The following is a 72,089-nucleotide window of genomic DNA, read 5'->3' on the forward strand; positions in this document are numbered from 1 at the left end:
TAACAAGGAAAACGAAGATGCCATGCACAACATGGCTCAGGAGAATCAGAACCTCAAAGGTATGTTAAACACACAGATCGAAGGTTCCCAAACTCACCCCCGCAACGGAGGCGTGACAACGGATCTATCTTAGGAAGACGAAGGGTGGATATCAACCCACCAAAGGAAACTCAACCTAGAGGAGCAAACAAATCACATCACGATCCAGACGAGACGGATTCAACATACAAGCTCTCCCAAAGCTACTACGACGAAGATTTTTCTAAAGATGCTCACAATGTGAACATGGTGATGGAACAAATAGAGAAAATGCGGAAGCAGATCCAAGGCTTAAAAACTGGTCACGCAAGCGCGCGATTGGAAGAGGTACTACAGGAAGAAACTACGTCTCCGCTATCCTTTCGCATTTTGAGGGAGTCCATCCCTCCGAAATGCCCGGTACCTACGTTCCAAGCATACAATGGTACCTCCGATCCCGCAGCACACCTACGGTATTACACTCGTGTTCTTGCCCATTGGGAGAAAAACGAGGTAGTACTTTGCAGATACTTCCCAGCAAGCTTAACAGGATCAGCACTAGCATGGTATGACAACTTACCAGCAAACTCAATTGACTCCTTCGAGCAATTGTCCACGGTGTTCTTGGAGACGTACATGTATAACAAATCAACAAAGGCTGGGTTAGATAGGCTATTTGCTTTAGCCATCGGACCCCGCGAAACACTGATGCAGTACACAGACAGATGGCAAAAGACATGCCAAGCAATTGGGAAAGTCAATCCAGAAATTAGCATAAACTGCTATAAGTACGGACTTGACAGAACCTCAGCCATCTTCGTGGAGCTCCACAACAAAGCCTTAGATTCTGAAGGCGAGCTCAGAGTTGTCCAAGACCGATACATCAGACTCGAAGAAATCCAGAAGGACAACCCCAGGGCACAAACAAAGACAGTAGCAGCTCCGCAAAGGACCAACTCTCTGGAACCAATTCCGGAGATACCTAAGCGACACAACGAAGCAGGGGGCAGAGCCAGCTCTCGAGACAAGCGATCCAAACACGGAGATGGAAAAGAGGCAAAGGAAGAGAAGAATTTGCAGATAAAGTGTACACGAAGCTGAACACAACTTTTTCTCACATCCTCAGCAAGGAGGGAGCAAAGCCGGGCTTTCCTTACCCTAATACTAAGGGGAAGCAGCCTGACAGAACGAAGGAATCTAAGGAGTACTGCGCATACCACCAATACTATGGGCATACCACTGATTCATGCTACCACCTCCGCAATGTGATTCAAAGATTCGATTAAATTCATGGAGTACGTACAACTGCAGCCAACAGAGACGGAGGACATCCCAAAGAAAAGGGTTGAACTACCCCAGGATGGGAAATACATCAACATGATCACCTTCTCCAACGGAGGTCAAGAAGAGATGCTCGAAGATATCCTCGAATTAGCTCGAAACAGAAAGAAGGTCGAAACCCACGAAGTATTCAAGCTAAGCGGACCACCTTCTAGCACTTGGGAGGACTGGATGGCTACACCATTAACCTTTTTCAACAAAAGAAGTCAACCAAGAAGTGGAAATGCACAACGATCCACTGGTAATCACCCTCCCAATACATGGATGGAATGTTACGAAGGTCCTCGTCGATGGAGGCAGTTCGTTAAATGTGTTATTTTACGAACCATACCTACGTATGGGACTGACAGCAGAGCAGATGGATTCTTCCACTTGCACGATATATGGGTTTAACGGAGCAGTCTCTAGACCAAAAAGAGAAATTGTTTTGCAGGTACACGCAGGACCCTTAGTAACCAGCACACGCTTCTGCGTGGTAGAAGCACCTTCGCCCTACAATGTGATCATGGGCAGACTATGGGTCCATATATTACGAGGTACAGCTTCAACGTATCATCAGTACCTACGTTTCCCCACACCTATGGGAGAAATGGAGATCAAAGGTGACCAGCAAGATGCGAGGCTATGCAATTTAGCAGAAATCCGACTCAACGAAGAAAGAGCTGCTACTTAGCAGCATGAAAGAAAGAGGCGTAAAGCAAATACTAAGGAAGTGCAGAACGCAACACCCTCCACACACAAGGACGCCTCCCCACACAAGGATGTCTCAGCACCAGAAACAAACACCGCCACCAATACAGGTACAGACGTCTCCACCAAATAACAATTACAGAAAAGCACTCCTCACATCTCCTCGCCAATTGAGCCAACAAAGAAAATCAACATCGGAACGGAGGCAGAACCAAAGATGTTAAGCATCGGAACGTTGCTTGAAGATGAAGAGGAAGTGCAGATACAAAGGTTACTAAAGGAATATGCAGATGTCTTTGCATGGTCAATGGAAGACATGCCATGAATTGATCCGAACTTTGTCTCACACCACCTTCGGCTCAAACCGGAGATACCACCATTCAAGCAACGCATACGTAAGGTGGCGGACATCTACCATGAAGGGGTAGAAAAGGAATTCAAAAAGTTACTTAAAGCAGGATTTATATGAGAAGTCAAATATCCCACGTGGATATCCAACATGGTCACCGTTCCAAAAAAGAACGGAGGCGTATGCATTTGCATCGATTTCAGCAATCTTAACAAAGCGTACCCCAAAGGCAGTTACCCACTGCCAAATATTGACCAACTGGTCAATGCAATAGATGGTCATCAAAGATTATTCTTCATGGATGGATACTCAGGCTATAACCAAATAACCCTTGCAGAAGAAGATCAGGAGCACACTGCGTTCTTTACCCCACGAGGCTTGTGTTGCTATACACGGATGCCTTTTGGACTAAAAAACGCGGGGGCAACATACCAACGATTAGTAGACAAAATATTCAAGCCATGGATAGGCAAGATACTGGAGGTCTACGTAGACGACATGCTTGTCAAAAGCAAAGAAGCAAAAAACCATCTCTCAGACCTAAGGGAGGTATTTGAAGCTATGAGAAAATTTTACATGAAGGTGAACTCGGACAAATGTACGTTCTGAGTTACCTCGGGAAAATTCTTAGGTTACTTGGTCACCAAACGAGGAATCGAAGTAGATCCTGAAAGGGTCAGAGCAATAATGGAGATGTCATCCCCGCAAACGCTAAAAGGAGTACAAAAGCTAAACGGAATTTTATCTTCCATGGGAAGATTCACATCCAGGTCGTCAGATAAGTGCAAAGCGTTCTTCGATATGCTAAGGAAAGGAAGCAGGCTTACATGGACCAAAGAGTGTGAGCAAGCTCTTCACAAGATCAAGGAATACTTAGCATCAGTACCCATCCTGCAAAAGTCGGAGCCAGGTGAGACACTCACCCTATACCTAGCAGCAACGAGCTACGCTGTAAGCGAGGTATTGGTAAGAGACCAAGGGCAAGGAGAAAAGCCCATATACTATGTTAGCAAGACACTCAGTTCGGCGGAGCGTAACTACACCAAGGTGGAGCAACTCATATATGCCTTAGTAGTAGTAGCAACAAAAAATTTAAGGATATATTTCGATGCGCACACCATCAGAGTTTTCACAAAAGCTCAAATAAGCCAAACCATTGACAGCACGGAGAAGATCGGAAGAGTGGCAAAATGGAATGCCATGATCAAACAGTTCAATATAATCTTCGAAACCAGGAAAACGGAGAAATCACAAATCTTGGCAGACTTCTTGGCGGACTTACCTCTAAACGACGAAGCAGAGATAGACGACATTCCAGGAATGGAGGAAGAAAAGCCGGAACCAGAAGACCTCTTGGAACCGCATAACGCACGAATGTGGGAAATATTCGTAGACGGCTCCTCAAACGGAGAAGGATCAGGCATAGGGATCGTGATAACGACCCCTACTGGAGACCGACTCATCTATGCATTCAAGTTAGAATTCGAGCAATACACCAATAACATCACGGAGTATGAGGCAGTCATACATGGCCTACGATTGGCACATGAGTTGGGCTTGTCAGATGTTCGTTTAACTAGTGACTCGGAGCTGGTCATTAGACAAATAGAACTCAAGTATCAAACTTTGGATCCAATACTATCTTCGTACCTAAAGCTGGCACAGGAGCATGCGGCGAAGATCAACAACGTCGTGTTTAGGCACGTCTGCCGAAAAGACAACAAACACGCAGATGCCTTAGCATTCATATCATCAATGCTGAAGGACAAAAATACTACCTCAATCCAAATTGGGAGAATTTATGAACCTTCAATAGATGGATTAACCTCCGCTACCGAAGGTACCTTAGTTGTCCAAACCAGGGCTATGAGGGAAGCAGAAAAAGAAAAAGAGGACGAAATAATGGAGGAACCAGACAATGAAGCCGAGGAGTCTGACGAAGATAAACCCATGTCAGATGAAAACAATGAAGATGAAGCTGAGGACGATTGGAGAATTCCAATTCACCAATACCTCGACAAAGGTATTTTACCAGCAGATGTCAAGGAGGCACGAAAACTCACGTCAAAAGCAGCAATGTACAGCCTGCGAGACGGGGTATTGTATAGAAGGTCATTTCTTGGACCTTTGATGCGATGCCTCTCATAAACTGAAGGTAAAAGGATATTGCATGATATACACAGCGAAGAGGCCGACAATCATAGCGGAAGAAGGTCACTAGCAATCAAAGCTAAAATGCAAGGGTACTATTGGCTGAGCATGGACGAAGATGCGAATAATGTAGCAAGGCGTTGTGAAAGATGTCAATGCTATGCAAGAAAAATCAGAGCGCCAGCAACGGAGCTTAATTCAGTCATCAGCCCTTGGTCATTCGCCAAATGGGGTGTTGATATCGTTGGACCTTTGATAGAAGGGTCGTCAAAAAGAAGATATCTAATTGTAGCTACGGATTACTTCACCAAATGGGTGGAAGCAAGGGCTTTGGAAATAATTAGGGACACGGATGTCTTCAAGTTCTTGTTCGAGCAAATCATCTGCAAGTTCGGAATACCAACAGCCATAGTCTCTGATAATGGCAAACAATTGGAGGGAAAGAACATAGATATGCTCTTTAACGCCTTCAACATTCAGAAAAACAAGTCCACTCCGATATACCCTAAGAGCAATGGACAAGCGGGGCCACTAACAAGACGATAGCGATGAACTTAAAGAAGAAGCCGGGGGCATACAAGAAGAGATGGTGAGAACAACTACACAATGTCCTATGGGCCTACCGCACTACAAGAAGGTAAGCCACGGGAGAATCTCCGTTCTTACTAACCTACGGAGCCGAAGCAGTCATTCCAACGGAGATAATACTGCCAACGACAAAAACAGAAGCGTGGGAAAAGAACCTAACAACTGACCTCATGCTGGAAAAGCTCAACGACCTCGAAGAAAGGCGGGAAGTAGCTTTGCAAAGGATGGTGAATTATCAGCGAAGGCTAGCTCGTGAATACAACAAGCGGCTAATCCCTAGAAACTTTGTGGTAGAAGAATATGTGTTACGTCAAACACCACCATACCAAAGGAAGAAGGAATGGGGAAAGCTAGCTCCAATGTAGGACAGACCCTACATCATACACGACATTGCTGGGAAAGGTTCATACTACTTAAAGCAGGATTTATACGAGAAGTCAAATATCCCACGTGGATATCCAACATGGTCATCGTTCCAAAAAAGAACGGAGGCGTACGCATTTACATCGATTTCAGCAATCTTAACAAAGCGTGCCCCAAAGACAGTTACCCACTGCCAAATATCGACCAACTGTTCAATGCATCAGATGGTCATCAAAGATTATCCTTCATGGATGGATACTCAAGCTATAACCAAATAGCCCTTGCAGAAGAAGATCAGGAGCACACTGCGTTATTTACCCCATGAGGCTTGTATTGATATACATGGATGCCTTTTAGACTAAAAAACGCGGGGGCAACATACCAACGATTAGTAGACAAAATATTCAAGCCATGGATAGGCAAGATACTGGAGGTCTACGTAGACGACATGCTTGTCAAAAGCAAAGAAGCAACAAACCATCTCTCAGACCTAAGGGAGGTATTTGAAGCTATGAGAAAATTTCACATGAAGGTAAACCCGGACAAATGTACGTTCGGAGTTACCTCGGGAAAATTCTTAGGTTACTTACTCACCATACGAGGAATCGAAGTAGATCCTGAAAGGGTCAGAGTAATAATGGAGATGCCATCTCCGCAAACGCTAAAAGGAGTACAAAAGCTAAACGAAATTTTAGCTTCCATGGGAAGATTCATATCCAGGTCGTCAGATAAGTGCAAAGCGTTCTTCGATACGCTAAGGAAAGGAAGCAGGTTTACATGGACCAAAGAGTGTGAGCAAGCTCTTCACAAGATCAAGGAATACTTAGCATCAGTACCCATCCTGAAAAAGCCGGAGCCAGGTGAGACACTCACCCTATACCTAGCAGCAACGAGCTACGCTGTAAGCACAGTATTGGTAAGAGGCCAGGGGCAAGGAGAAAAGCCCATATACTATGTTAGCAAGACACTCAGTTCGGCGGAGCGTAACTACACCAAGGTGGAGCAACTCATATATGCCTTAGTAGTAGCAACAAAAAAGCTAAGGATATATTTCGATGCGCACACCATCAGAGTTTTCACAAAAGCTCAGATAAGCCAAATCCTTGACAGCACAGAGAAGATCGGAAGAGTGGCAAAATGTAATGCCATGATCAAACAGTTCCATATAATCTTCGAAACCAGGAAAGCGGAGAAATCACAAATCTTGGCAGACTTCTTGGCGGACTTACCTCTAAACGACGAAGCGGAGATAAACGACATTCCAGGAATGGAGGAAGAAAAGCCGGAACCAGAAGACCTCTTGGAACCGCAGAACGCACGAAAGTGAGAAATATTCGTAGACGGCTCCTCAAACTGAGAAGGAGAAGGCATAGGGATCGTGATAATGACCCCTACTGGAGACCAACTCATCTATGCATTCAGGTTAGAATTCGAGCAATACACCAATAACATCACGGAGTATGAGGCAGTCATACATGGCCTACGATTGGCACAGGAGTTGGGCTTGTAAGATGTTCGTTTAACTAGTGACTCACAGCTGGTCATTAGACAAATATAACTCAAGTATCAAACTTTGGATCCAATACTATCTTCGTACCTAAAGCTGGCACGGGAGCATGCGAAGAAGACCAACAACGTCGTGTTTAGGCACGTCTGCAGAAAAGACAACAGACACGCAGATGCCTTAGCATTCATATCATCAATGTTGAAGGAAAAAAATACTACCTCAATCCAAATTGGGAGAATTTATGAACCTTCGATAGATGGATTAACCTCCGCTACCGAAGGTACCTTAGCTGTCCAAACCAGGGCTATGAGGGAAGCAGAAAAAGAAAAAGAAGACGAAAGAATGGAGGAACCAGACAATGAAGCCGAGGAGTCTGACGAAGATAAAACCATGTTAGATGAAAACAATGAAAATAAAGCTGAGGACGATTAGAGAATTCCAATTCACCAATACCTCGACAAAGGTACTTTACCAGCAGATGTCAAGGAGGCACGAAAACTCACGTCAAAAGCAGCAATGTACAACCTGCGAGACGGGGTATTATAGAAGGTCATTTCTTGGAACTTTGATGCGATGCCTCTCACAAACCGCAGGTAAAAGGATATTGCATGATATACACAGCGGAGAGGCCGACAATCATAGCGGAAGAAGGTCACTAGCAATCAAAGCTAAAATGCAAGGGTACTATTGGCTGAGCATGGACGAAGATGCGAAGAATGTAGCAAGGCATTGTGAAAGATGCCAATGCTACGCAAGAAAAATCAGAGCGCCAGCAACGGAGCTTAACTCAGTCATCAGCCCTTGGCCATTCGCCAAATGGGGTGTTGATATCGTTGGACCTTTGATAGAAGGGTCGTCAAAAATAAGATATCTTATTGTAGCTACGGATTACTTCACCAAATGGGTGGAAGCAAGGGCTTTGGCAAGGATTAGGGACACGGATGTCTTCAAGTTCTTGTTCGAGCAAATCATCTGCAGGTTCGGAATACCAGCAGATATAGTCTATGACAATGGCAAACAATTGGAGGGAAAGAACATAGATATGCTCTTTAACGCCTTCAACATTCAGAAAAACAAGTCCACTATGATATACCCTAAGAGCAATGGACAAGCGGAGGCCACTAACAAGACGATAGCAATGAACTTAAAGAAGAAGCTTGGGGCATACAAGAAGAGATGGTGCGAACAACTACACAATGTCCTATGGGCCTACCGCACTACAAGAAGGGCAACCACAGGAGAATCTCCGTTCTTACTAACCTACGGAGCCGAAGCAGTCATTCCAACGGAGATAATACTGCCAACGACAAAAACAGAAGCGTGGGAAAAGAACCTAACAACTGACCTCATGCTAGAAAATATCGACGACCTCGAAGAAAGGCGGGAAGTAGTTTTGCAAATGATGGTGAATTATCAGCGAAGGCTAGCTCGTGAATACAACAAGCAGGTAATCCCTAGAAACTTTGTGGTAGAAGAATATGTGTTACGTCAAACACCACCATATCAAAGGAAGAAGGAATGGGGAAAGCTATCTCCAACGTGGGACGGATCCTACATCATACACGACATTGCTGGGAAAGGTTCATACTACCTAAGGAACCTCAAAGGGGAGGTATTGCAACACCCCTGGAACACAATGTACCTAAAGAAGTATTACCCGTAAGAGAATGGTTATCACTCAGGAGAAGAAGGGAAGGGGCGAAAGCCCACCATGTTCTATCCCTGATCAAAGGTATTACAAACCTAACTAATCAATGAAAGAAACTTTTTGCTAAGAGAAAGTGTATGTTGATTAAAACAAAGTGGGTTAGAATAGACACCCTCCGTCGGAATTGACGATGAGACAAGGCACGACATAACTGCGCATATGTCAATCTCGGATCCTAAGGGCAAACGAATCCCTCCAAAATGCAAATAATAAGCAATATATCCCATAAAGAGAGATACCTTGTCGAAGTAAAGCAGCAATCACGCTGAACGCGTAAGGTTACAGGAAAAATATTTCCCACGTAGGAACCCTCGCCACCACGGTACCTTATGGCCAAAGGATACTAATGTAGGACGATGAATGTTACACCAAAGGTTAAAAAGATAAAAATACCTTAGCACCTAGTGATGACTCGAACGTGCAAATAATTAGACACAATACGTCTACTTATATATATATATGAATTTAAAGGTACCATAATAGAGTTACCAAAAGAAGACTAACGCACCCCAAAAGTTGCAGGTGACAAAGGTCCGACAGTTACAAATATCGGAGCATTGTTTCAAAAGAAAGGAGACAATGGGGGCATAATACAACAAAGGAGTTCGGTTAAAAACGAAGTCAGCATAACACAATCAAGGATAAGGAATACGAGGAAATGTGACACCCTCCGCTTGGAGCTGAGCCTCGGCAAAAGCATTGTTGATATAATCGATGGCAGAACGCTTAAACCGCGCCTCCATCTCAGAAGCCTGAGCTCACAGATCAGAAGCCAACTTCTGATGAAGCTCCCTAAGCTGAGCACTGAGTTGATCGTTAGCTCGCTGAAGAGCCTCAGCCTTAAATTTAGCAGCAACATCAAACTGGCGAGATATTTCCAACTGGGATATCTGACCCTCAAGGTTGCTGATCTTAGCATTTGCACCCACCAGCTGCTCTTGGAGACATACAGATACGAAGGATATTAGAGACAATGCAAAGAAACTAAAGATACGAGGAATACTACGAAGGGAATAGTCATCCTAAGCTACCTCCGGCATGGATATGGGACTCTCCTAAACTATGCTGAGCTTCAGCAAGGTCCACCTCAGCCGTATCAATATCATCCAAAAGGGTATCCCTTTCAGTCCGAAGATCGTCAACATCTATGCGGAGCGACGCATTATCAGAAGATAAAGCTCGGTACACATTCTCTAACTCTTCAAATCTTTTTACTAAGGATGCATGAGACATAGAAGAAGGCACGGAGCCGGCGTCGACAAGCTTGTTCTTAAGGGAGCAGACCTCGGAGGTCAATACATTACGCTCTGCAGTGACCTTGGCTAAAGAAGCGCAAGCATCTTCAAAATCAGCATGATATTTCTTACGAATAACTTCTTAAGCAGAGAGACGTTTCTCAACTAAGTAAATATCCTCCTTTTACTTTAAAATAAGACCTTCTTTCCATCTAAGGGCTTCGTTACACTCCTTACGAAGCGCAACCATCTGCTTCACTAAATCAGCATTATGGGCAGACTCAAGGGAAAGCTGGGCCTCATTATGAATGGTCACATTCATCAACCTATCAGACTTCTTTTGGTAATACCAGACGTCGGAGGTTAGCTTATCCACTTGATCTTGGAGATATCTAAGTTCACTAGAACTACTGGCTGGCAGACGAAGGTTGTCTCAGAACCTAGCAACCACAAAGTAAAGAAACAAGCTAAGGAGAAGGAAAAAAACTAACCAATAGATTTGGAGGACTCAGTGGCTAAGGCAAAATCAACAGCTTTGTGACCCTCCTCGGAAACCTTAGCAGCGTTATTAGATCTCTCAAGAGCCAATAATCAAGCTTCCAGAGACCTCTGCGTCTTCCTCAGGTCACCCTCCAACGAAGATATCCTAGCAATTGAAGCAGCATCACTAGACGAAGGATTCTGAGCAATAGCAAGGGCATAGTCTTGACGAGCACGCTCCATCAGGGCACTCAGATGAGTACACTTATCCCTATATACCTTAAACAAGGTATAACTAACATCGATTTACTTGCAGAGCTGCAAACAAGGAAGTATGAGAGCAGGCGAGGGAGTAAATCAAGAAGAAAGGCGACAAAGTAAGAATTACTTACCGAGAATGCTGAGAGACGAAGGAGAAAGCTGGCGTAGGTATACATAAAAGCTTCCATTTCTTGAATGTTACCCCGACGGATCTCACCAAATCTTTGAATAGAGCGAAGACAATCAGGATCAAAGAACAAGTCTTTGGCAGCACGGTACTGAGCAGACAAGACATCCAACTGCGAAGCTATCTCAAAAGAACTACCAAGATGATGATGGTCAACTCCAACAGCAAAGGACCCTTCGAATTACGAAGGATGGCCTCAAGAATAGCATCATCAGAGCTACCTAAGCTCAAGCTCTCCGACATTCGACCTTGGCTAGACTCAGCAACTGCACCCTCGTTCGTTTGCAGGCGAGAAAGGGGAACGATAGTCGAACCCTCACCACGACGGAGGGGTGGCATGGCGGAAGAGCTAGGAACAGAAGGAATAGCATGAGAGCCTCCCAAATCCATATCACCAGCAGAAGGAAGATTTCCCAGTATGGCCTAGTCTGGTGACGAAGGTGGAACTCTAACAGCTTTGCTAGCAGGGGCAGTAGAAACTGACCAAGCACTCCCTAGTGAAGCAGGAGAAAAATCGAAGGAGAAGCTGGCTAGTGAAATCACAACCTTCTTCTTCTGCTGAGAATCTGAACTACCAGCCCTCGCCGAAGGGGAAACAACCTTAGCAAATGAACCGCTAGATTGGAGGGAAGCAGCGGGAGACGAAGGAAGGCTCTTCGAAGCTACAACAGCAGCTCCAGCAGTAGAAGAAACGGTGGGCAAATCCTTGCAGGGAGCAGAAAGCGAAGGCATCTTCAAAGACAACGTAGGCGCAGGCGCTTGAATACTAACAGGCTCGATCAACTGAGGACCGGCACCAGCAGGGAGGTTCTCACCCTCAACGGAAGCATCTCGGACTGGGCTAGGGTTATCCTTGGAAAAATCCTCTTCAATGTCATCCAAGTGAGGACTAAAGCCAGTATCTTCGATATCCTCCATATCTTCGTCAACAGGTTCCTCAACGGCGGCCTTAGGGTCATCATCCAAGGCATCAAGATCAACCACGATCTTCAGCTTTCCCTTCCTCTGAGAAGACTTAAAAGAAACACATGCGACAGCTAAGAATCAGGGGCAAGGTACTAAGGAATATATAAACACAAAGGTATGATCCTTACCTCCGCAGGCGTACCAGACGAAGCCTTCCTCTTCCTAGTCCTGGTGGCCACGGAATTACCAGCAGAGCCTTGAGCAGTCTTAGCAGAAGAAGCAGGGGCAGACTGGAAGCCATCGAAATAAAGACTCTAAAGTTAACAAAGATACCATTGCATACAAAGTTATCTAAGCATGACAAAGGCGCTACAACAAGGGTACCTCGTGAGAAGCAGCAGGATTGAAAACCCAAGGCTGATAACCATCATACTTCTCAGGCAGAGAACGATCTGAGCGAGGAACCGAAGGGTCCGCAGTGGTAAAACCATAGGCCCAAGGACCAACCACACGAAGGGGAGTACGAGCCCAACGGTTATCATGATCAAGACGAATGCGGTCAGACTTTGGCAGAGACAGCCTAGCGGAGTATGGGATCGTAGTCAAACCGGTCTTGTCAATTTCCTCCAGCAAACGAAGGCTGTTACCTTCCCTAATCTACCTAGCAGTAACATGGATGCGACGAGGGCCAACGCTCCAAGGAAGAAGGTTAGTCTTTTGAATAGCATCAGCATAGGTGGCATTGAAGTTGGCGGGAGTATAGTCTTCTCGCTTAGATCTCCCCTCAGCAAAGGGATCATAAGACTCCAAGGTGGTCTTGCCCCTACTACGGTACCAGCACTCACGAAGGGCACGCCAGTAATTACTAGTATACTGATAGATTCCTCGAACTTGAGTCTTGTTCGCCGGGTCATCCCTAGTGGATAAGACATCATAATAGAAAGAAACCTTTCTACTATAAAGAGGAAGAAATATACCAGCGGCCAGCTGACCAACACTAATCAAAAGGTTGTTCTCATCGTAAGGAGAATCTTGAATGAGAGACTCGGTGAGGACATCAGGGCCGTTAACAAAAAAGATCTCAAACTTGTGAAGACGAAAGTTCTTTGCAATCTCAGCAAGGGACAAGTGACCGTAGCCATCTTTGTCACGTAATTGAATCCTCTGCAACTCATAATGAGTAGGAGGAGGAATATATTCAACATCAAACTCTTTATCCCCAGACTCCGCGGCCTCCTCAGCAACCGTAGATATATCAGCAATCGCAGGTACGTCAGTATCCTCAGGAAGAGTGGATGGCGTAGCATTAGGATGATCCATCCGCGAAGGAGGATCAGTCGACGAAGACACCCTCGGCCCTTTACGCGTAGGTTTCTTCGGAAGCCTCATTATACCTAACACCATCAGGAAAAACTTCATCATCAACAATGGCGGCAGAAAAATTACAGTACCTCCAAAAGGAAAATAAAGGGGCAGAAACGGGAAATTTTGGGCATGGGTTTTATAAACCAACCAAAAAGACCCGTTTGAACATATCATGACGCAAAAGCGAAAATCATTGATCACACGACCAAACTGGCAGGCGAAGAAACAATTATGGCAAAATTAACATCAAAAGCCAAATTGGAACAAAACCCAAGTTCCCAATCATCACAAGCAATTAAGAACGAGCGAAAATTCTCACATGCAAGTATAACAATAACTACAAGAAGAAAATGATGATCGAAAGTGAGTATCACTTACTTGTACGATCGACACAGTGAAGCCAACGTACGAGGAGAATCGAAGAAGAAAACAGGAGGAAGAGCAGTTAACAGCATAAGAACATCTCCACGAAAGTGATGGAGAGCGACAGTTCGGAAGAAAAGAAGGAAAGGGAGTTAATGAAATTCCCTTCTATTTGTTCTCCTCTTATAGGCGGCTGGAAAATCCAAAAATTTTTGGATGTCCCGAAATTCAAGGGGAAGTTATTGCATGAAAGAACATGTAGGGCCACCCAATCGGTACGCGCAAAATTGGCGGCGTAACAGAAGTTTCCTTCCACTTCTACCAAACGGCAGAAGATGAAAGAAAAGGGGCAAACTGTGAATACCAATATTTTGCAGAGCACGTGTCACGATCTTAGTGGCAGCATACGTGTCTAAAAATGTATAGCCTTCGCTAGACAGAGGAGCCTGAGTAGCAAGGGATACCTCCGCAGATCTGCTTTATATCATCCCAAGAGAAAGGACGTGAATGGTTAAGATAAAGGAAGAAAAAGGCTAGTCTACATAGGGTCAGCTGGCAAAGGGACAGAGGTAGATGACGCATCCAATCAGCATTAAATGCTCTGATTCTTATCTACACGCATGAGTCAAAGCACGTGGAGAGAGGAAGCGTGTCAGAACCCGATTGGCGGAAGCAAGCGGTGAACGAAGGTACAACGCGCACTGAGGCTGGGTAGTTCCCAAAGGAACGTGGGTCAGCTGAGGTGGCGAGACACAACTGGAGAAGCATGCGGTGGACGAAGGTACCACTGGTACGGAAGGTATATCAGCAGAAGATGGACCCAGAGGCAGCAAAGATATACCAGGAGCATAAGGGGCTATAAATACCAAGCTTCACCAACAAATTAAGGGCATTCAATATCTAGGAGAGAAGATCTAGTCTTAAGCTTATACCTCTTTAATGTTTAGAACTTAAGTAGTTACTTCAACTTGAGTTCTCTCTATTACTTTGGGAAGCATTTAAGATCTTTGTAACCACTACATACTTAATACGATTCTATCACTCATTACCCCGTGGACGTAGACAAATGTCGAACCACGTTACATCTTGTGTCTCATGATAACTTAGAGGATTTTACATTACTCTTATGTTCTTTGTTATTATTGTGATCTTAGATACCATTTATTTCTTAGCTTAATCAGTTCAACAGAGGTATCGATACTCCTTAGTATCAGATCCTTTGAGCTGTACACATCACGTATGCTACGGGAAAACGAGTAGTCACACCTATTTATACAAGTCAAAGTGAAACGTACTCTGGTCTCATTAAGAAATGATAAATGAGTGAGTAAATGGGAGGAGGTGATGATCGGTCACGCTTGGAAGGAATTGAAGTTCCATAAAAGAAAGCGTTTCACCATTACTTCCCATGTTTACTAACCGGCTCATTCTTATTACACTTTCTTATAACAGGCGTAGTGTACGCCGCACGCTGTAAACCGCCAAACCAATACCCAAAGAGAATCCCCCAGTTTGTGACATGTGTTTGATGTCTCGAGTGTTTTCGTGGAAAGCATGCAGCATGTTGTTGTTGTTCGGAAAGTTGAGCTTGGACTAGCCGGCTCGTGGCGACCTTCGACGGTCGAGATTTTGAATCTAGAGAAGAAGGGTAGCCGTCGATTATCGCAACCCTTTGCTTGGTAGCCCGTGACATGAAAGTATGATCGGTGTAGCTTTAATATGATCTGGTTTAGGCGCGGCCAAAAGTTAGGGTTTTGGTTTTGCTAGGCGCGACCAAGCTGGGGCCAAAGTTCGCCATGCGTTGGCTGGTAGCCTTGGATGGCTAGGATTTGCATTTAAGGTAGAAGGGGGACCGTTTATTGTCGCACGCCTTCGTTTTGGTAGTCGCATAGGGAAAGCCATCATGGTGCGACAAGGTGATTGGATTGGCATGGTGGGTCCAAGGGTTTGGCATGCCATTGGCGCATGGTGCAGCTAGCATGGTTGGGGCGCGGCATGCCTTGGCGCGGTTTGGGCGTGGCCAAACTAGGTTTTTGGGGCCAAAGGTTTCCATGCGTTGTTTGGCAACCTTGGACGGCTAAGATTTGCATCTAAGATAGAAGGGGGACCGTTGATTGTCGCGCGCCTTCGTTTTGGTAGCCACATAGGGAAGGCCAACATGGTGCGGCAAGGTGAATGGCGCGGACGGTCTTGGCATGTGGCGCGGGTGGCTTGGCATGGCGGGGCCAAGGACATGGCGCGGTCGTTTGGCGTTGCAGAGCCAAGGCAAGGTGGCGTGGATGGCTTGGCATGGCGGGGCCAAGGCAAGGTGGCGCGGATGGCTTGGCATGGTGGGACAAGGCCATCGCGCGTACGTTTGGGAACGGTGGGGCCAAGTGTTTGGACGTGACCAAACTAGGGTTTGGTGTTGGGACAAAGGTTGCCATGCGTTGGCTGGCGACCTTGGACGGCTAGGATTTGCTCCCAAGATTGAAAGATGGTCGTTGATTGTTGCAGGCCTTTGATTGGCGCAAGGTAGTTGGCGCGGCAAGGTGATTGGCGCGGCATGCCTTGGCGTGGTTTGGGCCAAAGGTTGTCATGCGTTGGCTGGCGACCTTGGACGGCTAGGATTTACTCCCAAGATTGAAAGATGGTCGTTGATTGTTCCAGGCCTTTGATTGGCGAAAGGTAGTTGGCGCGACAAGGTGATTGGCGTGACATGCCTTGGCGTTGTTCGGGCGTGACCAAACTAGGGTTTGGGCCAAAGGTTGCCATGCGTTGGCTGGCGACCTTGGACGGCTAGGATTTTCTCCCAAGATTGAAAGATGGACGTTGATTGTTGCAGGCCTTTGTTTTAGCAGATGTGAAGGGAAGGCCAGCATGACATGGGGCCAAGTGTTTGGTCATGCCATTGGTGCATGTGCGGCTAGCGTGGTTGGCATGGTTTTCCATTGGCACAGTGGTGCGACTGGCATGGTTGGCATGCCTTGGCGCGGTAGATGTGGCTGGCATGGTTTTCCATTGGCACAGTGGTGCCGTTGGCATGGTTGGCATGCCTTGGCGCGGTAGATGTGGCTGGCATGGTTTGCCATTGGCACAGTGGTGCGGCTGCCATGGTTGGCATGCCTTGGCGCGGTAGATGTGGCTGGCATGGTTTGCCATTGGCACATTGGTGCGGCTGGCATGGTTGGCATGCTTTGGCGCGGTAGATGTGGCTGGCATGGTTTTCCATTGGCATAGTAGTGCGGCTGGCATGGTTGGCATGCCTTGGCGCGGTAGATGTGGCTCGCATGGTTTGCATGCCTTGGCGCGGTAGATGTGGCTGGCATGGTTTTCCATTGTCATAGTGGTGCGGCTGGCATGGTGGGCATGCCTTGGCGCAGTAGCATGAGAATTAGGGTTTCGGCATAGGTGACGTCGGTCAATGTTTAAGGGTTCTGCCGTGGAACATGACCCGTGTAGAAAAAAAAGGTACCCCGGTAATTCTTACGTAAGCATGCTGGTTGATTCAATAAATGTACTAATGGTCAGTAAATGTGCTAGTGGTCATGGTGACGTCATGCCAGATGTACAGTTTTACGATTTTCACCCTAAGCTAAAAACCACCATCAACAACACTGTAACTGTTCCAAAGGATATTGGTGATTATGATGCTGCCGAGATTCTTGCTGCAAAGCAAAATTCTGACGGGTTGAATGCAATCATCCATGCCATTACCCCAGATCTACAACACCATGTGACTACGTGCACTCAATTTAAAGATGCTTGGGATATCTTAGAAACCGTATTTGAAGGGAATACATGTGGAAAAAAAGTTAGGCTTTAAAACCTAAATTCTGATTGGGAAAACCTTCGTATAGCAGATGAAGATTCATTTGATAAGTTTAATCACAAAGTGTATGAAATTGTTAATGCATCTTTTACATTGGGTAAGACAATTCCTGAAAAGGACATTGTGATGAAGATTCTCAGATCGCTGCCATCTAGATACGATTCTAAGAAACACGCCATCGTTGAAGGAAATAACCTTGATGTGCTTTCCAGAAATACTCTCGTTGGGAAGTTAAAGATCTTTGATAATGAGCATATATCCAAATCTGGAAAGGATATTGCTTTCAAAGCACAAAAGAACATTGAATTACTTGATAAGAGTAAAAGTGTTGGCATCTTTGAAGATGATATTTCTGAGACTGATTCTTCAGATGAAGATCTTAACAAGTCAATCACATTGATCACGAGACAGTTTAGAGACCTTCTTCTGAAGAGAAGTAAACGGTTCACTAGAGATAAACCTAAGTCATCAGTTAAACCTCATAATCGTGTTCCTCCCAGAAACAGGGATACTGACGATACTAATGACGAAGATATGCTACAGTGCTTCAAGTGTAAAGGTTTTGGTCATACTGCAAAATCGATTAGCCAACAAGCTCAAACTTGTTCAGAAATCGACTGAAGTATGTAATCTTATCTCCTCTCTAAAGAAGTTAATTTCCAAAGATGTGTCTAGACTATTAGAAAAAAGTTTTCGGTCTGAACAGTCTGGGAAACAGAGAACCAGGAATTACATTCAAGAAAGGTATGGTGGACAGATCATTATTCACCCCAGCACAACGTAATTGTGTTGGTTAAGTGACTTATCTCATGTGCCTGGTTCAAAAGAGACAAGAGTTGGCACCTCACAGGCTTTAAAAAACAAAAAAAAAGGGTTTTTTCTTTTTGTTTTCACAGTTTTGGAATTCTTCCATCTTTTCTTATCTAATTGATATTGAAATGATTTTACTCTGTTATATTAATAAAAGAGGGTTATTATAGACAACTCTGACTTCTTTAGGGTATGAGTTGTGCGTACGTGAATCCTTTTAGTATATAAAGGTTCTGTAACCCTACATTTCTTTTTTCTTCTCTAAGAAACTCTTTTATCACAAGTTTGCTTGTTGAGCTTGTTCTGTGAATCCCCTTCATGAATCCATATTGTTATGGAGACTCCAAGCATCATGACTTCTGATGGAAAAGATATTAATATGATTGTTAAGCCATCAATCATGAAGGAAAAAGATAGTTTTCCTCTTCATTCAAATCTGAAAAGGAAAAGGAGGAATGTGAGAAAATGAAGGGTTCTCCCTTCAAATCTTCAGAAATTTTCTGGTGTTCTTGAAGAATTGAAGGAATTAAGAAAGGAAGTGCAGAAAATAAAGGCTTTTGTGTTTAGGACTCTTGAAATTCAGAAGGCCCTGGTTCGGCATCTGTCAAGAAGGTTTATTGATATTAACTCCTATCTTCATGAACCTTATGTTCCAATGGATGTTGACGACAAGGAGTTCGGGGATGATAAAGAATTTTTCAAAGGTCTTAATGTCTAGGAAACCTATTATGAGAATTTATTCTTGTGTTTTAAGAAGGATAACTAGGGTTTGGAATAACAATTATTTTGAGTACACATAACTATTCCCAATCTAAGTTTAACCAAGCTAAGATGAAAACGTTGGAGATAGCTATGTGTACTCACAATAATGGCTATTCCAAATCCTAGTTATCCTTCTTAAAACACACAAGAATAAAATTTTCATAAGAAGTTTCCTAGACAAATCAAAGTTCTTTAAGAACCTCATACCTTTCAATGAATCCATCATAGAAGGTGTCACCGATTTCCTTGATTTTCTTGATCGTAGACACACTATGTTCGTGAGTTAGAACACAAACTTTACGATCAACAACCCGAGAAAGTTGTATAGCCTTAACACAGTCCACGATGAGCTTCTTATGATTCCATATCAGAATATTTTGATTAGCAAGGATTCTTGCCTGACCATCTAAGAGTTGGTTTATTTGCAGTTGAAGATTTGCAAACTCGACCTTTGAATCGTCCTGAAAATGAGTTGAATCCTTGACAGATTCATCAATCCAGGAGTTGTGCTCTTTCCTTGAAAGCATCTTCTTTAAAACCAGCTCTTGAATCAAATCACGTCCTTGAGTGTCTTCCTCCATATCAAGATGCACAATCTCTTGAGATTTTCCGGAGTTCTCCATCTAATTTTTTGTTAGGGATGGATCAATACAATATAGAATATATATGTAATTGAGTAAAGAGAAGAGACTTCTCATTAAGGAAACCCTATGAACTCGCGGGAGAGGGACACTCATGTACGTGGACCGGTCACAAGAGAAATATGGATTAAAAAAATAAGAGAAAACACGATGTTTGTTAACATAGCTCAATGATCACTTCAAATAAGAGCCCGAGACATGATAGCAGAATTGCAACACTCGAATTGATTAACAAGAAAACGCCTAAACAAAAAATATACAACTAATCTTGAGACACCCATAATCATCATCCTTGCACCTCTCAAGATATATTCAAGGATGAGATTACCTAGAATCATGTAAAGGAGTGAGAAGTGATTTCACTACAAATCATGGGAGAAGAGTTGTACAAGTTTTTTGAGCGTTTGAAAAGTGTATTTCCTTCTTTCCATCGATTATAACTTATTCCAGAAGAATTTCTCATAAACCTTTTCAAATGTCCATTGGAAGGATTTTTCTGAGGACTAAGTCTAGGACCTCAAGAAATCGGTTTCAGAAGAGAGGAGTCGGAGGATTTTCATCTTCTTAATCTAGACTTAACAAACTTGTTCTTATAAGCACAGGGAAGGTGTTCATTAGTGGCACAAGGGCTTATACCATAACGGGGAACATGCAACTTGTGATGATTTCTAGAAGAGAAATCAATTTTTATAAGAGTTCTGGTTTTCTGAAGGAAAGAAATTCACTATAGACGTCGTCAGACGATTTACTCCGTTGACAGTAGAAAGAAGCAAATTATGGAGATCGGAAATCTGTTTCTTTCTGGAAAAACAATAAAGAGCATAGTGATTCTTTTTCCCACATAAGGAAAAACATCGTGGATTAGAGACATGATTGCCTTGACCCATAACTCCTTCCTACACGTGCAAATTTTGCAAGTGATTCACAATAGGTAACTCCTTGGAGGAACTTTTCTTCACGCCAGGTAAAGCCTTGTGAGTATCAGAAGAAGGTGCAGAGGATGACTTATTCATCAAAGCAGAGTTTTCCTTTTTCAAGGTGTTACACTGTTCTCGGGCATATCGAAGAGATATAACAAGTTTCTCTTTTTCAACACGATAACTGTTTATTTCTGATGAATGAGCCTTGACTAAACGTTTTTCTCTAATTGAGTCTTCTTTAACAATATCTTCAAGCATACTAATCTTTTCTCGCTGTAGAGTATTTTCTTGAACCAATTTTTCGATATTGTTAGAGAGAAATTCAATGAAGCAGTAGAGTTCACGTTTCCTTTCAAGAGATTTCTCAAATTCATCAATAAGCTGATCATTCTTTTCTTCAAGAGTCTTGATTTTAGAGACTTGAACATCAATGATTTCAGCATTTTTTTAAACGATCTGGTGAGTTCCATTTCAGGTTCTGACACGATTTCACAAATCTTGTTTTTCCCTCGGAATTCGGAAGAATCTACTAAGGAGTTATCCTTTGAGGAAAACCCAAGATTTTTGGTGTAATCAGAAACTTTAGAAGACATATAAATATGTGTTATCTTGTGAGATACTTCTTAGGTCCTCAGAACACATATTGATACAAACACATACTTATAAGGTCTTTAATGTGTTTGCATGTTCTGATACCAATTGAAAATGCGGGGTACACCAACCACACCCAATAATTTGTTTGGCAATCTGAGAGGACTTACTCTAATATAATTTCTAGAGAATCAACTAGACAGTCAGATTCAATCTAGAGAAAAGTATATACAAGAGTTTATATCTCTATCTCTCAATTCAATCTGCAATCAACAAATAGAAATTTGCGAGCCCGATTGAATATAAGAGAAGTAACTTGAACGGTACCAAAGATCAATGTTCAAGGATCAATCCATTTCAATCAACAACCAAAGGTTGGATTTCCAATTGATCGATTCAACGCACAACCTGTGATATTTCAATTATATAACAAAATATAATGCGGAAAAGAAATAACACAGACACCAGAATTTTGTTAAAGAGGAAAACCGCAAATGCAGAAAACCCCCGGGACCTAGTCCAGTTTGAACACCACACTGTATTAAGACGATACAGACAGTAGCCTACTACCAATGAACTTCGGACTGGACTGTAGTTGAACCCTAATCAATCTCACACTGATTCAAGGTACAGTTGCGTTCCTTACGTCTCTGATCCCAGCAGGATACTACACACTTGATTCCCTTAGATGATCTTACCCACAACCAAGAGTTGCTACGACCCAAAGTCGAAGACTTGATAAACAAATTTGTCTCACACAGAAAAGTCTATTGGTATAGATAAATCTGTCTCCCACAGAAATACCTATGAGTTTTGTTCCGTCTTTTGATAAATCAAGGTGAACAGGAACCAATTGATATACCGGTCTTATATTCCCGAAGAACAGGCTAGTATTATCAATTACCTCACAATAATCTAAATCGTATGGAAGCGAAACTAGATATTTTGGAATCACAAACGATGAGACGAAGGTGTTTGTGATGACTTTTTATCTTTCCTATCGGAGATTAAATCTCGAGAAAATCTTAAAGAAGATAGTACTCAGACGATAGAATCGGGCAAGATCAGAACACACAACTACATAAGAAATAGTTGGGTCTGGCTTCACAATCCCAATGAAGTCTTTCAGTCGTTAACCTACAGGGTCTCGTGAGAAACCTAAGGTTAAAGGAGAATCGACTCTAGTTATGCAACTAGTAACACACAGAAGTGTGGGGATCAGGTTTCTCAGTTCCTAGAGTTCTCATTTATATAGTTTTCAAATCAGGGTTTGCAATCTAAGTTACCTTGGTAACAAAGCATTCAATATTCACCGTTAGATGCAAAACCTGATTCAACCAAGCTAATATCTTTCAACCGTTAGATCGAACTTAGCTTGTTACACACAAACGAAATGTACCCTCATTTAGGTTTATATAACCGTACCTAAACGTGTACACCATGTTGGCTCAACAATAGTTAACCGAGGTTAGCCATATGAACACTTCCATATCAACCTTATTCATTTTAACCATAACTAGTTCAAATGACTCAAATGAAACTAGTTAAAGAGTCGTTCAATTTCTATATTCTCATAGAAGTATACAAGAACACAATTGAAGCAAAATCGGTTTGATTCACTCGAATCAATTCATGAACATTATAGCCACGGTTTGCAAAGATTGCATTCCTTATTATATAAATGTTTAAGTTCATGTACACAAACGATTTTAGAACTTTAACTTTCAAGTATGCAAACGAGTACGCATACTTGAAATACCCGGACCAAGATTGGGTTTCTCCGGTATGCAAACGGGTACGCATACTTCCAATCCCAGCAGAAATTCTCGGACATGAACCTCACGCCAGTACGCGAACGGGTACGCATACTTAGGTTCCTGGATTTCTCAAGCCAACAGGTAGGCGTACGGGTATGCATACTATGGTTCCCGGACATGGATTACACATGTGCAAGAGTATACAACATATCATATCCAATAATGGTTAAGTATTCTAAACTCTTATTTCAATCATTGAAACTTTGTTAGAGGATGACAATAGCCGTTTTCACACACTATTAGCATCAAACCAATTTTCAAGTTATTGAAATAATCATAATGAAACATTCCAAGTCTACACCAAATGATTGTATCACACAAACCACGTAAGATGTTACTCGGCGATTTTCACATGATCAAGATGAACTTCGTCGAAGCGAAAGCTTACCAACACATATTTCGAGAAATATGTAAGCGAGTTAAACTCATCTCGAAATCTCAAATGTGTATAATAGAAAACTATATCGTAACACGGCTTATGTCTCAATATAGGAGATAAAGTAGAAATAGACTTTTCAAGTGATAGATGAGTTTCGGTCTCCATATACCTTTTGTTGATGAAGTTCCACAAGCTCTCCTTAGTAGTTTTTCGTCTTCAAATGATGAACGCCATGAAGTCTAAGGCTCAACTATACAATCTATGTCCTAGTCCGAGACATCTATAAGTAGACTAGAAATCGAAACTTATAGTTTTGATCACTAACATCGACAAACATGCTTGAGATAGCAACACATGCGAGTTCGACCGAGCAGTGCTCTAACAGTTAAGATGAATAAGGTTGATATGAGAGTGTTCATGTAGCTAACCTCGGTTAACTACGGTTGATCCAACATGGTGTACACGTTTTGGTATGGTTACATAAACCTAAATGAGGGTACATTTCATTTGTGTATAACAAGCTAAGTTCGATCTAACGGTTAAAATATATTAGCTTGAATCTAATCAGGTTTTCATCTAACGGTGAATATTGAATGCTTTGTTACCAAGGTACATTGATTGCAAACCCTGATTTGAAAACTATATAAAGGAGAACTCTAGCAACTAGGAAGCCTAATCCCACACCTCTTGTGTGATACTAGTTGTTTAAGCTAGAGTTGATTCTCCTTTAACCTTAGGTTTTTCACGAAACCCTGTAGGTTAACGACTTGAAGACTTCATTGGGATTGTGAAGCCAGACCAAACTATTTTCTTTGTAGTTGCGTGACTTGCTCTTGCTGTTTCTATCGTGTTTGAGTACTATCTTCTTTAAGATTGGCTCGAGAATCACAAACATCTTCGTCTCATCGTTTGTGATTCCACAATATCTTTTTTCCCTACCATACGATTAAGATTATTGTGAGGTGATTGATATTTCTAAGTTGTTCTTCGGGAATATAAGTCCGGTATATCAATTGGTTCCTGTTCACCTTGATTTATCAAAAGACGGAATAAAACTCTTAGGTATTTATGTGGGAGACAAATTTATCTATTCCTATAGACTTTTCTGTGTGAGACAGATTTGTTTATCAAATCTTCGACTTTGGGTCGTAGCAACTCTTGGTTGTGGGTGAGATCAGCTAAGGGAATCAAGTTCGTAGTATCCTGTTGGGATCAAAGACGTAAGGAGCGCAACTGTACCTTGTTTCAGTGTGAGATTGATTAGGGTTCAACTACAGCCCAGTCTGAAGTTCATTGGTAGTAGGCTAGTGTCTGTAGCTGCTTAATACAGTGTGGTGTTCAAATCTGGACTAGGTCCCGGGGTTTTCTGCATTTGCGGTTTCCTCGTTAACAATAATTCTGGTGTCTGTGTTATTTCTTTTCCACATTATATTTTGTTATATAATTGAAATATCACAGGTTATGCGTTGAATTGATCAATTGGGAAATCCAACCTTTGGTTGTTGATTGAAATTGATTGATCCTTGAACATTGGTCTTTGGTACCGTTCAAGTTAATTCTCTTATATTCAATTGGGCTCACAAATTCCTATTTACTGATTGCAGATTGAATTGAGAAAAAGAGATACAAAACTCTTTGATATACTTTTCTCTAGATTGAGTCTAACTGTCTAGTTGATTCTCTTAAAAGTATATTGGAGTTTGTCTATTTAAATTGCCAAACGAATCGTTGGGTGTGGTTGTTAGACCCCCCGCTTTTTCAGATAATACTAGGTTGTTCTTCGGGAATATAAGTCTGGTTTATCAATTGGTTCCTGTTCACCTTGATTTATCAAAATACGAAACAAAACTCGTAAGTATTTCTGTGGGAGACAGATTTATCTATTCAACAGACTTTTATGTGTGATACAAATTTATTTATCAAGTCTTCGACTTTGGGTCGTAACAACTCTTAGTTGTGGGTGAGATCAGCTAAGGGAATCAAGTGTGTAGTATCTTGCTGGGATCAGAGGCGTAAATAACGCAACTGTACCTTGATCAGTGTGAGATTGATTAGGGATCAATTACATTCCAGTCCGAAGTTAACTTGGAGTAGGCTAGTGTCTGTAGCGGCTTAATACAGTGTGGTGTTCAAATCTGGACTAGGTCCCGGGGTTTTTCTGCATTTGCGGTTTCCTCGTTAACAAAACTTCTGGTGTCTGTGTTATTTCTTTTCCGTATTATATTTTTCTATATAATTGAAATATCACAGGTTGTGCGTTGAATCGATCAATTGGTAAATCCAACCTTTGGTTGATGATTGAAATTCACTGATCCTTGAACATTGGTCTCTGGTACCGTTCAAGTTATTTCTCTTTTATTCAATCAAGCTTGCAAATTCCTATTTATTTGATTGCGGATTGAATCGAGAAATTGAGATATAACTCTTTGACATACTTTTTCTTAAGATTGAGTCTGACTGTCTAGTTGATTCTCTTAAAAGTATATTGGAGTTAGTCCATACATATTGCTAAGCGAAATATTGGGTGAGGTTGTTAGACCCCTGCTTTTTCACCTTCAATAATCACTTGTTTTAGACCTAATTCTTGAACCTACTGAAGAGATTTAAGAAAAATTATAGATTAAGATTGGTTTATATCTTTTGTTATAGATGGATAGGTAATTACTCCCATGAAAGCACTTGAAAATTTTCGAATAATCAGAGCAACACCTACACTAGAATTTGCATTAATAAAAGAGGCATCAATGTTAAGTTTTTTCCAGTTTTTAGAAGGTCATTTGAAGAAATGCTATTTTTAAAGTACTACTTTTATATGGGTAGTACTGCTTTTATAATTTGAAGAAATACTATTTTTAAAGCGATTTATCTTGTTAATAGTACTACAAATTGTCTAATTTTTACTTTCAAAGATTGTTTCACATATGAATTTCCAGATTTGTCAGAGAGTGATTGTAGCAAGACTTATTTGGTATTTGGTTAAAACTTCAGTTGAATTAGAATTACCAAACCAGGATTAATCCAAAACTGGATAAGGCCATGAAGAGCAATTGCATGATGGATTTTTGGAGAAATCCTTGACCAAATTGAAATAACAAATCTGCAACTCGGCAAGAGATGATTAAAAGACTCTTCTTGAGCATCGCAAATGGGGCATTTAGGATTGATATCATGAACAAATTAGATCATCTTTTTATTGACATGTAATATATCTTGGCTACACTTCCAAATAAATTGTTGAACCTTGTGGGGAACCTCAACATGCCAAATATCACCCGGTTAGGATTTATTATTGTTGTTAAGGGGTTGTCAGATCCTTGTATGTAGAGTTTTTTGTAAAAAGTCGACATTTAGTCAGATTTCATCTTAATTTTTATTTTCCTTGATAAAGAATCCTGGTAGAGATATTTTTCCTGACTTGATATTGAGTTAACAGAGAGTTGATTTTTGTAATATGCCATCCTTTAGTGTATGTAAATACATAAGATCGGAGACCCTAAGGAATTGATAGTTAGTTGCTTGTGCTTGATGTTGAAGGATGGTCCATTGTACCAGTAATCCTACTATGATCCAAAAATTGAACTAAAATACGATCATCTCTCACTTCTCATATGCAGAGCTCCCTAACAATTTAAATGCCTTCATATATGGTTTGGCAAACCCAAGGCATTTAAAAAAAAAATCTTTAATAAGCTGAAGATGATCAATATTTAGAGTATCTGTCTTTTAGGAGATACACGCACATAGTTGCAGGTTCATTGACTAATGTCCAAGATATCTTATAGTAAGGAGGATTTTATGAATCAAAAGGAGTCTTTAAATCCCAATCCTCCTTATCTTTTAAGTTTGCAGAGAGTTTCCAAGCCTTAAGATATATCCGTTATTTATTTCATCGTTCCATAAATATTTCTTTGGATTTCATTTGGCATGTTGTGTGTATTCTTAGAGAAGGAGAATAAACTTATTTGATGTTGAGATGTAGAACCCAGAACAAAAGAGTTGAAATCGCTTACCGGATCCTACTCAGCCAGGAGCGAGGATCAACGAGCTCGGTTGCGAAAATATCCAATACTCGGATAATATTCGACTAAGCTTATTAGAGATTTATAGTCATTTTATTAAAAGATATCGTTACTAACATGAGGTACTGGATGGAGGCCCATCTTCTTACTTTACAAGGGGATATACCACCTTAAACCCGAGGAAAGGAAGAAAGAGAATGACATGGTGCGGTATTGTCATTGATTAAGAATTATACGTAATTTAAATATAAATTTATACATTATCAATGTATTTAAGCAAACTGATATCATTAAAACTATATAATTAAACTTGATGGCTAAAAATCATTAACTCGTCAACTCATTCTAGTGAAAAATAGCTGAAAATCGGCCTCTCGAAGGCTTTAATTATAGTATTCGAATTCGAGGAGAAATTGAACTCATCTTGCTTGAGTAGCGAGTAGCGATTACTCACTAGGAAATCTCAATTGAAGAGCAATTTTGACTACATACACCTAGATTAGATTTTATTTAAGTTGTCCTTCATGCTTCCGCCTCTCCAAATCTGGAGTTTGTTGTGTATTTTCTCAACTATAGGATCCAAACATTTATTTTTGCTTCTAGGATGAACAAATTTATACCAGATATTTTTCATCAAGGTCCATCTGTTTCATATTTAACATTTTGGCAATATATTGACAAGTTGTATGGCTTATACTATTTACTAAATGATACAATTAATTTTTCAAAATTCAACAATTATCCGTAAAAAAAGTAAATTGTTGAATTATTTGAAGGTGATTTGAAACTGTTTTGCACGTGGCTTTGGTGAATAACATGCATTTATAAGCAAAAAATATATGTGAAAACTCTAATATCCTTATCTTATAGGCGCTTAATTACTTCAACTAGTTTTAAATGAGTTGCATTAGTGATACGTCTATTTAATACTTCCATGTATAATAGACACAAGGTTCGTAAACCTGATTGTTAAGTTGAGTACTTGGACGATCTCAAAAATCGATATCAAACAACAATCTAGTCATATCCAAATAACTCAATTGAAATTATGACAAGTGATTAAACTTGTTATCTATATTTTAAGATACAAATCCTACAAAAAAACTAGTTTCGTAATCGATTACAATGCAACGGATGTATGTACTTAGATTGAATACGTAAAAACTTGTGTAAATCCAATTATAAGGATAAACAATATAATGCGGAAAAGAAAAAACACAAGATACCATAAATTTTGTTAACGGGGAAACTGCAATAGCAGAAAACCTCGGGACCTCGTCCAGATTGAAAACCATATTGTATTAAGCCGCTACAGACACCAACCTACTTTCAGACTTCGGACTGAAATGTAGTTGAGACCGAATCCGCTCTCCAAGCGATTCAGTTATAATCGCACTCCTTACATCTCTTGAACCTCACAAGATTATACGCACTTGATATCCTTAGCTGACGTCCTTTATAGCCTAAGAGTTGCTTCAGCCGAAGTGAAAACTTTTGATACCAATCAACCTCTAACAGATAAGCTTATTTGATTTTCGTTTAAATTAAAGATCAAGGTGTGGAAATCTGTTCGCAATAGACAAGCTAGCAAACCTCACAAATACGGAACTTACAACTCTCGAAGAGCAGCCTAGATTCTTAAACACCTCTCAAGAAAAATCGTTCAAAGATCAACTAAGATCAGTCTTTAGATATATATCTTGAGGAATCACAAAGTCTGAGACGAAGAGAACTTTGTGATTACTATTTATCTTGCGTGAAAGAGATTACAAAAACATCGATAACAGAAAAACAAGATCAGGATTCACGAACTATCAAGGTAAAGATATTCAGACTTTGCTTCATGAATCCCTAAGCGAAGTCTTTTAGTCGTAGACTTAAAAGGTCAACAAAGGCGACTCTGGAATCAACTAGGACACAAAGTGTCAGGGATTGATTTTCCCAGTTGACAGAGATACTCTATTTATAGTTTTCAAAGACCAGGGTTAGCTTAGAATTCAAGCTAAGATAACTTGAGAATCAAGCAAACAAATTAGGTCTTCAAACTACAATAAAAGACTATACACATAGGTTCGGTTACTGAACCGTGTATAATGACTTTTAGGTTTGGCAAGTTAGCCAAAAAACTAATAGCAATTTGATGTTCATTTAAACACCTAAGAAATTAATCATGATTCACATACATAAGTGTTTAAGTGATCAACGAAGTCTTAAAAGTGTTTAAGAGACTTTTAATAATGGTAAACATATTAAAATAATAATATGCTAAACATTATCGGGACAGTTGGTACAACGGCTTGTCAACTATAAGGCTTGTTCACGAGTCAAGGTGTTACGGTTCGTGAACCGAGTTCGCCAACCCTACTAGACTACCGAACTCGGTTAACCATGGTTCGTGAACCAGGTTTGCCAACTGCTAGCCAATTTATCCAATTTATAAATTCAGTTCACCACGATTCTCCAACTAGGTTCGTGAACTGTTCCCAAACGAACTTGTAGTTTGCGAAATGGTTCGCCAACCTTCCAGTATTTCTATATCTCATATATTTATGGTTTACGAGCTGGTTCGCCCACCTACCCTGAATAGAAATTTCAGTAAGTTCATATTTCTCTATTATGATGTTTGATACATTCCCAAGTGATATAATCATTTGCGTGGGTACTTTTTAATTGATACACAAATTAATTTATAGAACTAATATTGTTAAGGACCTTTGAACATCTAATCGCTAAATCATATTTCAATATTTTTCACATGACAAATTTTACTCGAAACATCTTCTTTGTAAATCTACTATAAGTCATACAACATAGTCTTAATAGATAGAATGATGGTATAGTGAGTAAAATAGAATGGTCCAGTTTTCAAATACCTGATACAAAAGTTCTCCAAATGTCTTCGTCGATCTTCAGTCTTCAAGGGTGATCTCTGATACTCAATTACAATTCTAACCTATACGAAACTTGACTTAGCATACAAGAAATCAAGATATAGTTTTGATATCCTAATATTGACAACAAGCTTGAGATAACAATACTTGTGGATTCAACTGAGCAATGCTCTAACAAATTTGTCCCAGTGACCGCCTTCATTGGTCCATAGGTCATTGTTTGTAATCACCATTTGTTTGTTCTTCCATGTTTGTTGAGATTCTTGTTGTTGCTGCTTTGGATGATAATTTTAATTTGCATAGATGGCTTGAGATGAACACTCAAAGTCTCTAGATATATTACCCTTTTTAGCATTTGAACTTTCTACACCCTCAACAGAGCATTGATTGTAGATTATAAAGACTTGATGACCATTCGCATATACCATAAAGTTTTTTTGGTGTTGCCTCTCCTCCTCTGATTTTTTCCGGAGAAATATGAATTGTCTCCCTTACACTAAAGGCTGGGTTGTTTTTTCTCAGGTCAACATACTCACCAAAATCTTCTACAAATTTAAAAGTATAGCTCATGATCAACGATTTCATCACATTCTAATTCATCTATTATGGTTTGCAATCAGACATGCTGGACATAAATTTCTCGGATGCTTTTAGAAGTATATAGAGGAATCCATTGGGTTTACATTGCAATACTCTCAGTGAGGATACCTCTTAGCATATGATTATTAATGTTGAATTCAATGAGAGAACTTATGTAATTTTTATATGTAGGATTTCCATACACTAGATCCAATTTGAGAAGTTTCCCTAAGATACTAGAAATCTAGTTTGCCACTTCTACATTAAAAAAATTCAAGTGTGAGATTCTTAATATCCAAAAATACAATATTATTGGATGTTGAAATCGATTTTCTTAGCAGATACTCCCTCCGTCCCACTATTAGATGACCTAGTTGAAGTTTGCACAATTCTTAAGGCAAAGAATGGGAAGAAGTATTTTTAAGTGTTTTTTTACAATTATACCCTTATGGATAATAATTTGTAAACTTTAGAAATGATTTATCTCTCAAACTATAGCATGGATTTTCCTAAACTTTGTATCATTGGAAAGCATTTTAAAACACCTACGTAACGAGTATAAACATGGATATCAAATTATATACATTTCTTATACTAATGATAATCAATCAAAAGGATAATTTTAGAAATGTTCCCTTGTTTAATGAAATAGGTCAACTAACGATGGGACAAAACTTTAAACTAAGTAGGTCATCTAATAGTGGGACGGAGGGAGTATAATAGGGTTCCGCTCCTTAAGAACAATCAACCATCAAAGTTCCAAGATCCACCCACCAGCACATCATTGTATTTTATCCTAGGTTTTCAAATTGGAAGGTGAATATGTTGATTGCCCTATGTATGATTTGAAAATGACAATTCCCCCAAGCCTAGTTAGCATATTGTTCAACTTTATCTATGGACATCAGAAACTCACAATATACTTTGCTACTTAAGCTTTTTTTGCTTCCCATTTTCCGATATTCTTGCTCAAATTGATATGTAGTTTTCTAACGACAATCGTAGTATCTTCATCCTATTCCAAATTAGTAGATTTGATTCACTATATATCACCATGTAAGGAATTGTGTGCCATAATTGTTTGAGAAATTGAATAGATAAAAAGAGTTAGGTTTATGATAATTACCTAAGTTCGATTCCAATTTATATATCCTGCAATATGGGTTTTTTATACGTGTTTGCCTATTCAGAAACTTCCTTCCATGTTTCTTTTGACGCAAAAAGAAATTGATTAGTTTTTAATGTAGGAGGTCTTGAGAGACAACAAATGGATACTTTTGAGAACTTGTATTGAGATTCTAAAGGGATGGTTTTAACCAATTTCATACATACTTAAAAAGTTAGCAACCTATGAAACTGAGAACAACATTTAAAGATAAACCTTTGAGTGATAGAAGGACCAACGTCTATCGAAAATACATGATATCCAGGGGAAAAAGTGAACGAGAGATTATCAACATGCAAAACAGAAAAATTTGAAGATACCAAGTACACCACCAACGTTTTTGTTCGGCCCTGTATGGACAATACCTAATACAATTGCAAATAGATCTAACCAAAGATCCTTGAGCAATTCGAATATAAAGTTTATATCTCTTTCTCTTCACAATCAGAAAGTCAATACAATAAAATACGTGAACTTGATTTTATAGAAAAATACTTGGATGATCTCAAAAATTAATATCTAAGATCAATCTAGTCGTATCTAAATAAAGAGGACCCGAATTCTGCCAAGTAAGAAAATTGTTATGTATCTTTCAAGATACAAATTCTATAAGAACGAATCTCATAATATGTGACACTTAATATGGACACTAAGATCGATTACGCACTACTTATGTGATTCTTATAATAAAGATAAACAATATAATGACAAAAAAGGAAAAACACAATACATTAGAAGTTTTGTTAACGAGGAAAACTGCACCTGGAACGAAACCCCGAGACCTCGTCCATATTTGAACATCTAACTCTGCTAAGCCGCTATAAACACTAGCATACTATCAGACTTCGTACTGAAATGTAGTTGAGACCGAATCCACCTTCCAAGCGATTCAGTTGCAGTCACGCTTCTTACATCTCTTGAACCTCGCAAGACTCCATGCAATTGATTCCCTTAGCTGGTGTCCTTTATAGTTTAAGAGTTACTTCAACTTAAGTGAATATTTTTGATACCAATATGCCTATAACATATAAGCCTATTTGATATCCCTTTATATCAAACAGATCAAGCCTTGAAAATATGTTTGTAATAGTCAAAGCTAGAAAACCTCGCAAATCCGGAATGCTTACACTCAGTTAGTTGAGAATCCTAGATTATTAACTACCTCTCAAGAACAATCTTAAACTGATTAATAAATAAGAGTTTTAGATATCTATTTTGAAGATTCACGAAGTCTGAGACGAAGATAACTTTGTGATTTATATTTATTCCGTTCTTGAAGGAGATTGCTTAACAATAGAAAGAACAAGATCAGGATACACGAACTATCAAGGTAAAGATGGTCGAACTTCGCTTCACAAATACCTAAGTGAAGTATTTAAGTCGTTAACCTAATTATGTTTCTTAAAGGAAACCTAGGTTAATAGAGGACGACTCTGGCATACAACTAGGACACGGAAGTATTAGAGATTGAAGTTCCGAGTTGTCTGAGTCTCTCTATTTATAGACTTTCAAGACTAGGGTTGCTTTGATTCAAGCTAAGTTAACTTAAGATTCAAGCAAACACTTTCCCAATTTAGATGAAACTCTTGTTAGGAGTTCATGTAAGCATGTGAGAAGTTTGTTATGAAATTTCATAGAAGAATATACACTGTGGTCCAGAGTACCAGAACTGTGTTAATAATTGTTCATGGAAAGTTTGCCTTAATAACTAATAAGCATTATCGTATTCATTTAAACACTTAAGACTTGAATTATGATGCACATACACAAGGTATTTTAGTGACTTAAGATGTATTAGAGGTATTTGTGAGAGTTGCAGCAGTGCTAAACATATTTGTGAAAATAGTTCATGATCATCTGCTTAATTCGTACTGGATAGGTACGCGAAAGGGTATGCGTACCTATGAACCAGTTCGTGAATTCAGATGGCCAAGGTACGCGTACTGGGTATGTATACCCTTAGGCTATTCACGAACTCAGCCCTTGAGGTACGCGTACTCGGTATATGTACCTCCCTTATTCACTAATTCAGAATACCATGGTACGCATATCAACCCATGTTCCGGAACTTTAGATATCTAGGGTGCGCGTACCTACCCTGAGTTCATATTTCAGTAGTTCTGAAAACTTTCTTTTGATGTTTTGAAACATTCCTAATTGCCATAGATATAAATATCATTGATTGGGCAATTTCAAAACGTTCCGAAAACATAGTTTTTGAATAATAAATTGTTTCGAACTATGATTGCAAAGGACGTATGAACATCCATTGCTTGAATCATATTTCAAGATGTTTAACAAGACAAGCTTGACTCGAAACTTTTTCTTTGCAAAATTAAACCTACTAGAAGTCATGCAACACAATCTCATATAAATAGATTGGTAATACTTGTGAGTAAATATAATGGTTCAGTCTTCATATACCTATTTGTTGATGAAGTTCTCCAAATGTCTTCTTTTCATCTTCCTTCTTCAATCTTCGAGGGTTATTCAGTGATGTCTGATACTCAACTATTATACACTAATCCTAATCCGAGACTTGACTTTAGTAGACTAGAAATCAAGATATACTTTTGTGCAACTAACATTGGCACAAACTTAAGATAAAAAAACTTGTAAGTTCGACCGAGCAGTGCTCTAACGAAGACAATCCTGAAAATTACATAATTTTAAACCAAAAACTACATGGAAAAAAAAAATAAAGACAAAACTATTCAAATGAATTAAGATAAACAAAAACATAACAATAATTGAAGCACCAAATGACATAAAGACACAAATTATAAGAATTGAAGCAACAGATAGTGAGTTTTCTTCGATTTCAACCGAGTCGATCCCCGATTCACCAAATAGTGAGACAGGAGTAAAGGGGTATGTTGGTTAATCTCGGTCAGTGTTATGTAGGGCCTTGATTTAGTAAAGGGTCGGTTACAAATACATGCTCCTTGTTATCGCTTTTTCGTGGAATTTGGGAAATTTCTGCTCCTCTGCTCTCGAAGGTTACCCAATTCTCTTTTTCTTTTTCCTGTAGTTTTAACTTCTGAGGTACGATTAAGTAATCTTCTCTATTTTTATTTTGATTTTCTTTTCGACCTGTCCAGATTTTTCACTAACTAGAGTCTTTTGTTCTCACCGATTTTTTTAGATATTATTGTGCTTCTTAGGGTTTCATTCAAATCAGGTTTTTTTTCTGTAAAGTTTTGAATATTTTTCACATTCTTTACTAACAATTCAATTATTTATTATTGAGGATCACAATAATTGGGTGGTAAATATATTTGCTAGGGTTGTAGATTTATTTATTTGACGGAAAATTGTTGGTCTAGTCGGGAGCTTTAGTTGTTATATGGCGTTTGAATGCCACAGAGAAACTGGGAATTTGTCATCCAATTTAGTAGATTGTGTTCAAGATCCGTGGGATGAAGAAGTTGCACCTGTCCAATTCCCAACTTACGACGAATTGAAAAAAGGTGATTCAAACTCTAATTCTGGGAAAGAAGAAGCTCAAATTGTTCCAGTATCAAATTCTGATTCTGGTTCACAGAATCAAGCACTCGTACGAGCTGCTGATAATTCAATTTCTGATCACTGCCCAATCATCATCGATCTTCCTGCAGCTTTGGTATCAGAAATTCTCCTTTGGCTCGACGCCAAGGAGCTTGGTATTATTTCTTGCGTCTCCACACTTCTCCAGAAGCTTGCAGCTGATCATCAAGGGTGGAAGAATTTTTACGCTGAGAGATGGGGTTTACCCCTGGGACCAATTTCTTTGGATTCAGCAACTGTACAGAAGGAGAAATCATGGAAAGATTTGTTCGTAGATAGAGAATTTAGAAGTAATGCATTTATGGGTCGGTTCAGTACTGATGTCTTGTATGGTCACACTGAAGCAGTTCGATCGGTTTTCCTTCTTTCCTCTGCAAACATTATACTTACTGCGGGATATGACTGCATTATTCGGATTTGGGGAGTCGAAGATGGTTTACTGATTTCATCATCTCGGCCACTTGGGTGCACTATCCGTGCAGTTACTGCAGATGCTGATCTTTTGGTGGCTGGAGGAACTGATGGTTTTCTTCAATGTTGGAAGGCAGTGGAAGGTCTTCGTCATCTGTTTGATATCACTGGTTCCCAAAATCAGAGTTCTGAGTTTCGTTTGTGGGAACATGTAGGACCTGTAACCTGTGTTGCACTGGATGAAGCTAGGATTTATAGTGGTTCATGGGACATGACTGTTCGAGTCTGGGATCGGTCTCTCATGAAATGTCTGAAGGTTTTACGTCACAGTGATTGGGTTTGGAGCCTTGTCCCTCGTGGTGGAACTGTTGCAAGCACGGCTGGTGCAGTTGTCTATGTCTGGGATATTGACACAGGAGATCTGGATGCAGTTATTCAAAATCCTCATGTAGGTGATACATGCTCTTTGGCTAGAAATCAGACAGGGGATGTGTTTTTCACGGGAGGAGAAGACGGGGGAATTAAGATGTTTGAAATGAAGAACGATGGCGAGGAAAAGAGATTTGACCAAATTGCATATTGGGGCCAACACAGCAGTAAAGTCCATTCCCTCGCATTTGAGTTCCCTTGGCTTGTTTCAGCTTCTAGCGACGGGAAAGTCTCACTTAGAGATGTTAGGAAACTGTTTAGATCAAGCAAGGCAAGAAAATTCAGCAAGGCGAAACCTAAAGCCGCAGCTTCACAAGGAATGGAGGTCCCGCGAATGCTACATGGGTTCAAACGCAATATATTCTCGGTTGATATAGGTGCTGATCGAATTGTATGTGGTGGGGAGGAGGGTATTGTTAGGGTTTGGAACTTCTCACAGGCTCTTGAGATTGATCGGAGGGTTCAGGCATTGAGAAGCGTACGGTTAGAGAATAGAATGAGACGTAAAGAGGCTCAAATAGAGATGAACAACAAGGGTGCTCGAAATGCTCATTGTTCTTCCAAGAAGAACCAGATTAATGGCAACGGGAGCGGAGTCCTTTATAGTAGGGGCGGAGCGAGCGCAAAATTGAAGGCATAAGTGGTGGTGTGGGATCTCATGATTTCACTGATGACATTTGTGATGGATATTAATATTTTTCAATGATAATGGAGCAAGATTACTGCATTTTCTTTGGTTTTTTTAGTTGCAGAGAGTTGTTCTGTTCTTTAATATCATCTTATTACCAACAATATTTCAAATTTGATTACCACGTGTTTTTTTTCCTTACAATCCTTCCATGGGTTTCATCCTTTATAGATGGATGGTATATGTGATATGATGCTCTCCTTGCAGTGTTCAGGGTATCCATAATTTTTGTCTTGCTTTAGTGTGCAGAGAAGCTGAATGTTTTGTTGCGGTTTAGTTAGAGAGCTCACTTGAATCCATCACATCGCACAAGAGTGAAGTATCAAAGTCGCTCCCTTAAATGGTGGGGCCAGCTAGATGAATAAAGGGTATCAGTACACTATTACTACTGTATAAATAGTAATACTAGTGCAGTAAAATCTCATATTTTCCCCACTTTCCTTTCCATAAAAATATCAAAAATATGTTGGGGTTGTTTCCCGTTCCCGTTTTCCCGAAGAGAAGCAAAAGAAAGCAAGCAAGAAAGATAGAAAGAGAGAGAGAAGAAATGAAGAGACAGATACAGAACAAGAGATCCTTGATCGAGATCAGAGCTCCAGAGAGAAAGAAGAAATGGAAGAAAACGACATTGATGATGATTGTGGTGCCGATAGTAGTACTGTTGTTTCTTTTCACCTTGTTTGGTTCTTGTTATGGTGACCAATTTCCCCTCTTTTCTTCTTCTTCTTCTTCTTCTTCTTCTTCTTCTTCTTCTTCTTCTTCTTCTTCTTCTTCTTCTTCTTCTTCTTCTTCTTCTTCTTCTTCTTCTTCTTCTTCTTCTTCTTCTTCTGATGTTGGAAGCAGAAACAGTCATTATTCATCAAAGATTTCTTCGTTATTCATAATGGGTGATTCTTCAGTCAGTTGTGGTGATGGTGGTCACAATCCCTTCTACTCTCTTCTCCGTCCAAATACTTCTTTATTTCCTTGTGATGGACCTCAGACACGCCTTTTGCCTGATCTTCTTGGTAAACCTCTCTCTCTGTTTCTTTAAGTCTTATCTTGATTCTTCTTGTAAACCTTGAAAAGTTTTCAAGAAATGTTATCTTTATTGGTGATAAACAGTGGTTCTTGACTGAAAAATGAAAACCCTTTACTTTTTGGGGGAGAACAATCTATACCCAGTTTTTGATGCAAGAAACCCTTCAGAATTTAGGTCACTTATTTAATCTGAATACCCTTTTCTCTAGACAGCCACAAATTTCTTTACCTTTGATTATTGTTTGTGTTCTTCATCTATTTTTTGTATCTGTAAGTACTCACTCCTTTAGTCATCACTTGATTTCTCAATCCCAAGATGATGAGAAATTAGTTTGACAAAACGCATAACATCGGCCAAACCAAGAGTGTGCTTAATATTTTTGCTTTTGTTTCTTGTGCAGCTGAGAAGATGGGTTTGCCGAGGATTCCAGCATTTCATGCTGATAATGGAACTATTGAAGGTCTAGAAAATGGTATAAACTTTGGGTCAACACAAGCGACAATCTTGAGCTCAGGCAGGCTAGGCTTCCAGGGATTGAACCAACAGCTACGCCAGGCATATGAGACACTTCAGTTGTTGCAGCTGCAGTTGGGACAGGAGAAAGCTCAAGAAGTTATAGAGTCATCCGTGTTCTATCTTTCTTTGGGCAAAGACGACTACATTAATTTCTTACACCCAGATTCTTCTGGTGCCAGGCACAGATTCAGCAAAGAAGTGTTCACACAGATTCTAGTCAACCAGATGATCCGGGTTGTCAAGGTAAACTCTTATCCCTTCTTCATTATTACTGGTGCATTACGTGGGTTGGGGAATAACTGAAACTTCAAACATATTGCTGGTAGCCATTACAACCCCTCAGTTTGTGTGGTGTCTAATATATAATGATCAGCAGCTCTTGCTGAAGCCCCAGTTTAGCTATTTCAGTCTGCCTATGTTTTCCTTTCGATTCACTACAATAGTTCTGGGGTAATGAATTGTGTTTTTTCATTTGGTTTATACTTTATAATGGATTTAAGGACCTTTACAATGCAAATGTGAAGAAGATTGTATGCATGGGAATTGGTCCTCTTGGATGTGCACCTCGCACCTTATGGGAGTCATCTCGTGGTAATGATAGTCATCATCCGAGTCACACATCATCAAATTCTGGTGCTGGCAGTGGTTGGCAAGACTGTATGGAAGATGTCAATGACCTTGTTCTAGAATACAACGCATTGTTGTCAGAGCGGCTTCTGGACCTAAATTTTGAGTTTCCTGATGCTCAGATAATCTTCTGCGACGTGTACCAAGCTATGATGGATATTATTTCATTCCCTAGACGCTATGGTACGTATCTATTTACAGTTGGTACATTAAAGGAGTGACTCTTAGTTGTGTCATGCCGTGAATGTCCCTTTGGCCTGACATGTCTCATATGTTAGGGTGCTTAAATCACCAGGCCGAGATGCTAGGGAGGACAATAACATGTACCATGTCACTAATTTTTATTTATTTTTTTCGTTTATCACCAAGCCTTTCTGTTCGCCCTACCTCAACATGCTTGAAATAGACCAAAAAAATTAACGGATTTATGATTTGAGTTGAAGTTCGTTTTCGATGATAAAATACGTACAGGTAAACTGTCGTTTCTCCAAGCAACTACTGAACTCTTGTTGACAGAGTTCTGTTACTTGTGTTTACTGCAGGGTTCGAGAATGTAAATAGGTCGTGTTGTGGAAGTGGTAGATATGGTGGTATGGTAGGGTGCCAAGCTATTGAGATGGCATGCGACGAGCCATTGACCCATGTCTGGTGGGACTTCCACAACCCTACACAAGCTGTGCACTCATTGCTTGCTGAGTCGGCTTGGAGCAGCAAGCCATTGGATATTTGCAGACCAATCAGCATTGAACGACTCTCAGTTCCGTACTCAGTGTAAAAACTACTTCATTGTACTTTCTACAAGGGCTGAACCATCGAAATTTACTAGGCCTCACGTTTCTCTAGTGGTTCAGGGTCCTGAACCTGAGTTACTTTTCTTTTTCATTTACATGTTTTTTGTTGGCAATTGTTGTCCTGTAAAGTTGATCAATGTAAATCCAAATGTGATATAAAAATCGAAATTTTGCACGTATTTTTTTTTTTTTGCATTTTTGCCTTGCAGGTTTTACATTTTATTTCTATTTTCTGGTAATAGGTGTTCCTGCATTACATGAGGATAGTGGAACGGTTTTAGGGGAGATAAATGGTCTAGACAAGGACATGTCCCCCCCCCCCCCCCCCCCCCCCCCCCTATTTGCTTACACATTTGTTTGTGAAACTGGTGCTTGAAACATGAAATTTCAGTTCACATGCAGTTTGCAGACACCCACCCCTAGGCATCTCCACCCTCAGTGTTCAAGACAGAATTCCAAGCATGCCGATAGATAGAGAGAGATGCTTAATCAGCCGATCATCACCCACAGACACAGATCACAAGTTACAGAAGCGCCAAATGCACCAACTTACATGTAAATCTTCTTAAAAGCAATTTCAATTTTGCAAACCGAATGGAAATACAAAAAGGAATGCAGGGAACATTTTTAAACATAAATGTTTCCGACAAGCATCAAAAATAACTTAGAATCTGATTTTCACAACTATTTCTAACATACAGGAAAACCATTCATCTTCTGCACCATCTGGATTTTTGTAGAAGACAATTCGACTTACAAAAAAAGTAAGAGCAAAATAACCCCTAAATGTTACTTCTAAGTTTCAGCTTCAAGGGCCTCAATCTCATATCTGACTTCATCTAAGTGTTCATTTATGCTCGTTACTGCGTCTTGCACACCTCTAATGGCTTCCTTCATTGCGCCATCGTACTCTGCATCAGCCTCTGCATCTTCAGTTCCATCAGCTACTGTTAAATCATGAACATGCATACATTCATGCGCAGCAGGCGTTCTAAATCTGCAGTTCTCATGGCTCACCAAACGTTCTGAAGGGCGGCCAGATTTCTTTAAGAGTTGAATTGTCACTGTCTTTCAAATAGAAAAATAATATTCATTGGGACATCAAAAAACAGTAACTATTAAGGGTTATAAAAATTTATCATGGCCAAGAAACCATTGATAACTCTGCAAAGAGATAGAGCTGTAGCATCTAGGATCCACCACGCATTTAATGGCATCATTGTTCGAAAGCCTGTCTCCGGATTTTCGTTGTCGTTTCTGACCATTTACTAATGCAAAACAAATGAAGAGATGAAGAAACAGTGGAAGGAAATACCAATTGCAATTTCTGCTTTTCATGTGCTTGAACAGATCTCAAAAGGCTAGCAAGATCATCACGACAGCAACCAGCGTTCAAAAATAGGGCTTCCAGTTTAAGAACCTGCATCAATGTTGAAGCACTGCTATAATTAGTCTGACAAGGTATGATCTAAAGAATCCAATAATTGATCATAATTTCCATACTTGTTTTGAGCACTCATTGAACTCCTCTGTAATCTCACGGCATACTTGTTGGTAACCCGCTTCTGTTCCACCACCCATATAATTGTTAAACCCACTGCTCAATGAAATCACACTGAGTTGTTAATGACGAAATGGCAACAGTTATATGCAATACATTCATGATTAATAAGATTCACATAACTAATAAAAACTTACGTAATCCACAGAGAAATCTGATGTATCATCCTGACACAACTATGCATGCAAAAAAGTTCAAATCTAATTCTTTCTCCAACTAGACAAGAATGAATTTGTAACTTTATCCGATACATGAACATACCTAGGACGACACTTCATATTCAACTACACAAACATCTGCATAACCATGCCCTAGAAAGGTTTTGGAAAAAAAAACCTAAAAATAGAATTAAATATCGCATACATGAGTCATCTTGTAGGCAGTAGTTACAAGACGGAAAAACAAAGCAAGACAATTTTCCTTTGTACTCTTCGCCTTAAACTTCAGATGGAACTTGGTATACATAATTACCCAAAACTGAACATCCATAGTGATACATGATTTTCAAAGTACTACCGAAATGGGTGAATAACTGAACTCATCAATCTTAGACTTCTGAGAATCAAATTTCGTTTGATCTTCATAGCCATATCAAAAGCATATAGACACAAGCCTGCCTGCAATCCTTATAAACCTAGTTAACACTAAAATTGGCCAGTAATTGACACCCCCATTAGATTATGGGGATTCGATAATTAAAGTATTATTACTACTTAGTGATGGAATCGCTACAAGTTCAGACAGGTAAAATTAGGTTTATCAAACATTACTAAGAAAGAAAACATTAATAATAATTATGATAAGGAGAATTTTGTGCGTTTGAGCGAGTGAGAGTACCTTCGGAGATTTGCATAAGCTTCTGCTCTTCGTGTTTGTACATTGAGAAATTTGCGTAATAAATCAACGATTTGAGTAGATTTGGAACAACTGGTTTCTTCAACTACCTCCATTGGTTCTCCTATTGTTACCTTCTCGAAACCTTCCATTATTTTTCCTCTTTTTTTCTTTGAAACAATAACCTTAAAATTCCTCTTTATTCACTCACTAGGCCTTCGGCACGGGACTTGATCATTGTTTATTTTGTTCATCGTAAAAATTATGCCACGAAAACTCATTAACACATGTCGATGCCATCAACTTGTTTATTTATTTTTTGAATTGCGCTTCAACATAGGTACAACAGCGTAAAACGGTTGGTAGAAGGTTGGAACCCCAAATCAATCACATTTTCAAACATTGCTCATATTCACATTCCACATAAACATTTCTCATATTCACATTCCACATAGAACTTGAAATACTCATGATTAAGTAGTACAAATATGCCTTATTGAGAGGATTTAGTTGTTTAATCCGTATATCTTCAAAATTTCTAGTTTAATTAGATAAAAAAAACAAATATTACCTCAGTAACGATAAATGTTCTCTTAGATTAAGTAGTACAAATATGGTTAATCTTTACAAAATTTATGTTTTGTAATTTATACGATCCTTTAGGACAAAAATGGTCAGTCTTTAACCAATTCCTCAAAATCCTATGGACCTATGCGTAGTAGAACAACACTTCATTCACTTCTTCAAAACAAAGTAGTGTCTCTACTTCGAAAAGAAATAAATCATCAAAGGTCGTTCACCAAATTTGTAACAAAACTGAAAACACAAAATTACTTCAAAATCAATCAGATTAATCTTACAAAATCGGTTAGCTTCAGGAATTACATTTCTCTCTTTGGTGATATACATTATTCCAAATTTACATAGATTTATGTTTATTCATTTTCCTAAAGTTTAATAATTTGTAATTTTTGATCCATTTGTTTTCTTATCTTCTCTCTTTACTTGTTATCATGAACTATTTCTCAATCATGCATAATCACATGAAGTCGAGGAGAAATGGCAGAAACAAAAATCATGGCAAAAAAAGGGAATAAAGAGAGATATAAGAAAGTAAATCAATTTACAATTGGTTCGCGTGTAGCCTTGTATATGGTCAATTTTTTTTTATATAAGTTTCATCTTCTTTCCTGCCCGAACCGACAAATCTTAAAACTACAGCTATTGATTTATCTTCTCTCTGTAAAATCTGGCCTTTAATATTTATTTTAATTTAAAAAAAATAAAATAAAAAAGAAAAACAAATTTTAAAACTAATACAAAAAAAATAACAAAAAAAAAGTTAACCAAAGGTAACTAAATAGTTTATCTATCTTAGGACACCTTTCTCATCCTACTACCACTACTTCTTCTACCACCATCACCACCATTAACTCATCACTCCACCATTCTCACCAACTCCCACCACCATTAGCCCAAGGCCGATCCACCACCCCCGCCGACTATCATAATCACCATTAATGCTTACTGATTTAATGTAAAATAAATTTATTATGTATTGTATCGATGAAAATATATTTATTTGATTAGTTCAAGAAACATGTATTATGAAATATCAATACAACATTTATTATTGAAAGTTAATTAAATTAATCATTTTACAACCGTAGATTTAGCTTCCCAAGAATGAATCCAGAGCGTCCTTTATCTTGCCTAATTGTTCGACCTTTCTTTGTTTTATTAATTTATTTAGTTATTCAATCGCGCCGTAACGGCACGGCCTTCATAATAAATTAAAAATATTATGTCAATTTTGACCCTTGTATAAACTAACTATTGTTGTCCATGTTTTAAGAACTTTTTTATTATCAAATTATTGAGAAACTAAATCAAGGGTAATTAACTATGCATACTTAAGAATAAGTAATTTTCAACGGCTATTGATTTATCTGCTTTTAGGCGCGTATAGCGGAGGGGATATGCGTATTCCTATAATTAACTATGCGTATTTACTTAAAAAGCAGACATGGTTTAGTTGATAATTTCAAAGTCATTTGTATTAGCTGATAAAAATATATTTATCATCATAATCAGTAGAATAATTTATATATTATCATTTTTAATTTGACATTTAACAAAATATTATCATGGCTAATTAATAAACTATTTATTATGAATAATTATGAAACCTTAATGACGTGACAAGTTTTGTCCGTTAGATGCATTTCTAATCTCAATCACAACCATCACTTATGACAAACGACCACATCCCTAGATTTATCTATGGTGAGGAAAAATCTGAACCGCCACTTACATAGGCAAAGTTATCCAAACAGTGGTTTATATTCTTGACTAGAAAGTAGAACCTTTGGGTGAATCCGATGATAAATAATGGGCAAAATAAGTTGTTGGCCGGTCCGCGAGGATGGGCACAGCCCAAAGTTCCATGGTGTGTGTCCGTTCCTCTAGTAGGATGGATGGTTCACTTATTGCTTACAACCATGAGGTAGGGACTTTCGCTGGATTGGGGGACATGCTCAGTGGCTTCAGGTCTATCAGGGAGCAGATCTAAGCCTACGACATGAATCAAGAAAAATAAGATTGGCATCCGCTAAAGTTTAACCATGCGTTTGAGCGGCTAAAGTTTGGTCGGTTAGTAGAATTGGCGCCAAATCTTTCTATGGATTGATTCTTTTGCCTATTTCGTCGTCAATGTGACTACTCGTTTTCCCGTAGTCTACGTAATGTATACAGCTCAGAGGATCTGATACTATGAAGTATTGATACCTCTGTTGAACTGATGATGACAAGTAATAAAAGATATCTAAGATCACAATAATAACGAAGAACATAGATATAAGTAAAAGCTTCTAAGTTATCATGAGACACAAGATATAACGTGGTTCGATATTTTTCTACGTCCACGGGATAATGAGTGATTGTATTGTATTAAGTTTGTGGTGGTTACAAAGATCTTAAATGCTTCACAAAGTAATAGAGAGAACTCAAGTAAGAGTAAATACTTAAGTTCTAAACATTAAAGAGGTATAAACTTAAGACTAGATCTTCTCTCCTTGAAATTGCATGCCCCTAGTTTGTTGGTGAGACTCGGTATTTATAGCCCCTTCTGCTCCTGGTATATCTTTGTTGCCTCTGGGTCTATCATCCCCTGATATACCTTTCGTGCCAGTGGTACCTTTTCCCACCGCACACTTCTCCAGTCGTATCTTGCCACCTCAGCTTGCCCACGTTCCTTCGGGTACTAGTACAGGTTGTACCTTCGTTCACCGCCAGCTTCCGCCAATTAGGTTCTGCCACGCCTTCTATCTCCACGTGCCTTGATTCATGCGTGTAGATAAGATATTAGAGCATTTAATGCTGATTGGATGCGTCATCTACCTCTGTCATCTTGCCAGCTGACCCTATGTAGACCATACTTTTTCCTTTTTTATCTCGGCCGTTCACGTCCACTTTCTTGGGATGAGATAAAGCAGATCTGCGGAGGTATCCCTCGTTACTCAGGCTCCTCTGTTTAGCGAAGGCTATGCAGTTAGATATGTATGCGGCCACTAAGATCGTGAAACGTGCTCCACAGAATATTGGTATTCACAGTTTGCCCCTTTTCTTTCGTATTCTACTGTTTAGTAGAAGTGGAAGAAAGTTTCCGTTACGCCGCCATTTTTGCACGTACCGATTGGGTGGTCCCTACATGTCTTTTCATGAAATTCAAGTTGGATATCCCCTTGAATTTCAGGATATCCAACTTTTTGGATTTTCCAGCCGCCTATAAGAAGAGAACAAAGACAAGGGAATTTCATTAACTCCCTTTCTTCTCCTTCTTCGAATTGTCGCTCTCTATCTCTTTCATTGAGATTTTCTTTTGCTTCTAACTGTTCTTCTTTTTCCTTCGATTCTACGCATACTTTTGGCTCCACTGCATTGATCGTACAAGTAAGTGTTACTCGTCTTTGGTCTTGATTTCCTCCATGTTTGCCTCTGTTGCATCGCTTTTGGACTAGGAGATTCATTGATGTTTGCTTCTTGTGCTTGCATGTGAAAATCCTTGCTTTCTTTCGCTTGTTTATGTCGTATGGGGACTTGGGTTTTGTTCCATTTTGATTTCTGATAAATGGTTTCGATATGATAGCTTCTCGCCTGTGACTTTGATCATGCGATCAAAGGTTTTTGTTTTTGTACTATGACATGTTCAAACTGGTCCTTTTGGTTGGTTTATAGAAAACCCATGCCCAAAGTTTCCAGTTTTTGCCTCTGATTTGCTTTTGAATGCACTGTAATTTTTCGGCCGCTATTGTTGATGACGAAGTTCTTCCTGATGGTGTTAAGTATAATGAGGCTTCCAAAGAAACCTACGCGGAAGGGGTCGAAGGTGTCTTCGTCGACTGATCCTCCTCCGCGAATGGATCATCCTGATGCTATGCCTTCTCATCCTCTTGAGGATCCTGAGGTGCCTGAGGGAGCTGATATGGCTACGGCTGCTGAGGAGGCTACGGAGCCTGAGGCTGAAGAGTTTTCCATTGAGGATCTTCCACCTCCTCCTTCTCATTATGAACTGCAAAGGATGACGCTTCGCGACAAGGATAGCTATTCCCATCTATCTTTACCTGAGATTGCTAAGTCCTTCCGTCTTCACAAGTTTGAGATTTTCTTCGTCAATGGTCCCGATGTTCTCACCGAATCTCTCACTCGAGATTTTCCTTATGATGAGAACCATCTTTTGATTAGCGTTGGCCAACTGGCCGCAGGTATGCTTCTTCCTATATATAGTAGAAAGGATCCTTTCTATTACGATGTCTTGTCCACTAGAGATGACCCGGCGAATAAGACCCAAATACGAGGAGTTTACCAGTATACTGGTAATTATTGGCGTGCTCTCCGTGAAAGCTGGTACCGTAACAAGGGAAAGACCACTTTGAAGTCCTATGACCCCTTTGCTGAAGGAAGGTCTAAGCAGGAGGATTATACCCCTGCCAACTTCAATACCACATATGCTGATGCGATTCAGAAAAATAATCTTTTTCCTTGGAGTGTTGGTCCTCGTCGCATCCATGTTACCGCTAGGCATCTTAGAGAAGGCAACAACCTTCGCTTGCTGGAGGAGATTGATAAGACTGGTTTGACTACCATACCTTATTCTGCTAGGATGCCTTTGCCAAAGGCTGACCGTATCCGTCTAGATCATGATGATCGTTGGGCTCGTACACCTCTTCGTGTAGTTGGTCCTTGGGCTTATGGTTTCACCACAGCGGATCCTTCAGTTCCTCGTTCAGCTCGTTCTTTGCCTGAGAAGTATGATGGATATCAGCCTTGGATTTTTAATCTTGCTGCTTCTTATGAGGTACCTTTGATGTTTAATGCCTTCTTCTTTCTTAGATATCTTCATCTACTGAGATGCCTTTATTAACTTTAATATCTTCGTTTTGATGATTTTCTTTTGTAGTTTGCCCGCGCTTCTTCTGCTGGGACCGCTCCAGGCTTTGTTGGTAATTCTGTGGCCACAAGGACTAGGAAGAGAAATGCTTTGGTTGAAACGCCTGCGGAGGTAAGGATCATACCTTTGCGCTCGTATAATCCTTAGCATCTTGCCCCTGATACTTAGCTTACGTGTGAGTTTCTATGTAGTCTTCTCAGTGGAAGGGTAAATTGAAGACTGTAATTGATCTTAATGCTTTGGATGACGATCCTAAGGCCGCTGTTGAGGGACCTGTTGATGAAGATATGGATGACATCGAGGATACTGGTTTTAGCCCTCATTTGGATGATATTGAGGAGGATTTTTCCAAGGATAACCGTAGCCGAGTCCGAGCTGCTTCTGTTGAGGGTGAGAACCTTCTTATTGGTGCCGGTCCTCGGTTGGTCGAACCTGTTAGTGTTCAAGCTCCTGCACCTTCGTTGTCTTTGAAGATGCCTTCGTTTTCTGCTCCTAGCAAGGCTTTGCCCACTGTTTCTGCTGCTGCTGGAGCTGCTGTTGTAGCTTCCAAGAGCTTACCTTCGTCTCCTGCTACCTCTCTTCAGTCTAGCGGTTCGTTTGCTAAGGTTGTTGACCCTTAGGCTAGGGCTGGTAGCTCGGATTCTCAGCAGAAGAAGAAGGTTGTGATTTCACTAGCCATCTTCTCCTTCAATGCTGCTCCTGCCTCGTTAGGGAGTGCTCAGTCTGTTTCTACTTCCCCCGCTAGTAAAGCTATTGGACCTCCACCTTCGTCACCAGATTGGACCGTACTGGGTAATCTTCCTTCTGCTAGTGACATGGATTTTCGCGGCTCTCAAGCTCCTCCCTCTGTTCCTAGATCTTCCACCATCCCATCCCTTCGTCGTGGTGAGGGCTCAGCTGGATTGCCCCTTTCTCATGTGCAAACAAACGAGGGTACAGTTGCTGAATCTAGCCTGGGTCGGTTGCCGGAGAGTTTGAGCTTAGGTAGTTCTGATGATGCTATTCTTGAGGCCATCCTGCGGGATTCCAAGGGTCCCTTTTCTGTAGGAGTTGATCACCATCATCTTGGCAGTTCTTTTGAGATAGCTTCGCAGCTTGACGTGTTGTCTTCCCAATACCGTGCTGCCAATGACTTGTTCTTTGACCTTGATTGCCTCTGCTCCAGTCAGAGCTTCGGTGAGATCCGCAGGGGTAGCATTCAAGAGATGGAGGCTTTCATGGATACCCATGACAACTTCCTCCCTCGTCTTTCAACGTTTTCAGTAAGCGATTCTTACCTCGTTTTCTTTCTCCTTGATTTAAAATTTCGTCTGCCCTCATATTGCTTTGTTTGCAGCTTTGTAAGCAAATCGATGTTGGTTATACCTTATTCAAGGTTTATAGGGCTAAGTGCACTCATTTGAGTGCTCTGTTGGAGCATGCTCGCCAAGAATATGCCCTTGATGTCGCTTAGCAACCTTCGTCTAGTGATGCCACTTCTGCTGCTAAGATATCTTCGTTGGAGGATGATCTTGAGGAAAACTCAGAGATCTCTGGAGGCTTGTTTATTGGCTCTTGAGAGAGCTAAAAATGCTGCCAAGGTTGCCGAGGATGGTCGTAAAGCTGCCAATACTGCCTTAGACACTGAGTCTTCTAAAGCCATAGGTTCGTTTCTCCTTCTCCTTAGATTCTTTTTTACTTTTTGGTTTCATAGACCTAAGTCAACCTTCATCTGCCAGCCGGAAGCTCTAGTGAACTTAGGCGTCTACGGGATCAAGTGACCAAGTTAACCTCCGACCTTTGGTATTATCAAAAGAAGTCTGATAGGCTAATGAACGTAGTTGTTCATAATGAGGCCCAACTTTCCCTTGAGTCTGCCCATAATGTAGATTTAGTAAAGCAGATGGCTTTGCTCCGTGAGGAATGTGACGAGGCTCTTTGTTGGAAGGAGAGTCTCATTTTAAAGCAAAAAGAGGATATTGCGTTAGTTGAGAAACGCCTTTCTGCTCAAGAAGTTATCCGCAAGAAGTATCATGCCGATTTTGAAGATGCTTGTGCTTCCTTAGCTAAGGTTACTGCGGAGCGTAATGTTTTCACTTCTGAGATCTATTCTCTTAAGAACAAACTTATCGAAGCCAGCTCCGTGCCTTCTTCCATGTCTCATGCATCCTTAGTAAAAAGTTTTGAAGAGTTAGAGAATGTGTACCAAGCTTTGTCCTCTGAGAATGATTCACTCCGGATAAATGTTGATGATCTTCGGACGGAAAGGGATATCCTTATGGAAGACCTTGATGCGGCTGAGGTGGACCTTGCTGAGGCTCAACATAGTTTAGAAGAGTCCCTTAGCCATGCCGGAGGTAGCTTAGGATGACTGTTTTCTTCGTATCATCCTTCGTATTTTTAGTTGTTTTGTCTTGTGGCTGATATCTTTTGTATCCGCAGGTCTCCAGGAGAAGTTGGTGGGTGGTAACGCCAAGATTAACCGCCTTGAGGGCCAAATATCTCATCTGGAGATATCTCGCCAGTTTGATGTTGCTGCTAAGTTTAAAAATGAGGCGCTTCAGCAAGCTAATGATCAGCTTAGCGCTCAGATTAGGGAGCTTCGTCAGAAATCGGCTTCGGACCTAGCGGCGCAAGTTTCCCAAATGGAGGCGCAGTTCAAGCGTTCTGTCATTGACTATATTAACAATGCTTTTGCGGAGGCTGAGCTCCAAGCTGAGGGTGTTATCTTCCCTCGCCTTCCTTACCCATGATTGTGCTATGCTGACCTTGTCTTCAACCGAACTCCTTTGATGTATTGTGCCCCTAGCTGAGGGGCATTTGTTGTCTCCTTTCCTTGAAACAATGCTTCGTTATTTTTTGAACCTTCGTCATCTGCAACTTTGAGATGTGTTAGTTTTATTTTGGTAGTACCTATTTTAGTACCTTTATTATTATATATATATAGACGTATTATGTCTAATTGTTTGCACATTCGAGTCATCACAAGGTGCTAAGGTGTTTTTAACCTTTGGTGGAACATTCATCATCCTACCCAAGTATCCTTTGTCCAGAAGGTATCGTGGTGGCGAGGGTTCCTACGTGGGTAATAATTTTCCTGTAACCCTACGCGTTCAGCGCGATGGCTGCTTTACTTCGACAAGGTATCTCTCTTTGTGGGATATATTGCTTATTATTTGCCTTTTAGTGGGACTCATTCGCCCTTAGGATCCGAGATTGACATATGCGCAGTTATGCCGTGCCTTGCCTCATCGTCAATTCTGACGGAGGGTGTCTATTCTAACCCAATTTGTATTTGATCAACATGCACTTTTTCTTAGCAAAAAGTTTCTTTCATTGATTAGTTAGGTTTATAGTACCCTTGATCAGGGATAGAACATGGTGGGCCATTGGCCCTTCCCTTCTTCTCCTGAGTGATAATCATTCTCTTAGGGGTAGTACTTTTTTAGGTACATCGCATTCCATGGGTGTTGCAATATTTCTCCTTTGAGATTCCTTAGGTAATATGAACCCTTTCTGGCAACATCGTGTATAATGTTGGGTCCGTCCCATGTTGGAGCCAGCTTTCCCCACTCTTTCTTCCTTTGATATGGCGGTATTTGGCGTAACACGTACTCCTCCACCACAAAGTTTCTAGGAATTACCTGTTTGTCATATTCACGAGCCAGTCTTCGTTGGTAGTTCACCATCCTTTGCAAAGCTACTTCCCGCCTTTCTTCGAGGTCATCGAGCTTCTCTAGCATGAGGTCTGTTGTTAGATTCTTTTCCCATGCCTCTGTCTTGGTTGTTGGCAGTAATATCTCCGTTGGAATGACCGCTTCGGCTCCGTAGGTTAGCAAAAACGGAGTTCCTCCCATGACTGCCCTTCTTGTGGTGCGGTAGGCCCATAGGACATTGTGTAGCTGTTCGCACCATCCTTTCTTGTATGCCCCCAACTTCTTCTTTAAGTTCATTGATATCGTCTTATTGGTGGCCTCCGCTTGTCCATTGCTTTTAGGATATATCGGAGTAGACTTTTTTTTTGAATGTTGAAGGCGTTAAAGAGCATGTCTATGTTCTTCCCTTCCAATTGTTTTCCATTGTCGGAGACTATGGATGCTGGTATTCCGAACCTGTAAATGATTTGCTCGAACAAGAATTTAAAGACATTTGTGTCTCTGATTCTTTCCAAAGCCCTTGCTTCCACCCATTTGGTGAAGTAATCCGTAGCTACGATGAGATATCTTCTCTTTGATGTCCCTTCTATCAAGGGTCCAACAATGTCAACTCCCCATTTGGAAAATGGCCATGGACTGATGACCGAGTTAAGCTCTTTCGATGGTGCTTTAATCTTCCTGGCGTAGCGTTGGCATCTTTCACAACGCCTAGCTACGTTCTTTGCGTCTTCGTTGATGCTTAGCCAATAGTATCCTTGCATTTTGGCTTTGATTGCCAAGGATCTTCTTCCGCTATGATTGCCAGCTTCTCCGCTGTGTATATCATGCAGTATTCTTTTACCTTCAGTTTGTGAGAGGAATCCCATCAAAGGTCCAAGAAATGACCTCTATATAGTATTCCGTTTCGTAGGATGTACGTTGCTGCCTTTGATTCGAGTTTTCGGGCTTCTTTGACGTCTGCTGGTAGGGTACCTTTATCAAGGTACTAGTGAATTGGAATTCTCCAATCATCTTCGGCTTCGTACTCATCACTTCCTTCTGACATGGGTTGATCTTTGTCAGATTCATCGGCTTCGTTGTCAGGTTCTTCAATTCCTTTAATTTCTCTTTCTTTTTTTGCTTCCCTCATGGACCTGGTCTGGGCGGCTAAGGCTTCTTCGGGGGCGGAGGCTAGTCCGTCTATCGAAGGTTCATAAATCCTCCCAATTTGGGCTGAGGTTGTATTCTTGTCTTTCAGCATTGATGATATGAATGCTAAGGCATCTGCGTGCCTGTTGTCCTTTCGGCAGACATGTCTGAACGTGACTTTGTTGACCTTTGCCGCATGCTCCTGCGTCAGATTTAGGTACGAAGACAGTATCAGATCCAAAGTTTGATATTTGAGCTCTATTTGTCTAATGACCAATTGTGAGTCACTGGTCAAACGAACATCTGACAAGCCCAGCTCCTGTGCCAAGCGTAGGCCGTGTATGACTGCCTCATACTCCGTGATGTTGTTAGTGTATTGCCGAATTCTAACCTGAATGCATAGATGAGTCGGTCTCCGGTAGGGGTTGTTATCACAATCCCTATTCCTGCGCCTTCTCCGTTTGAGGAGCCATCTACGAATATCTCCCATCTTCGTGAGTTCTGTGGTTCTAAAAGGTCTTCGGGTTCCAGCTTTTCTTCTTCCATCCCTGGGATATCGTCTATCTCTGCTTCGTTGCTCAGAGGTAGGTCCGCCAAAAAGTCCGCCAGAATTTGTGATTTCTCCGCCTTCCTGGTTTCAAAGATTATATGAAACTGTTTGATCATGGCATTCCATTTTGCCACTCTTCCAATCTTCTCCGTGCTGTCGAGGATTTGACTTATTTGGGCCTTCGTGAAAACTCAGATGATGTGTGCATCGAAGTATATCCTTAGCTTATGTGTTTCCACTACTAAGGCATATATGAGTTGTTCCACCTTTGTGTAGTTTCGCTCTACTGCACTGAGTGTCTTGCTGATGTAGTATACGGGCTTTTCTCCTTGCCCTTGGTCTCTTACCAATACTGTATTTACAGCGTAGCTTGTTGCCGCTAGGTACATGGTGAGTATTTCACCTGGCTTCGGCTTTTGTAGGATGGGTACTGATGCTAAGTACTCCTTGATCTTGTGAAGAGCTTGTTCACACTCTTCGGTCCATGTAAACCTGTTTCCTTTCCTTAGCGTGTCAAAAAATGCTTTGCATTTATCTGACGACCTTGATATGAATCTTCCCATGGAAGCTAAAATTCTGTTTAGCTTTTGTACTCCTTTTATCGTTTGCGGGGATGACATCTCCATTATTGCTCTGACCCTTTCAGGATCAACTTCGATTCCTCGTTTGGTTACCAAGTAACCCAAGAATTTTCCTGAGGTGACTCCGAACGTGCATTTGTCCGGGTTCACCTTCATGTGGTAGTTCCTCATGGCTTCAAATATTTTCCTTAGATCTAAGAGATGGTTTTTTGCTTTTGACGAGCATGTCGTCTACGTAAATCTCCAGTATCTTGCCTATCCATGGCTTGAAGATTTTGTCTACTAATCGTTGGTATGTTGCCCCCGCGTTCTTTAGTCCAAAAGGCATTCTTGTGCAGCAATACAAGCCTCGTGGGGTAAAGAATGCAGTATGCTCCTGATCTTCTTCTGCAAGGGCTATTTGGTTGTATCCTGAGTATCCATCCATGAAAGATAGCCTTTGGTGTCCTTCGGTTGCGTTGACCAGTTGGTCAATATTTGGCAGTGGGTAACTGTCTTTGGGGCACGCTTTGTTAAGATTGCTGAAATCTATACAGATGCGTACACCTCCGTTCTTCTTTGGAAAAATGACCATGTTGGATATCCATGTGGGATACATGACTTCTCGTATGAATCCAGCTTTAAGTAGCTTTTGCAATTCCTTTTCTACCCCGTCATGGTAGATGTCCGCCACCTTGTATATGCGTTGTTTGAAAGGTGGTATCTCCGGTTTGAGCCGAAGGTGGTGTGAGACCAAATTCGGATTGATTCCTGGCATGTCCTCCATCGACCATGCAAAGATATCTGCGTACTCTTTTAGTAGCCTTTGTAGTTGCACTTTCTCTTCTTCTTCAAGTAAAGTCCCGATGTTTATCATCTTTGGCTCTGCCTCCGTTCCGATGTTGACTTTCTTTGTTGGTTCTATTGATGAGCAGAATGGAGGAGTGCTCTTCTGTAATTGTCATTTGGCGGAGACATCTGCGCCTGGAGTGGCGGAGGTGCTTGTCTCCGGTGCTGAGACGGCTTTGGGTGCTGAGGGGGCTACGTTCTGCACTTCCTTGGTGTTTGCCTTGCGTCTCTTTCTTTCATGCTGTTGAGCAGCAGTTCTTTCTTCGTTGAGCCTGATTTCCGCTAAGTTGCATAGACTTGCGTCCTGCTGGTCGCCTTTGATTTCCATTTCACCCATGGGTGTAGGAAAACGTAGGTATTGGTGATACGTCGAAGCTGTGCCTCGTAATCTATGGACCCATAGCATTCCCATGATTACATTGTAGGGTGAAGGTGTGTCGACTACACAAAAGCGTGTATTGGTTACTAAGGGTCCTGCGTGTACCTGCAAGATGATTTCTCCCTTTGGTCTAGAGACTGCTCCGTCAAAACCATATATAGTGCAAGTGGAAGAATCATTTTGCTCTGCTGCCAAACCCATGTGTAGGTAGGGTTCGTAAAATAACACATTTAACGAACTGCCCCCATCTACGAGGACCTTCGTAACATTCCATCCATGTATTGGAAGAGTGATCACTAGTGGATCGTTGTACATTTCAACCTCCTGGTTGACGTCCTTTGTTGAGAAGGTTAATGGCGTGGACATCCATTCCTCCCAAGTGCTAGTGGGTGGTCCACTTAGCTTGAACACTTCATGGGATTCAATCTTCTTCCTGTTTCGAGCTATCTCGAGTATGTCTTCGAGACTTCGTCTTGTCTTCTACTAGAGAAAGTGATCATGTTGATGTATTTGCCGTCTTGAGGTAAATCTACCCTTTTCTTCGGATTCTCCTCAGTCTCTGTTGGCTGGAGTAGTACGTACTCCGTGAATTTACCTTCGTCAATGAATCTTTAGATTACATTGCGTAGGTGGTAGCATGCATCAGTGGGATGTCCGTAGTACTGGTGGTACGCACAATACTCCTTAGATTCCTTCGTCTTTTCTGGCTGCTTTCCCCTAGTATTAGGGTAAGGAAAGCCTGGCTTTGCTCCATCCTTGCTTAGGATGTGAGAGAAAGTTGTATTCAACTTTGTGTAGACTTTATCCGTAAATTCTTCTCTGACTTTGCCTATTTTTCCGTCTCCGTGTTTGGATCGTTTGTCTCGAGAGATGGTCCTTCCCCCGGTTTCGCTTTGTCGCTTAGGTATCTCCGGAATTGGTTCCAGAGAGTTGGTTCGCTGTGAAGTTGTTGGTTGTCTTTGCTTGTGCCCTGGGGTTGTCCTTCTGGATTTCTTCGAGCCTGATGTAACGGTATTGGACAACCCTTAGCTCGCCTTCGGAATCGAGGGATCTGTTGTGAAGCTCCACGAAGATAGCTGAGGTTATATCAAGCCCGTATTTATAGAAGTTTATGCTAATCTCTGGATTGACTTTGCCAATTGCTTGGCATGTCTTTTGCCACATGTCTGTGTACTGCATCAGTGTCTCCCTGGGTCCGATATCTAAAGCAAATAGCCTATCTAACCCTGCCTTTGTTGATTTGTTGTACATGTATGTCTCCAAGAACACCATAGACAATTGCTCGAAGGAGTCAATTGAGTTTGCTGGTAAGTTGTCATACCAGGTTAGTGCTGATCCTGTTAAGCTTGCTGGGAAGTACCTGCAAAGTACCACTTCGTTTCTTTCCCAATGGGCAAGGACACGAGTGTAATACCGCATATGGGCTACGGGATCTGAGGTACCGTTGTATGCTTGGAACGTAGGTACCGGAAATTTCAGAGGGATTGTTTCCCTCAAAATGCGAAAAGATAGTGGTGACGTGGTTGCTCTTTTAATGCTTCTTATAGTCTTGCGCCCGCGTGACCAGTTTTTAGGCCTTGGATCTCCTTCCGCATTTTCTCAATTTGCTCCATGACCGTGCTCACATTGTGAGCATCTTTGGACAGTTCTTCATCGTAGTAGCTTTGGGTGGGCTTGTATGTTGAATCCGTCTCGTCTAGATCATGGTGCGCTTTCCTTGCTCCCTTAGGTGGATTCGTCTTTGGTGGGTTGAGATCCACCCTTCGTCTTCCCGAGATAGCTCCGTTTTCACGCCTCTTTTGCGGAGGGTGAGTTTGGGAACCTTCAATTTGTATATCTAGCATACCTTTGAGATTATGGTTCTCCTGGGCCATCTCGTGCATCGCATATTCAGTTTCCTTGTTACGGAGTAACAAAGCTGCTATTTGTGCCGCCATTTGGTCTTCATTGTGGGCTCCACCTCCCTGAGGAGTGTTGTCGGATGGATATTCAGAGTTTTCTACTCCTTCCTCTACAATTGGCGCGTCTGGATCTACCTGAATGGGAGTTAGGTTTCTCAACCCTCGTCCCGTTAGGGCTAAGGTTCTGGGTAACCCTGCGTTGGCCGCAGGTATCTTTGTAGTTGTAGCGTGCTCCGGTAATGGCATGCCTTAGATTGGTTGAGCTCCCGATGTTTGCCCCATCCCTTCGACAGGAATAGGCGGTTTGTTAGCAACTGTTCTTCTTGCTATTTCGCTTTGTTCGTCCTCCGCTTCATTCCTTTGGTTTGTTTGAGATGGCTTTTGGGATCTCCCTCTTGTGATAGCTGGGCGCGAGTTTGTTGGGACATCGGTTGGTTTCTGCATGCCTTCGGCTTTGTTGATCCTGTGGTCACATAAAAATCGAAAAGATCTGCTACTGGGTACCTTCGTTAGAAGTAGCTATTAATGCTCTGACACAGAAGACTGTTAAGCAGCTTTTTCAGAAAAATGACTGAAATAACGTTTTTGACAGACAGGTATTAAATGCTTATGACACCCTTGGAAAATACAACCTTAAAACATCAAAAACCAATGAAAAAGGGGTGTCAGATTTTGCGAAAAACAAGGTTAGTAAATGCGGTAGAAGATCTTTTATCCTTAAAATTCGACTGAGATTCCTCTGTCAGTCAAAGGTTCTTAGATCTATAATATGTTCTGTTTAAGGAGGGTTGTTTTTGTATAAAACAAATATTTTGGCGTATTGTGTATGTTTTTTGAAAATTTTTTTGTGGATCTGTAATGAGGCACGTTTTTAGAGGCTATGAACTCCAAAACATACACAAATAATGGATGAACGAATCACTAGAGAGTGAGATTCATCGGTTAAACACAGATCCCTTCGTTTCAGAAGATGTATAAGTAAAATGTAAAATTGTGCCTGAACTCAGGTTCGTGAGAAAAGCATGGTGGGCGCCAAACTGTGACTACTCGTTTTCCCGTAGTCTACGTAATGTATACAGCTCAGAGGATCTGATACTATGAAGTATTGATACCTCTGTTGAACTGATGATGACAAGTAATAAAAAATATCTAAGATCACAATAACAATGAAGAACATAGATATAAGTAAAAGCTTCTAAGTTATCATGAGACACAAGATATAACATGGTTCGACATTTGTCTACGTCCACGGGATAATGAGTGATTGTATTGTATTAAGTTTGTGGTGGTTACAAAGATCTTAAATGCTTCCCAAAGTAATAGAGAGAACTCAAGTAAGAGTAAATACTTAAGTTCTAAACATTAAAGAGGTATAAGTTTAATACTAGATCTTCTCTCCTTGAAATTGAATACCCCTAGTTTGTTGGTGAGACTCGGTATTTATAGCCCCTTCTGCTCCTGGTATATCTTTGTTGCCTCTGGGTCCATCGTACGCTGATATACCTTTCGTGCCAGTGGTACCTTCGTCCACTGCACACTTCTCCAGTCGTATCTTGCCACCTCAGTTGTCCCACGTTCCTTCAGGAACTACCCAACCTTAGTACAGGTTGTACCTTCGTTCACCGCCAGCTTCCGCCAATTAGGTTCTGCGACGCCTTCTCTCTCCACGTGCCTTGATTCATGCGTCTAGATAAGATATTAGAGCATTTAATGCTGATTGGATGCGTCATCTACCTCTGTCCTCTTGCCAGCTGACCCTATGTAGACTAGACTTTTTCCTTCTTTATCTTGGCCGTTCACATCCACTTTCTTGGATCCTCTGTTTAGCGAAGGCTATGCAATTAGATATGTATGCAGCCACTAAGATCGTGACACGTGCTCCACAGAATATTGGTATTCACAATCAAAGTGTCTATGACACCAGTTCTTATTTGGTCACCCGAAGCTCATGCAGAGGCACCTACGACAGGATCTGACCTCGTCCATTGAGTATAAGAGATCAAACGATGGTATAACAATGAACATGAGGATGGTAGACGGAAAGATGGTCCAAAGAATCTCGATTATTGTTCCGTGCACAATGGGTGATCTTTCCAACCTGGATTGTAGGTATTAGAGTATGGGTTGTACCCTGGCCTATGATTAGGGAACACAACATTCACTTGTTCAACCTATTCTTCATAAGTAGGAAGGATCACCGCAACCATTATTCGGATTACCTTCTCTATGTTGTTTATCAGTTGCTCTGACTATGAAGTCTCTTCTATCTCGCTAACTCTTTTGACACTTGAGTTGATTCTGTTGTAGAATTGTTGAGCATTCGAAGCCATACTCTCAATCAAACTAGTTGCCTGCAAGATTTTTTTCAGTAAGTGAACCACCACCAGCTGCATCAATCAAATTCCTCTGTTCTGGAAGTAATCCTTCATAGAAGTATTGGATGATAAGTGTTGAACATATGTTGTGGTATGGAGAGCTTGCCAGTAGTCTTTTCTACCTCTCCAAATATTCATAAATAGACTCCTAGTAATCTTCAGAATGCCACTAATCTCCTTGCGAACAACGGTCATCCTAAAAGCAGGAAAATATTTCTTTAGAAATAGCTTTTTCATCTCAGTCCATGTTGTAACACTCTCTGGAGGAAGGTAGTACAACCACTCTTCTGCTAGTTATATTAAAAAAAATGGGAAGGCTTGCAGCATAGCCGTATCACTTTCTTCGGTACCTTGCCTAAGAATAATCATCTTGTGATGAAATACTCGAAGATAACGGTTCATACTTTCGCCTTAAAGTTCCTTGAACTTTGATAAATGGTGAACAAGATGATAAGTCTTAGGCAAGGTACCGAATTTAAGCATGGAGATATCAACTCTCTTGGTGGGTTATAGTAGTGAAGCAGTAGGGAGGTTGTAATTAGCTTGAGCTTCGAATACAGTTGCACTGGTCCCGCAAGTCATGAACGATCAATAGAGGGTACACGAGAGCAAGTTGTTTTCGGTTGGGAAGCATGGCCACGAGCATTTCCGGACATGACTTTAAGCATAGATGGTCGTTCTTGAACTATATTCTTGTGTGATCGAAAGGGAAATCCCATTCCCTTTCGGATTTGGTAAGTCCGATCAAATATAAAGGGATTCGTTACCCCTATTTGTTGAATACTTCCCAACATCGCATATCTTTTCCTGCATAGCAACTCTCACTTCCTTGGCATCGTTGAAGATGGTTGTGGATGTCTTGTTGTCGGTGATAGTCAGAACTTCAAATTTAGTATAACATGTCTTCAACAACATATCAATGTTGCCGAAGCGGAGTAGGCAGCATGGCCCACTCTACATGGCCCACAAGAGGAGGAGGCTTCTTGATTGGATGAGGGTCCTGATATAAAGAGATTTTGTAGATTGTCATTGCAACCTCAATATCGGTATTTCTGACTCAGAAGACGTTTTTCTGGAATTGGCAGGTGTTCTTTTACTGATGAATCTCTTCGGTGTTCTTCTAGTATCTCTGGCCATGCTTCAAGGAGAGATAACTTATTTTCATTGGTGGAGAGACATGAGTGATTTTTCGTCTCCTTCAGGTGCCTGCTTCAAGATCATTTGGGTCCATACTCCATAGGTGCTGTGATAAGCTATTTTCCACATTTATCTTCCCAAAACATGTAAGACTCTCTTCTAGAGGAGGTGAAAAGATCGGGTTGAAATTTATGGTTGTGTTAGGTTGATGTCAGTCCCCAAGTGGCTAACTCATCATACACAAGATAATTTGATAGATCTATCATGCTTCTATCTAGTTGATTCTGAGTCTCCCTGCATCTTTAGTTGGTGCTGACGCGCTGGGGCTAGGGAAATAATTTGGATGAAAGTTGGAGTTGAAGCTCGCGTTGATATGAATCATCTGAGTTGTCAAGCATGGAACCATCCCCGCGTCTGCATTGCGCTTCATAGATTGTTAGGCACATCAATGTGTGTTGACAGTGCGCCTGCTCTCTCAAGTATGTCTACGACTTTGGGTGTCTTGATGGAATGCCACTGATAGCGTGCATGCATCGACTAGTGTCTCTCCAGATTCAACATATTTGAGATGAGTAATGATGAGCAGTCCCCAGCCGCATTATTTTTGCCTTCACCATCTGAGCAGGTTCAAGGTGTATTCCATTTCCATTTGGAAAAGATAATCTTCCTCCTGAAATAACACAGTTAAGAGAGATGAGGATGCCTTTGCATTGTGACTTTGAGAAGTATGGAAGTTCTTATATGCGTTCCATCAGAGACTAAACAACTTGATTGATGGGTTCTGCAGACATGATTAAGCCCTTGACATAGAGAAAGTCCATGTACACCCCTTCAGTATCCAAGAACAATTCTCCTGAATCAATCTTTTCTTTGAAAATACATTTCAGTATATTGCAATCACTTATTGGATGATTGAAGAATCTATGGGAATGAAAATATTTCAGATATTCTATTTCTTGTTCGGTTAGTGGTCGTATGGAAGGAGGTAACTTGATTGTACCATCTTGAAACCACCTCTAGTAATTCAACTACTTCTTCAATCGAAGAATAATGTCTAGAAGCGTCTCTCTTGTTGATGTTGTTAGCGTCGAGCCAGATATGGTGTACCTTGGAGCTGGTTTTCTCATCGTGGCATTCACGCCTGTGGTGTTGTAGTTGGAGCTAGTGGGGATGCACGTGCAGTATATTTCATCTATGAGGTGGTGACTTTTCTCTTGCTCCTTAAGTGTTTACAGAAGTTCAAAAGCTGTATTGCTTGTCGATCCTTTGATGACGAACAATCAGCAACATCCAGGATAAGAGCTTTGGAGGCTTCTTGATCATTAGTGGATTGTTGAAGCATTTTTAGCTTACTCTGTCTGGCATTGCTCGGTCAGAAGCTTGAGAAAATTGAGTAACTGCGGTGACCGTACCTCCTTTACAACGAACTCTTGGAATCCATCAACCTTGTATGTTACTAAATGTGTGTCAAAGTCGTCACCTTTTTCTGTTTCTTTTGGATTGAAACATATCCACTATAACAATTAATCACGAAACATTCCAAAGATATTCCGAGTGTATATTCCATTTTTGTGTTTTAGTATTAAGTTCCTTTTGTCGATAACTTGTTTTGTATGCTATGACATATAATGTTCTTCAATTTTTCTGTCAACAATCTTTTTTAATGCGTGGTCGTATCTAACAACAAATTCTTTAAAAAGAGACAAATTCATTAAAAAAAGAATTCACTCCTTCGCTACGACCGGTTGTATTCATCCCAGCATAAAAAGTTCCACGGTGGTATACAAGCACCCAAGACTCATGAATTTCATATAAATCTGTTAGCCAATCATTATTACTTAAGCCAAACTCTTCAATCATGGTGTTTAACTTCTCCTCAAAATCTTTGATTTTGTAAGTATGATGGATGTATTTTTTTTTCCATATATTTCTTAAATTTTGATTTTTTTTAAAGTAAACATGTGACAATTTCTCTCCGATTTTTTTTTATATGCCAGAGACATAAAGGATGATGAGTGTTTGGGAATACCTTCTTTATAGCAGCGGTCATGGAAGCATCTTAGTCCGTTATAATAGCAGATGGATGTTTTCCTCCCATAACCTCACGCCAAATACTAAACAACCATGATAATATAAATTCGGTCTCGTCCTGTAGAAGTGCACATCCAAATTCTATGGTTTGATAATGGTGATTTTCCATGTAAATGGAGTGTTGCATGATATGTAGTATAAAAAAAAACTACTTTACTGAACTGATCATATGACATACGTGACCGAGTATCAACACAGAAAAAGTTTACTGCTTTGCTGTTTTCATCAACTTGAATTGCATCAAAAGTTATGGATTTTCAATTTGCTTCATCTGTAAGTAATTATTGATTGACTGGGTATCACCGACTTCCAAATTCTTATGCCTGACATTGGGTAAATGATTCCAACAATCTCTTCGAGTAAACCCTATCTCTACGCACCACCAAAAATCGATAGGACTTTGGCAATTTGAATGTTTTCCCTGTTAAATGCCCATGTCATATCATTCACACCTTCTGGCATGCATCTATTGATGTGCATGCACAACCTCTTGCTTGGAGATACAAATTTGTGGTTGTGAATATCAGAGAATGACGTTACTATCCATTTACTATGCTTTTCGTCAAAAAGAAACTGAATCTTTACCTTGCACTCACATTTAATGGTATTGCAGCTTCTCTATTTTTTTGTCCACTCCTTGTATGTTTTCTTTTTTCTTCTTCTTTCCCTCCCGGTCACATACCATATAGATCGTTGTCACTTCATCCACACCAACATGTGTTGTTTGTTGATCGAATCCTTACTGAAAATCCATTACGCCGTCCATATGCGGTATGATACTCTTGCGCTTTTTCGCGCGTATTAAATTTCATTCCTTCATATGGGTATCTAAATTGCTAACATCATTTTTTTCACGCGAAAAATCATTCACAACTTCAGCTTCACTATTGAGAACTTGATCATCACCACAAGTGAATGTATTCGTCAACTTATCCATTATCAATTTATCCTGGATTTAAATGGAAAGTTGAATACTAATATCTATATAAAAACATATTTCATCAAGAACAAAGAAAATGCAAAACTCATAGAGCGAAGTGTGGGAAATGAAGAGGAAAAAAACCCATACCTGTTAAAGTTTCATCTATAAAGTAGAATTTAATTAATTTCGTGATAATCATAAGCCAACAAAGGGAGAACTTCACTATGATGAAGAAGATTGAAAAGAATTTTTGGAGAAGATAAAAACGTGGGCAAATACATTTAGAAAGTTACAGCAGAAAATATATATATATCTTTCCTTAAAAATATCGTATTAGAATTGGTTGCTCAACTAGGCTTGCTTGAAGTCATGCAAAGATTTTGACTTAAAATAGATGCCACATCAACACATATCATGGTTGTTGGATGAAAAATATCGCGGTTCAGGCCTTTACTTTGTATATATATTAGGTATCACCCCGGCCTACGGCCGGGGCTCAACCTTTTTTCGATTTTTTGTTGTTGTTTGGGGCTTGCGACCCTAGTGTTTTCTGATCGTGTCAAATTAGCCGGGGATTACAGCCCCGGCCGTGGTCCCCTATGCAAACTCCAGTATTTTGTTGGTCGGGTCAAATTAGTCGGGGCCTACAGCCCCGGTCGTGGTCCCCTACGCAAATTCCAGTATTTTATTGGTCGTGTCAAATTATCCGGGGCTGATGGCCCTGGCCGTAGTCCCCTACGCAAATTCTTGTATTTTGTTGGTCTGGGAAAATTAGTCGGGGCCTGCAGACCCGGCCGTAATCCCCTACGCAAATTACGGTATTTTGTTGGTCGGGCCAAATTAGCCGGGACTTGCATCCCATGTCGTAGTCCCCTAAGCAAATTCCGGCCTACGGCCGGGGCTCAACCATTTTTGATTTGTTTTCTTTTTTTTGTTTGGTCCCTTACGCAAATTCTAGTATTTTGTTTGTCGTGTCAAATTAGTCGGGGCTGTAGCGCAAATTCCGGTATTTTGTTGATGGAGTCAAATTAGTCGGGGCTTACAGCCCCGGGCGTGGTCCCCTACACAAATTCCAGTATTTTGTTTGTCGGGTCAAATTAGTTGTAGTCCCCTACGCAAATCCTGGTATTTTGTTAATGTGATCAAATTAGCCGGGGCCTACAACCCCGGCCGTAGTCCTTTACGCGAATTTCAGTATTTTGTTGGTCGGTCTAATTAGCCAGGACCCACAGCCCTGCCGTAGTCTCACAAATATCTGACGTTGCCGTATGGCCCGTATCTGATCGACTATATATCCCAAATATTGATGTTCAATATCAATAGGATGCTTCAAAAAAAAAGGATAAAAAAACTATCAATCCCGAGAAGAAAAGTCTAAGTCCAAATCTTAACCACGTTGCAAAAGGAAATTAATTTTTTCTTCCTGTTTGTACACTGCTCACAAAAAAGAAAAACCAAACGAGTCCCACTCGTTTTTGTTTTGCGCTTTCACGCTTTACTTTTTCTTTTTTGGTAGCTTAGGCGTGTTAGGTCAGGTTAACTAATAAGGGCTCGTTACCTTGGTGGTCGGGCAGAGCCTATTTCAGAACCGTGTCTAGCTTGAAATTAGCTTTGGTGCGGGCCACGACATAATCTATGTCGTCCAAAATAATTAAATCTCAAGAGATCGGACGGACGTCTATATAAGACATATAACCAATCGATCTGCATCGTAGGATGATAAAATCGATGGTCGGATTTGTAAGGCTACACACACAACACTTCTTTTTATAATATATATATATAACTCTTTGCATTTGGTTTGGTATGGTATCGTATATCTTATAAAACCTTCCAAGTTTGGGGCCTACCACTAGAAGACAAAAAGAGATATTTTGAAGTAAAGTAAAATATCCCTGATCCAACTATTTTAGTTAATATCTATTTCGCCCCTGATTAATTAGTGTTAATTTAATTGATTAACAAATGTTTAATTTTGTTAACTCAGAAATCAACTAATTTTGATGATTACCAAACATGAATTTTTTTTGATTATTTTTTTTTTGTTTTTCTGTTAAATCATCAACCAAGAATCGGTCGATGTTTATGCTTTCGTAGGCCGATTGTGGTTGATGTTCATCATTCATGAACAAAACTCATAATCAAATGATATAAATTACTACGTAGACCGATTGTAGCTTCAAAAATAATAGAATTTTTACCCAAAATCGGTCGATATGAACCTTCACATGAACCGATTAGCTTCTGGTGTTGAAAAACATCAAACATATTCATACTCATTTTCAAATCGAGTATGGTTTCATACTCATTTTCAATTCGAGTATGGAATCATACTGGTTTTTAAATTGGGTGTAAAATCATACTCATTTTCAATCCGGGTATAAAATTATTTTCATTTTAAGTAAAATTTTGATACTCGAACTAAAATCGAATGTACATCACTCGGCTTTACAGTGAGTATGATTTCATATTAATTCTGCGATCGAGTAGTAACTGAAAGAAATGGGTTAACCTGCAAAATCGGTCTTTATAAGAAATCAAAGGCTATACAATCGGTTTATGTGAACATTCAAATAATTCGATTCTAGCCAAAAAAAAACATACACAAAACTTGGTATTTCTTCCATACTAGAATCGGGCGATATGGGCATGGATATCAACCGATTCTGATTAAATGTTCTTCAACCAGAAAACACATACAAAATAATCGGTTGACGTGGTCATGAACATAGACCAGATATTATAGGAATCATTCAATGTGGACATGGACGTCGTCCAATTATGGTCAAACACAGAAACCCAAGATTGTTTGTAACTTTCAATTTTGAATGGGTAAATCAATCACAAATATAACTAAGAGTAATGGGTTGCAATAGCCGATGTTTAGTTTGATTTTTTTTCAAAAAAAAAAGATGATGAAATTTTCTCTAAAACGAACGATTTAGTTAGAATCAAAGTAAACCCTTGAGCTCACTATATTCTGAAAATGAATTTATGCTCCAAAACCCTGAAATGAAGGTGACGCACCTGCTTAGAAATGGAGAATGGATAATTCCCACTGAAATGTTAAATATGATCGAGGTTAATGAACTGCCAGTGGTAGTTGGTGAGAAAGATAGAAGAATTTTGGTCTGGTCTAAATCTGGAGATTTTACAGTATCAACTACAATGGAGTGTATAAGGAAAAAATTCCTAGAGTTGCATTGGACCAAAAAAGTTTGGCATTCTACAATTCATCCTAGTGTGTCAAATAATATCTGGAAGGTGGTGAGAGGAATATGGGCTACATATGAGAACATGAGAAGAAAGGGATTCAAGCTTGCATTCAAATGTTCATTCTGTAAAATAGAAGAAGAATCCACTGATCGCATTCTGTGGCACTGTAACTTCAGTAAAAAAATTTGGCAATGGTTGGGAGGAGTATTTATTTTTGAATCCTATATCCTTTGATGAAGTTTTTTCACTGGCCAAATCAAAAAAGTCCAGCTGTGAAGGAAATCTGGAGATCTGCAGCTTTTATGACCATGAAGAAATTGTGTTTTCTTAGGAACAAAGCAATTTATGATGGTGCACATCCAAATTCAGAAGCTTTAAAGAATAAGATTGTTCAAATCACACAAGAATGTGAAGTGAGAGTGAAAGGGAGTATGTGGAATACAGTGGAAGACTTACAGATTCTCAAATTCTCTGGCATGAAATGCAGGAAAGTAAAAACTAATAATATATTGGAATATTTCTTCTATCTTCCCACTGGAAATCAAATTCTCTTATGTCGTGATGGGGCATCAAGAGATAATCCCGGAGATGCAGGATATGGATTTGTTGGAAGAGACAGTTTAGGTGGATTCTTAGTAGTTGTGGTAGGAGGTATGGGAGTAGCAACAAATTTCATATCAGAAGTTTTTGCAGTAAGAAATGCATGTGAATGGGCAATAACCAGACGTTTTTTACAAGTTTGCATAAGAACCGAATCAACTGCAGTTACCAGATCCTTCTTATCCAAAAAAATTCCTTGGTATGCAGTTACTAGATCGAATAAAATCTTAGCTAGACTGGAAAATTTTAACTTTGTACATAGCTACAAAGAAATCAATTTCGCTGCAGTCAGTCTAGCAAAGTTAGGAGCTACATTATCTACAGGTGAGAAGAGGTCATATTTGTGCAAGCCATCTTTTATGTGAAATCTGGAAACTCCAGATAAGCCTTATTATAAATTTTGTTGAATTGGTGGATGTTTGCATGTAAACATTCACCTTGAGTGTTTTATTTGGTTGCTTTTTGTATTCTTTTTGTTATCAATAAATTCTTATTATTGAGCAAAAAAAAAAGTTAGAATTGATTGATGAAATTAGGTTTTAATTTTAGTTTGTGAGAGAAATGATTTGAATGAGTTTTAGTTTTGATATGATTTAAATAGGTTTAAAATCTAGAAGGATAAGGCTTAGGATTAAATTTTAAGAATGAGGGCAACTTAGTACTTTTACCTAATTTAAACACCCCTTATCCCTTTATAGGTGGGTGAAGAAAATGATGGGCCTCAAATAATTCTTATAGAACTCAAAGTAGGAAGGTTATAAAAGTCTAGAAAAAGATTAGTTTTTCCTTTCCAATAAACCAACTACGTTCTAGATGAGGTTGACTGCATAGGCCTATTCATATGCACATATCAAACAAATGATTTTTCCACTTTAGCACCCACTATGGGTATGCCAAAGTGTCAAACATATATGCCTATATGTCAAATATAACATATAGGCATACGGGACAGACTTTTCAGCTAGCGATAGAGTGTCTATTGCTAGATGGTCAAAATATCGCTCGTTGGTCATTCCAGTGCTAGCGATAGTCACTACGTCGATTCATCGCTCATCAGTTCCTCATCCAACAACTACAATTTTCCCATCTATAAATACCCAATTTCAAACTCATTTCAACTCGCACCAGAGTTTCTAGATCTCTATAGAATCTATCAATTTCTCAATCTTCTTCAAATCTAAAACACCTTCTATACAATTCTTAATTTCTTGTAATATGGATTCATAATCTCAAAGTCAATGCAAAGTTAAGAAAATCAAAGTCCGGGGTGCAAAATACAACATCACAGAAGATGAATGTATTTGTTGTAATTATGTTTTTTTTACCCAAGATTATATCGATGTTGCACAACAACATGGTACACCATGTGGGAAAACATATTTCGTAAATATGAAGAACAAACCGTGAACATCAATTGTCGTGATGCAAAAGTGTTGGCAGAACACTTCATTACAATCAGCTGGGAAGTCGTCTCTTATGTTTTATTGACAATGCAAGCCAAGAGAGGCCGAGAGAGTAGTCTTGTGGATTGTGATTTTGAAAGACAGGTCTGTACAGATCGGCAACGGAAAAATGGCAAAAATTTCGGGTTCATATGTTGTTATCATATTTTGAAGGTGTTGAATAAATATAACCCATAATTGTTAGCAGCTAATCAACAAGTACCTGAAAGGTCACCATACAATTGTTCTCCCTCAACACCAAATTCTTCACCATTTTCACCAAGTCCATCAAATTCTTCACCAGATACCCCCAGAAACTCAAATGTCAACTTAGTTCTCAATAATGATGATGGTAAGAGAAAAATTCAAGGGAGGAACAATGCAAGACTGGCTAGAAAATTAGATTAAGAAGGAGAAAGTTTCAATGGATTTAACATGGCGGAGTTTATGGAACATCAGAAGACTGTCGAGAAGCAAGTAAGAGTTGATAGGAAATTTCAAAGCAGGGAGAGTAAGTGAAGTCGTCTTTCTCAAGAAAAATTTGTGAATGACTATGACAAACATAACATTCTTCAATCTGACACTTCAATTATGAACCCCCAGCAAAAATATTTGTGGCATATCGAATTTGACAGGATTCAAGCACAGATTGAACAACAAGCTGGATATACTAACAACCAACCTGGTGGTGATGAGGATGAGTTCGATATAATAGAACCTCTATATGATTGATGTATTAATTTAAACTTTAAATTTAAGTATTTGATTTCAATTTGATATGTTGTTATTGCATTCTACGTAATATTAGTTTGAAATAAAAAGTTGATTAATTTGAAATATTGTTGCAGTCTACTTAAATAAGTTTGCTCATTAACTTAAACTAATCAACTTAATCTCAGGTCTAAAATACATAACTTAATAATTAAATAAACTAAAATACATAACTTAATAATTACGCCCACCCGCTCTTCTATGCTCTGCCCAAAGATTCACTCTCAGATCTACTCTTAAACTGTCATCAAAATTCTGGTTTTGAATGTAATTAGTCATTTGAGCATAATTTCTTGCAGGCACGCCTCTTTGTGGTTGAATCTTAGGCCTCATATTTTCATCTTCATAGTTTGTCCACTCCTTATCGCGACGGGTTTCCTGAATTACCATGTTATGAACAATTATGCAAGTGAGCATAGTCTTGTGCATTTCACGAGGACTCAACCCACGATACGTCCCACAAATGTTAGTGAACTTCCTCTTCAAAATTCCAAAAACGCGTTCCACATCCCTCATCACTGTCATTTGGCGGTCGTTAAAATACCAGTACAAATAGCCCAATGCACCGACAGGGGGCCGACGATAACATTGAACTAAGGTGGACCATTTTGGGTAGGTATCATCCGCAAGATAATACCCATGAGTGTACTGGTGGTCGTTGATCATGAAAAGGACTTGGGGACAAATTCCATACTTCAGATATTCAGACACATGCGACTTGTGCAAAACATTAATATCATTTTGTGAACCTGAAAGACCAAAAAAAGCGTGTCATATCCAACAATCATACGAAGCAGCATCTTCAAGGATAACAATTGGTTGGATAATGACCCTTATATTGACTGTACCAATAAACAGAGCATCCTTACCATACCCAATGCATACAATCAAGACTACGTAACATTCCTGGGAATCCCCTTTCCTCATTCTCTCTCAATATTTGTCTAACATCTTTCTCGGTTGTTTTCATAAATATGTTGGACCAAAATGATTAATCATTACTTCACAAGACAATGAAAGGTAAGTGAGTGAAGTTGTTTTACCCATACAAATTTACTCATCGTTCGCATTCGCTGGTCTGCCATAACCTAGAATCCTTAAAGTCGAAGTAACTTTTTGTTCAGGACTATGACCTCTAATATTAAGTGCATCAAACTAATAATTAAATTGAGGTTTTACTCGACAAAGCTCTTCAGCAACCTTATTCACCAGATGCCGAGGCATGCGGAATCGACATTCGAAATCTTGATCAGAGTACACACAATTGGAAAGAAAATAATCCTGCATTAGCTTCTGGTGGTAAAATTTCCTCCCTCGATACATATATCTTCTTGAGAATACTTATTGTGGCTCTGGAACTCTAGGTATTTGGTCCGTATGTACGAGCATCAAAGTGCCGATTAGTTTATTATCTTCAGCTTCCTCATCGTCAAGTTCTTGCAACCTCTTTTGATGCATTTCTTGCTGAGTCTAAACCGATCCATAAGAACATTCCTCTCTTCATCGGATCTCGCCATTGATGATTATGAAATTTTAAATTGAGAATATAGATAGAGTGAAAAAGCGGGGGTCTAACAACCACACCCAATTTTTCGTTTGGCAATCTGAATAGACAAACTCCAATATACTTTCAAGAGAATCAACTAGACAATCAGACTCAATCTAGAGAAAAGTATACCAAAGAGTTTTATATCTCTATCTCTCAATTCAATCCGCAATCAACAAATAGGAATTTGCGAGCCCGATAGAATATAAGAGAAATAACTTGAACGATACCAAAGAACAATGTTCAAGGATCAATTAATTTCAATCAACAACCAAAGGTTGGATTTCCCAATTGATCGATTCAACGCACGACCTGCGATATTTCAATTATATAACAAAATATAATACGGAAAAGAAATACCACAGACACCATAAGTTTTGTTAACGAGCCAATCGCAAATGCAGAAAAACCTCGAGACCTAGTCCAGCTTTGAACACCACACTCTATTAAGCCGCTACAGACATTAGCCTACTGCCAATGAACTTCGGACTGAAATATTGTTGAAACCTAATCAATCTCACAATGATTCAAGGTACAGTTGTGCTCTTTACGTCTCTGATCCCAGCAGGATACTACGCACTTGATTCCCTTAGCTGATCTCACCCATAACCAAGAGTTCCTATGACCCAAAGTCGAAGACTTGATAAACAAAGCTGTCTCACACAGAAAAGTCTATTGGAATAGATAAATCTATATCCCACAAAAATACCTACGAGTTTTTTTTCATTCTTTTGATAAATCAAGGTGCACAGACCAATAGGAGAGTGATGGTTGGCAACTATGGTGACATCTTATCGGTCGTGTAAGATTTAATCTAGACCCGTCAATTCGACTGGTGAAGTTGGACGACCGAGATGATTTGCGGCAGTTAATGGCTGCCTTAAAATTCAATGTAAGCGGCTCGACCAACCCCTTTTGAACGACCGTTTGGGAGCCATATGGGGAGGTCGTGGCTTGGACGATCGCGGCTTATAGAAGCGGAGTGGCCGCTGATCATGGCCACATCTTGTTGGCTACCTAAAATAGGAGTTAGGTCGGCCAATTCATCTGGCGAAGTTGGGCGGCCGAGATGATTTGCGGTAGTTAATGACTTCCGTTGATTTAATTTAGGTTTTAAAAAATCCGTGTGGCCAACCTATTTTGGGCCAGCATTTTTTGGTGTTGGCGCGCGCTGGGAGTTGTTCGATCGACCAGCATAATAGCTGGGCCGCTGGTGA

The 72,089-nt window shown here is 40.1% G+C and overlaps 3 protein-coding genes across 5 annotated transcripts; 2 read left to right on the forward strand and 1 right to left on the reverse strand.

The window, feature by feature from the left end:
- The first annotated feature begins 34,857 nt into the window (after positions 1-34,857).
- On the forward strand, positions 34,858-40,105 carry LOC113309104 (GDSL esterase/lipase At1g71250-like). 3 transcript variants are annotated; one of them, XM_026557530.1, is made up of 5 exons: positions 34,858-34,942; positions 37,214-37,978; positions 38,393-38,751; positions 39,033-39,318; positions 39,678-40,105. In XM_026557530.1, exons 2-5 carry the CDS (start codon positions 37,435-37,437, stop codon positions 39,908-39,910), a joined length of 1,422 nt encoding a protein of 473 aa, XP_026413315.1. In that variant the 5' UTR covers positions 34,858-34,942; positions 37,214-37,434; the 3' UTR covers positions 39,911-40,105. The 3 variants fall into 3 exon arrangements, with proteins under 3 accessions (XP_026413315.1, XP_026413316.1, XP_026413314.1); XM_026557531.1 differs by having other exon boundaries at positions 39,036-39,318; XM_026557529.1 differs by having other exon boundaries at positions 34,859-34,942; positions 39,009-39,318.
- LOC113309102 (F-box/WD-40 repeat-containing protein At5g21040-like) lies at positions 34,936-37,191 on the forward strand. Its single transcript, XM_026557528.1, has one exon. The coding sequence runs from the start codon at positions 35,244-35,246 to the stop codon at positions 36,921-36,923; it is 1,680 nt and encodes a 559-aa protein (XP_026413313.1). The 5' UTR covers positions 34,936-35,243; the 3' UTR covers positions 36,924-37,191.
- Positions 40,106-40,450: 345 nt separating the features above from the next.
- On the reverse strand, positions 40,451-42,571 carry LOC113308895. The gene is made up of 4 exons (XM_026557349.1): positions 42,325-42,571; positions 41,430-41,523; positions 41,242-41,346; positions 40,451-40,994 (listed from the first exon to the last, which is right to left on the reverse strand). The coding sequence occupies exons 1-4, from the start codon at positions 42,471-42,473 to the stop codon at positions 40,722-40,724; spliced, it is 621 nt and encodes a 206-aa protein (XP_026413134.1). The 5' UTR covers positions 42,474-42,571; the 3' UTR covers positions 40,451-40,721.
- Between the last annotated feature and the right edge of the window lie 29,518 nt (positions 42,572-72,089).

Source organism: Papaver somniferum, chromosome 9, assembly GCF_003573695.1.
Source record: "Papaver somniferum cultivar HN1 chromosome 9, ASM357369v1, whole genome shotgun sequence".
NCBI lineage: Eukaryota > Viridiplantae > Streptophyta > Magnoliopsida > Ranunculales > Papaveraceae > Papaver > Papaver somniferum.

Coding starts and splice junctions, on each gene's coding strand:
- LOC113309102 (XM_026557528.1), top strand. CDS start 35,244: ATGGCGTTTGAATGCCACAGAGAAACTGGGAATTTGTCATCCAATTTA.
- LOC113309104 (XM_026557529.1), top strand. CDS start 37,435: ATGTTGGGGTTGTTTCCCGTTCCCGTTTTCCCGAAGAGAAGCAAAAGA. Junction 37,979..38,392: donor CCTTTTGCCTGATCTTCTTG/GTAAACCTCTCT, acceptor TTTCTTGTGCAG/CTGAGAAGATGGGTTTGCCG. Junction 39,319..39,677: donor TTCATTCCCTAGACGCTATG/GTACGTATCTAT, acceptor TGTTTACTGCAG/GGTTCGAGAATGTAAATAGG.
- LOC113308895 (XM_026557349.1), bottom strand. CDS start 42,473: ATGGAAGGTTTCGAGAAGGTAACAATAGGAGAACCAATGGAGGTAGTT. Junction 41,347..41,429: donor TCAATGAGTGCTCAAAACAA/GTATGGAAATTA, acceptor ACATTGATGCAG/GTTCTTAAACTGGAAGCCCT. Junction 40,995..41,241: donor AAAAGCAGAAATTGCAATTG/GTATTTCCTTCC, acceptor TCTATTTGAAAG/ACAGTGACAATTCAACTCTT.